This window comes from Columba livia, chromosome 27 (genome assembly GCF_036013475.1).
Source record: "Columba livia isolate bColLiv1 breed racing homer chromosome 27, bColLiv1.pat.W.v2, whole genome shotgun sequence".
Taxonomy (NCBI): Eukaryota; Metazoa; Chordata; class Aves; order Columbiformes; family Columbidae; genus Columba; species Columba livia.
Window position 1 is genome coordinate 69,513 of NC_088628.1, and position 60,948 is coordinate 130,460.

The 60,948-nt window shown below is 54.1% G+C and overlaps 1 protein-coding gene and 3 long non-coding RNA genes across 14 annotated transcripts; all 4 read right to left on the reverse strand.

Annotated features, from left to right (window-relative positions):
• Positions 1-7,011: 7,011 nt before the first annotated feature.
• LOC135576466 (uncharacterized) lies at positions 7,012-10,364 on the reverse strand. The gene is made up of 4 exons (XR_010468206.1): positions 10,079-10,364; positions 9,942-9,993; positions 9,774-9,851; positions 7,012-9,684 (listed from the first exon to the last, which is right to left on the reverse strand). It is a non-coding gene; the product is annotated as an uncharacterized LOC135576466 (long non-coding RNA).
• A 414-nt stretch (positions 10,365-10,778) lies between these two features.
• Positions 10,779-12,687, reverse strand: LOC135576462 (uncharacterized). Of its 2 annotated transcripts, none has more exons than XR_010468203.1 (5): positions 12,280-12,687; positions 12,143-12,194; positions 11,727-12,051; positions 11,564-11,641; positions 10,779-11,474 (listed from the first exon to the last, which is right to left on the reverse strand). It is a non-coding gene; the product is annotated as an uncharacterized LOC135576462 (long non-coding RNA). The 2 variants fall into 2 exon arrangements; XR_010468202.1 differs by having other exon boundaries at positions 12,272-12,687.
• A 15,643-nt stretch (positions 12,688-28,330) lies between these two features.
• LOC135576467 (uncharacterized) lies at positions 28,331-40,601 on the reverse strand. Of its 10 annotated transcripts, XR_010468212.1 has the most exons (8): positions 40,331-40,601; positions 39,360-39,540; positions 38,806-38,980; positions 38,283-38,416; positions 35,311-35,516; positions 34,392-34,568; positions 33,975-34,086; positions 28,331-31,781 (listed from the first exon to the last, which is right to left on the reverse strand). It is a non-coding gene; the product is annotated as an uncharacterized LOC135576467 (long non-coding RNA). The 10 variants fall into 10 exon arrangements; XR_010468210.1 differs by having other exon boundaries at positions 38,806-39,540; XR_010468214.1 differs by lacking the exon at positions 38,806-38,980 and having other exon boundaries at positions 39,399-39,540; positions 40,331-40,600.
• An 8,552-nt stretch (positions 40,602-49,153) lies between these two features.
• MEX3D (mex-3 RNA binding family member D) lies at positions 49,154-60,400 on the reverse strand. The gene is made up of 2 exons (XM_065041976.1): positions 59,779-60,400; positions 49,154-50,832 (listed from the first exon to the last, which is right to left on the reverse strand). Exons 1-2 carry the CDS (start codon positions 60,275-60,277, stop codon positions 49,562-49,564), a joined length of 1,770 nt encoding a protein of 589 aa, XP_064898048.1. The 5' UTR covers positions 60,278-60,400; the 3' UTR covers positions 49,154-49,561.
• Between the last annotated feature and the right edge of the window lie 548 nt (positions 60,401-60,948).

Sequence of the window (60,948 nt, forward strand, 5' to 3'; positions counted from 1 at the left end):
GAAGCAAAAGAACTGTAGCTCTTTGAACGAATCCCTGGCCCCACGCTCCTGCTCGCCCCTACCACGGCTCCGTGCTCACCTTGCCAGAGGAGCTGCGCTGCCGATACCCAGCTTTCCACTTTGCTTCACTCCTAGAAAAGAGAGAAACGACCAAACTCAGCTAGAGCCACACGGCACAGCTTCCTGCTCCCACCACGCACCGACCCGCTTGCTTACGGCGCTCGGCTCGCCTCCTCCGTCGCTCCTTCGTGCCGAGTTGTCCCTCTGCATCTGAAATCAAGGTATTCAACAAGTTACCCAGGAGCTCATCAACAGCTTGACCATTCCACAAGTCTGCTTTCTATTCAGGAATCCCACAAGAAGGTCTAATTGAGTCCCAAAGACCACTGGGGAACGGACTGCCCGCTCCCCTGCCCACGGCTACTCCGTCCCAGATGACCGCACAACCTCTGCCTACGCAGGATAACATGTCCACAGATCAATCGTGGACTCCTAAACTCAGTCCGCCCGCTCCTGACTCTACACCTCCGGGCAGAGCAGCTCCGAGCCAAACGCGCACGTGCTTAGACAGATGCTCCACGCAACATTATAGACGACCCGACAGCAATAACACCAAAAATGCTCCGCAACAAAAATGACTCCGAACCAGAGACGGCAACGATAAAAATAACCTGCGGGGAGGCAGTGGTGAGGCGAGGAGCCTCTACTGCAACCCCAGAAAAATAAGAGCCCAGCGTCACGGCCCCTTATGAGACGGCGGCACTGGCGCAAACACACAGAGACTGCGCAAATACGAGAAGCTGCTACGAGACTTAGAACCTTCAAGATGCTGGGAAGAAGTGCCAGTCCCTTAGACTGGGTGGCTAGATATTAGAGCTGCTGTTGCAGCCCAGAACTACACCATAAAACACAACTGACCAAAAGCGTTCAAGATGCAAGAACCGTGTACCCCTTTGACTGCTGATTCAAGAAAACCAGCAGCCGATTGTCGCTACGTCGATCGGCACCGGCTTTCCGGACCCCGGGATGGCGCTTGAAATGACTTTCGTGCCCCTGGAGCACAACGATACCCCGAGATCGTCTGACAGGCACGAAGCGGGCTTCCCGAACTACACCACAACAGACGCGGGCTGGAGCGGCCCTGCCCGGCACGCGCCGGCGTGGCACTATAAAGTTCCCTGACCCCATTTCTCTGCCCAAAGGGGACTGCTCCTGGACTGCCCTTTTCTGCCTCAGAACTTAAAACCCTCCCTGCAATTCCCAGCCCCTTCCCAGCCCTCGTGCCTCCACTTAACTTTTAGAGGGGCGAGGGACCGAATCCATCTTCAACAGAGGAAAACACGACGTGGGCTGTGATCTTCCTGCAGCTGTCACTTCCTCCATCATCACCTACAATAAGGAAAACAAGGACATGCGTACGATTAGGCACCCAAATAACATTTATCGGTACTAGCCTACAAGTCATTGCTCACCTTGGCTGAATTCCAGGAGGTACGTTTGAATGATCTACCGGGGACCGCTGCAAAGGTTCTGGAGACAAGACACTCTTCTAGGAGAAGAGATTATATTAACAGCTATTAATACAGCAATACAAACCGAAAAACAACACTCCATCTTCATCCTAGTCAGGAATTATTGGAAAATGCAAAACACCTGGAACTGAATCAACAAATGAAACATAATGACAAACAAACTTTCTACTACAGCTGCTACTGAACCTTTCCTGCGCCCGAAGCTCTCACCTCAAAGGGACTCCTCCGCTTCTCCTGAGACGGCTGCCCACGTAGCTTAAACGGCTCAAAAGCTGCCGACTGCCGAAGGAGCGACAGAGAACCGGCACCGAAGGGGTCCTGGAGCAGAATGAGCTCCCTACCTGGGGACTGGGGCTCAAATACCCTGAGCCCCGCCCACCCCTTCCCACAACCCCCTAGGAAAGGGGAGGGATCAGTCACCCCAGACCCCACCCATGACCCTTATCAAATCACCTGGAATCTCACTAGAAATGACAGCACCTGCACTTTATTACTGCTCTTGCATCTACAATGAGACTCAGTATGGAGGTCAACTTACATTTTCTAGGGAGCAGACAAATAATAAGATACAATAACCGATGCTCCATCTTCATAGTGTTCAGGAATTATCGGAAAATGCAAAGCACCTGGAACTGAATCAACAAATGAAACATAATGACAAACAAACTTTCTACTACAGCTGCTACTGAACCTTTCCTGCGCCCGAAGCTCTCACCTCAAAGGGACTCCTCCGCTTGTCCTAAGACGGCTGCCCACGTAGCTTAAACGGCTCAAAAGCTGCCGACCGCCGAAGGAGCGACAGAGAACCGGCACCGAAGGGGTCCTGGAGCGGAATGAGCTCCCTACCTGGGGACTGGGGCTCAAATACCCTGAGCCCCGCCCACCCCTTCCCACAACCCCCTGGGAAAGGGGAGGGATCAGTCACCCCAGACCCCACCCATGACCCTTATCAAATCACCTGGAATCTCACTAGAAATGACAGCACCTGCACTTTATTACTGCTATTGCACTTGCAATGTGACTAAATACAGATTTCAACCTAGATTTCCTAGGGAATAGATAGAAATAATTATATTACTAATAAAATTGTGTATTGATATTCCCTATAAAAGGGGTCAGAGGTAAGGGTCAAATGTCAGAGGTCAGCACTGAAGGGTCTGAGGTCAAGAGTCATATGTCAAGGGTCATAGCTGAAAGGGCACATGTAGATGGTCAGGGGATCAGACTCAAAATGCAGTGGTCAAAGGTCTAGTGTCAAAGGTCCAGGGTCTGAGGTGGAAGGTCATGGGATCAAAGGACCACAAATGTCAAAGGTCACCAGAGGTCAAAAGGTCACCTGACGTCAAAGGGTCACTCGAGGCCAAAAGGTCATCTGAGGTCAAAAGGTCACTAAAGGCCAAAAGGTCAGAGGGGTCCCCCACTGTATCCTTGGCTCCCGAAAACCAGGGTCCCCATGACATCCTTTGGGTGTCCCCTAGCCCCTATAGACTCTGCCCCCAGCCCCCCCGAGCCCTCGCTTTCAACACCAGGGATGGGGCTGTGTCCCCAAACAGCACCCCAGCCCTGTCCCCCAGAGAGCAGCGACAGCAGTAAAATCCATTACTTTAACGAACTGGGGGGCAAGGGGTGAGCCCCCTGCGAGGGCGAAAAATCATGGACTCCACACAAACCCATATGAATTCACACAAAGCCATTTATTACAGAAATAAGCCTCCTGATATATGCGGTTATGTCTTGATCACGTGTCCACGCTCCGAGCGTGCGTTAGCTGATTGGATATTGTCTATGTTCGACAGCTGTCCACGCGCCCGAGTCTCGCTGTTGATAGGTCTGTTGATTTACGTCGTGTTTTCGGCTTTCTGAGATGGCCTTGAAATTCCTGGGGGCCTGGCTAGTTCAGTAACAAATCTCCGTCTAATAGAAACCCATCCACACACTGACTTCAAGAAAATCCCTCGAATCTCTCACGATGCCCCCATTTTGTCTTTGAACCGGCCGGGCCTTGTTTACAACGCGCTGATTCATCTTTGAAATAAGCCGTACTTATGTCATTAATCACATGTTGTATGCTGCAGCATAACTGCATTATATGTAATTGTAATTAATAAGATCAAACAGCTACCCAGCTATTTCCAAGCTTTTAAACCATTTGTCAAACCCTAATTCTACTAGGACCATCTTATTAACGTACTGTTTCAGTTTGTCTGAAGTACTATACATAGATTCTGAAGGATCGGACAACTTAATATGACGCATTCTCTCAAATTCTTCACAACCGTGACCTAGTGACAAAAGAAAAGAAAAGATCTACAGGGAATCGGGCGGCGTGGGAAACGCGGCATCTGTGGAAGAAAAAGTAACAGTGAAAAGTATTCTGCGGCTGGCTGCACGAACAGGAAGATTTTTGGAAAAAGAAGCGGTGGGGCGTCTTTTACTATTGGCCCAGCGGAAGGGGAGTGTCCGATCGACGGACGGATTTTTTCTCCCGGTACGTTGGAGGAGATAGGGACTGAACTGTGGGAAGCGGTCACGAGGGGGAGCCGCGAGGCCCGCGACCTCGCCGGACCCTGGCGGCGGGGGGTCAGGCGGCCGATGGAGGATGTCTCGGGGGAGCCGGAAGCGTGTGCCGTCCCCTCGGAGCCGCCTGCCGCGAGCTGCCCCTGCTCTGAGAACTCCGAAAAATCGATACCCCTGGTATGTCCCGTATCACATTTGGAGTTCTGGAGCAGAGAGCAAATTAGACCCGCTGCACCCTTTGAGCCATCGCCTGCCTACGAAGATGAACGGCAGCAACCGACAAGTTTCGACGAGCCAGGACGAGTTAATCCAGCTGACGGGCCTTTGCCGGAGGACCCGATGGAGCGCCGGGACGGAGCGCCGCAGATTCGCCCTGACTTCCGGGAGGAGAGCCGTGTGCGGAGCCTGAGTGACTTACTGAGATGGCAGGAGAGCAGATGCAGGAAGTTTTAAAAGCTACGAAACCATTAGATGGCAGTAATGGCAAAACTTCGTGGTTAATAGCATGTAAAAAGGCATCATACGCAATTAGGGATGGGTTAGAGGCGATTGGCAGGGAATGTGAAAAACGGGGAAAAAGGGAACTGGAGGGGCGGAATTGCACCTCGCTCCTGAGGAGCTCCGTATTAAAAAGGAGCAAATACATAAATGGGCTAGACAATGTGCAGAGGATGGGATGTGGTCTGTGCTTCTGTAAGAGAAGCGGATGAATACTTGAGAGCGCGATATGGAAAAGGGCTGGAGACTGGGTCAGCAGATCTGTTTACAAATATGCGACGACTTACTGATCTGCAGGGAAAGACAAGGGAATTGTGTAGGAGTGATAGTAATGATAATTTGGGTGCTGCCCCTATGCATCAGGGTAGAGATACTCCTCGAGATGACTCTCGTAATGCAGGGCAACGCTCACAATGGGCAGTCAGGGATGCGACCGTTGAAGGGACTATGTTACCTGGCGGTATTACATCGATGCCAGCGCACGTAAATAACAGAGGACAAAGACAGTGGTCGCCCTTTGATTGGAAAACGGTTAAGCGATCGCAAACTGCGGTTATGCGATATGGTATGGATAACAGGCATGTGATGCAGCTAGTGGATTCATTTTTCAAGGGGTGAATACAAACTCCAACAGATATTAAGGCATTGATAGAGTTATTGCTTCCCCAGTGGGGTATTTGCTGATCTTGGACAAGAGGCAGGGGAAGGTGGAATTGGCAGTATTAGAAAATGTTCCTTTACCAGCTGATGATCCATTGCAAGTAGCTAGCATGGACCGATCACCGGATCGTGGCGATATGCGGATGGTGCCGCTGGGGTGGCGCTTCCTCCGAGGATTTTGCGGCGAGGGCTTGCTGTGATGGCAGTGAAGGAATTACCAAACATAGGTAACCCTGTACCACCCTATTCTACAATAAAGCAGGATCCTGGGGAGCCATATATAAGTTTGTGGACCGTTTAAAAGAAGCTATAGATGCTTCTCCTAACCTGACTCCAGAGGCAAAAGCTGCGGTGGGGAAAGATTTGACCATGACAAATGCAAACACTCAATACCGACAGATATTAGCCGGCTTGGAAAAAACAGCTTCTCAGGCAGAGATGGTGGAAGCTTGTACACGGGTACCAATTATGCAACGGGAGGTAGAAAAGGCAAAAATACACGCTCGAGCCGACGCTGAGGGTTCGGCTGCAGCGTTTTTAGCCAGCAATGAAAGGCCGAAGCCCTTCTTGTGACGGCCTAGCGTGTTTTACTTGCGTACAGACGGGACACGTTAAAAGAAACTGCCCTCGATACACTTAGCAGCATCACAAAAATGGCATAACTGCTCAATTAATCTGGTAGCAGATTCTCTTTATGTTGTGGGAGTTACACAAAGACTACGTAGAGCGCTTTTGAGGCGAGTTTCCAATGCCTTCTTTTTTGAAGCATTGTTAGATTTGTGGAATGTGTTAGATTATAGGACACTGCCAGTGTTTATAATGCATATAAAAAGCCACTCTAACCTACCAGGTGGTCTAGTTGAGGGAAACAACGTTATAGACAAATTAGAGCAGTGACAGAAGTATCTCCTTTTGAACAAGCCAGACAGGCTCACGAGTACTTCCGTCTATCCTCAGCATGGCTCCAAAAGCGGTTTGCGCTGACCGAGGAACAAGCTCCATCTGTTGTTACAGCTTGTCCCGATTGTGCCCGCATAATGCCTTTGCGACAAAAAGGAGTAAATCCTCGGGGCTTGCAGCCAGGCCAGTTACGGCAAACTGATATTACTGCATTTGCACCGTTTGGCCGACAAAAGTACATTAGTGCGATCGTAGATACCTGTTCAGGACTGCTGCGGGAGTCCTCAGCAAATGCAAAAGCGGTAAAGCGTTATTTATTACGAGCTTTTGCTGTCACGGGTGTTCCTACACAGATCAAAACAGATAATGGTCTCCCATATCGTTCTGACACACTTGCAACCTTCCTCGTCCGGTGGAATGTACAACACCTGTTTGGTGTCCCTTATAGTTCTATTGTCCGGGCAATTATCGAGCGTGCACAGGGCACCCTGAAAAGTCTTTCATGTGTTTTGAAAAAACAAGGGGGAAGTGGTCTCAGTCCAGAAGAGGTTTTGATAAAGGGACTGCATGTGCTGAACTGGCTTAATCCTAAAAGTGAGACTAAAATGGAACCTGTTCTTATGCACCATATAAAAAATGTCAAAGACTTTCCCAAGAATGTACTTAAGGTTATAGTGTGTTTAATCTGACAACGCAACAATGGGAAGGTCCTACATGATTAATAACCTGGGGAAGGGGATATGCTTGTGTTTCTACAGGTAACCATAAACATTTGTGGATCTCAACGAAGTGGGTGAGACCTTCCCTAGCGAACAAATAAGAAGCCTGTTACAATTATGACAACCCTTAACCTCAAAGGTGTTGTGCGGCAATGTGAAATGAATGACAGACGATCGCTGCGGGGGTCCAATTATGAATTTACTAGAAGCGCGTGGTGGTATACAAATTACAGCAATCAGTGACTTGGCAAAAGTATGTTATAATAGCACAAAACTTATCAATACATTGTCAGCATAAACCCTTCTAAAAGCAGTGGATTGGCAACAATTAGTAACTGTAATGCGAAACTTAACAAGACTTTAGCAGCAGAACTTGAACATATAAATACCATTGTAAGGAAAAGGGAGAGAGAGAGAGAAGAGGAAAACTAAGATATCAGAAAAAGAAAGGCAGAGAGAGAGAGACAAAGAGTAAGATATCTCCACTCCACAGGCACGTCGGTCCTGTGACGACCTCTGGAGTGGGGGACGCGTTGAAGATTTACATGCTGGTGACCTGTATCGTACGTGAGGTTGTTTAATAAGCCGGTTCATTTACATGCAAGATAGTAGAAGGCGGTTCATCTCCTCCCTCTGCTCGCTCTTCCTGCTAATTAGGAAGACTCTTCTGGAAATGGCTCTGGGGTCTTCAAACTAGGAGAAGTTCACGGTACTCAGCAGAAGCGAGATGTCTTGCCCATCAGGGGTAGCTGTTGGTTCGTGGTCTCTTCTGGTAGTTGGCTGTTCGACAGATGGTTCATCTCTATCATCCCAATTAGGCCGTGAAACCTTTCACGGCAACACTGTCAATTGTCCTTATCTTCCAAGGCGTCTGCCTTCATAGCCATAAAACTTTGGGAAAGATAAGATGAGGTGTCATCTCTCTCTTCCTCCCCACATAACAAAAACCAGATGTTTAAGGCATAACAAGGTCTTAGTTCTGCTAAGCATGGGGGGCAGTGCTTCAAGATTGTCACACCACTTTGTAAAACAGAGCAGCGATTAATTTCGTGTTATGGGCCATGGTCACAGCTATATTTTAATTTCAAACAACACATACAACCAAACTCTTCATAAGATAGAAGATTTGCAGAACATGAAAATAACAGAAGATGTTGGGTTTTCTGAGTTGGATACCCTGTTTGGTTACAAGGAATATTGAAAATGGAACTGTTCTTGTTAATTGTAATTATATTAGCCTTAATGTTCTTAATCTGTATCATGCTTTGAAGACAGTGTGAAATACAGGGTATTTTTTATTTAATAAAATATTAACGAGGGGGAGATAGCGAGGCAGAGTCCCCCCGCCCCTGCCCCGGGGGGATGGGGTTGTCGCCAGCCTGGCTGAGAGGTGAAGCCAGAGACAAAAGAAACAAAAGAAGCCCCATAAGAAGGTAACAGTGAACGAGCAAGCGCCAGACACAGGTGTGCAGAGCACATGGACAGTGCATGCAGCCTATCACATTATTGTGTAGCATGTGATACAACCAATCACATTGTTGCAAGGCACGTGGAGAGGGCAGCTTTGTATAAAGTCCGACAATAAAGTGAACTCGGTAAACATCACATTGATGTCTCAGGTCCCATCTCTCACATGGAAAAGTGACAATACAGTCCAATAGCAATAGCTGACTCTGGGTTCTTCTTGATTCTCAGAGGATCCTTTGTACTGACCTCAGACAGGTAGTTGATTTGTGCAGCTTTACATACTATTTACAGTCATATTAACAATGTGGTCACCTAAAAAAAAAAAAAGAAAAGTTAGAATACTCTGAAAAAACATCACACTACAGAAAACATTAGTTAACAACAGTCTTGAGTATGAACTGTAAAACACCAGTACAGGGAATGTCCACCCTCCTACCCATCGCAACTCCGTGCCAGATGATCGTACAAACTTTGCCTACGCATTTTAATATGTCAACAAGTGAACGGTGGACACCTAGAGCTCAGTCCACCCACCCCGACTCTACAACTCTGGGCACAACAGCTCCCACCCAACATGCACATATGCACACCAAGACTCCACAGAACGTGATAGACCACATGACTGAAACAGCACCAAAAATGTTCAACGACTCCAGGAAGAGACATGGCATTGATCAAAACAACCTGCAGGGAGGCAGTGGGAAGGCAAGGAGCCCCTGCTGCAACACCAGAATAAAAAGGAACAGAACTCCACGGTCCCTTATGAAATGGCACTACCACAACAAACAGAGAGAGCAACACCAGCACAAAAAGCTGCGGCAAACGCTAAAAACTTCAAGATGCTGGGAAGAAGTGCCAGTCCCTTAGACTGAATGGGTAGAGAGCACGGCTGCTGGCACAGCCCAGGACAACGCCGCAAACAGCCCTGAACAGAAGCGGCCGAAAGGCAAGAACCCGCCTCGCTTTCGGCTGCCGACACCAGAAAACCGGCGCGCAATCGGCACCGGCGTTCCAGATGCCGGGATGGCACCCGAGAGGCCTTCCGTGCCCACGGAACGCAACGAGACCCCAGGATCGGCTGACGGGCGCAAGACAGGCTTCCGGAACTACATCACAACGCAGACGCAGGCTGGAGCTGCCCTGCCCGGCACACGCTGGCATCGCACGGTAAAGGTCCCGGGCCCTTGACCCGCGCCAAGGGCACGGTTCCTGGACGGCCCTTGCCCTTAGCAGAGCTAAACCCCCCGTCCCTGCGATTCCCAGCCCCTTCCCAGCCCTCGCGCCTCCACTTAGCTTTCAGAGGGCCGAGGGACCGAACCCATCTTCAGCAGAGGAAAACGCCACGTGTGCCAACGGCCGTCTTCCCGCGTCGCCGGGTTCCTCTTCAACGCCTGCAGGAGCACGAGAAAGCACGCGCTCGCTAAGCCACGCCGGCACACGGCGCCGCGGGGCAAACGCCGACCCCGTCCGCGACACCCACCTCCTGCTGAGTTCCAGGGCGGTCCGGTCGGCGTGTCGTGGCGCGGGCGCGGTCACAAACCCTCAACGCTGGTGATGCCTAAGACGGCGAGAAACAAAGAACTATAGCTCTTTGAACGAAACCCTGGCCCCACGCTCCTCCTCGCCCCTACCACGGCTCCGTGCTCACCTTGCCAGAGGAGCTGCGCTGCCGATATCCAGCTTTCCACTTTGCTTCACTCCTAGAAAAGAGAGAAACGACCAAACTCAGCTAGAGCCACACGGCACAGCTTCCTGCTCCCACCACGCACCGACCCGCTTGCTTACGGCGCTCGGCTCGCCTCCTCCGTCGCTCGTTCGTGCTGAGTTGTCCCTCTGCATCTGAAACCAAGGTATTCAACAAGTTACTCAGGAGCTCATCAACAACTTGACCATTCCACAGGTCTGCTTTCTATTCAGGAATCCCACAAGAAGGTCTAATTGAGTCCCAAAGACCACTGGGGAACGGACTGTCCGCTCCCCTGCCCACGGCTACTCCGTCCCAGATGACTGCACAGCCTCTGCCTACGCAGGATAACGTGTCCACAGATCAATCGTGGACTCCTAAACTCAGTCCGCCCGCTCCTGACTCTACACCTCCGGGCAGAGCAGCTCCGAGCCAAACGCGCACGTGCTTAGACAGATGCTCCACACAACATTATAGATGACCCGGCAGCAATAACACCAAAAATGCTCCACAACAAAAATGACTCCGAACCAGAGACGGCAACGATATAAATAACCTGCGGGGAGGCAGTGGTGAGGCGAGGAGCCTCTACTGCAACCCCAGAAAAATGAGAGCCGAAAGTTACGGCCTCTTATGAGACGGCGGCACTGGCGCAAAACACACAGAGACGGCGGCACTGGCGCAAAACACACAGAGACGGCGGCACTGGCGCAAAACACACAGAGACGGCGGCACTGGCGCAAAACACACAGAGACGGCGGCACTGGCGCAAAACACACAGAGACGGCGGCACTGGCGCAAAACACACAGAGACGGCGGCACTGGCGCAAAACACACAGAGACGGCGGCACTGGCGCAAAACACACAGAGACGGCGGCACTGGCGCAAAACACACAGAGACGGCGCAAATACGAGAAGCTGCTACAAGACCTAAAACCTTCAAGATGCTGGGAAGAAGTGCCAGTCCCTTAGACTGGATGGGTAGAGAGCACAGCTGCCGGCACAGCCCAGGACAACACCACAAACACCCCTGAACAGAAGCGGCCGAAAGGCATGAACCCGCCTCGCTTTCGGCTGCCGACACCAGAAAACCGGCGCCCAACCGGCACTGGCGTTCCAGATGCCGGGATGGCACCTGAGAGGCTTTTCCTGCCCCTGGAACACAACGAGACCCCAGGATCGGCTGACGGGCGCAAGGCAGGCTTCCCGAACTACACCACAACGCAGACACAAGCTGGAGCTGCCCTGCCCGGCACACGCTGGCATCGCACGGTAAAGGTCCCCGGGCCCTTGACCCGCACCAAGGGCACGGTTCCTGGACGGCCCTTGCCCTTAGCAGAGCTAAACCCCCCGTCCCTGCGATTCCCAGCCCCTTCCCAGCCCTCGTGCCTCCACTTAGCTTTCAGAGGGCCGAGGGACCGAACCCATCTTCGGCAGAGGAAAACGCCACGTGCGCCAACGGCCGTCTTCCCGCGTCGCCGGGTTCCTCTTCAGCGCCTGCAGGAGCACGAGAAAGCACGCGCTCGCTAAGCCACGCTGGCACACGGCGCCGCGGGGCAAACGCCGACCCTGTCCGCGACACCCACCTCCTGCTGAGCTCCAGGGCGGTCCGGTCGGCGTGTCGTGCCGCTGGCGTGGTCACAAACCCTCAGCACTGGTGACGCCTAAGACGGCGAGAAGCAAAAAAAACTGTGGCGCCTGGAACGAGTCCCCGGCCCCACGCTCCTCCTTGCCCCTAGCCCGGCTCACCGCAAATGCTCCTCCCAGTCCAGAGGGCCCACAAAGCGCCTGCAAAGCGAGAAGGAAAAGATGAAGCGAGACACCGGGCAATACCGGGCTCCTCAACGCCCACCGCCGCCTCACCTTCTCGGCTGCCGGCCGGCGTGCGGCTTCGCCCCGGCCGGCTCGTCTGCGGCACCCGCAAAACCAGAGGCACGCGCTCGGACGCCTCCCAAAAACACAGCCTGCCCGCAGACGGTCCCAGCTCGCCCTCCCTTACCTGGGCCGCTCGCCCACCCGGCCGCCCTTGCTTTGGACTGCCACGCCGCGGACCGCCGAGACGCTCAGCTGCCGCCTGTAAAACACCACCAAAGGACGCTCGGACCCGCGCCAGCAACACGGGACCTGAAACGAGCTACCGCTTCGGCCCAGCGCTCCGTGCTCACCTGGCCCAAGGAGCTGAGCTGCCGACAGCCCGCTTTCCTCTTCGCTTCGCACCTAGGAAACAGAGAAACGACCGAGCTTAGCTAGAGCCACACGGCACAGCTCCCCTCTGGCACCACCCACCGACCCACCTGCTTACAGCGCACAGCTCGCCTCCTCCGTCGCTCTTCCGTGCCGAGTTGTCCCTCTGCTCCTGAAATCAGGTGATTCTGCAAGTCACCCAGCAGCCCATCAACAGTCTGAGCAGCCCACAGGTCTGCTTTCTGTGGCGCAATAACGTCCCAAGCTCTCGAGGAGGCTCTCAAACGCCTGCGCGGGGACCCTCCGCTCCCCTGCCCACGGCCACTCCATCCCAGATGACCGCACCGCCTCTGCCCACGCAATTCAACGCGTCAGCAGGTTAACCGGGGACCGCCAGAGCTCCGTCCACCCTCCCCTGCCTCTACGCGTCCGGGCAGAGCAGCTCCGAGCCAAACGCGCACCCGGGCCGACAGACGCTCCGCAGAACCTTATAGACCACGCAACAGCCACAGCGCCAAAAAGGCTCCACGACGAACACGACGCTCCGAGACCAGAAGGGCATCGATCCCAATAATCTACGGTGAGGCGAGGAACCTCTCCTACAACCCCAAAAGGAAAAGGAGCCCAACGTCACGGCTCCTGACGAGACGGCGGCAGCGCCACAACCGAGCAGAGACAGCGCAAATAAAGGAGAAGCTGCTGCAACACCTACGAACTTCTTCCCAACATCTTGAAGTTCCAGTCCCTGAGACTGGATGGGTAGAGAGCACAGCTGCCGGCACAGCCCAGGACAACGCCGCAAACAGCCCTGAACAGAAGCGGCCGAAAGGCAAGAACCCGCCACGCTTTCGGCTGCCGACACCAGAAAACCGGCGCCCAATCGGCACCGGCGTTCCAGATGCCGGGATGGCACCCGAGAGGCCTTTCGTGCCCCTGGAACGCAACGAGACCCCAGGAACGGCTGACAGGCGGAAGGCAGGCTTCCCGAACTACACCACAACGCAGACGCAGGCTGGAGCTGCCCTGCCCGGCACACGCTGGCATCGCACGGTAAAGGTCCCCGGGCCCTTGACCCGCGCCAAGGGCGCAGTTCCTGGATGGCCCTTGCCCTTAGCGGAACTAAACCCCCCGTCCCTGCCATTCCCGGCCCCTTCCCAGCCCTCGCGCCTCCACTTAGCTTTCAGAGGGCCGAGGGACCGAACCCATCTTCGGCAGAGGAAAACGCCACGTGCGCCAACGGCCGTCTTCCCGCGTCACCGGGTTCCTCTTCAGCGCCTGCAGAAACACGAGAAAGCATGCGCTCGCTAAGCCGTGCCGGCACACGGCGCCGCGGGGCAAACGCCGACCCCGTCCACGACACCCACCTCCTGCTGAGCTCCAGGGCGGTCCGGTCGGCGTGTCGTGGCGCGGGTGCGGTCACAAACCCGCATCACTTGTGACGCCTAAGACGGCGAGAAACAAAGAACTGTATCTCTTTGAACGAATCCCTGGCCCCACGCTCCTGCTCGCCCCTACCACGGCTTCGTGCTCACCTTGCCAGAGGAGCTGCGCTGCCGCTACCCAGCTTTCCACTTTGCTTCACACCTAGAAAGGAGAGAAACGACCAAACTCAGCTAGAGCCACATGGCACAGCTTCCTGCTCCCACCACGCACCGACCTGCTTGCTTCCGGCGCTCGGCTCTCCTCCCCTGTAGCTCGTTCGTGCCGAGTTGTCCCTCTGCATCTGAAATCAAGGTATTCAACAAGTTACCCAGGAGCTCATCAACAGCTTGACCGTTCCACAGGTCTGCTTTCTATTCAGGAATCCCACAAGAAGGTCTAATTGACTCCCAAAGACCACTGGGGAACGGACTGTCCGCTCCCCTGCCCACGGCTACTCCGTCCCAGATGACCGCACAACCTCTGCCTACGCAGGATAACATGTCCACAGATCAATCGTGGACTCCTAAACTCAGTCCGCCCGCTCCTGACTCTACACCTCCGGGCAGAGCAGCTCCGAGCCAAACGCGCACGTGCTTACACAGATGCTCCACGCAACATTATAGATGACCCGACAGCAATAACACCAAAAATGCTCCGCAACAAAAATGACTCCGAACCAGAGACGGCAACGATAAAAATAACCTGCGGGGAGGCAGTGGTGAGGCGAGGAGCCTCTACTGCAACCCCAGAAAATTAAGAGCCGAACGTCACGGCCTCTTATGAGGCGGCGGCACTGGCGCAAACACACAGAGGCGGCGGCACTGGCGCAAACACACAGAGGCGGCGGCACTGGCGCAAACACACAGAGGCGGCGGCACTGGCGCAAACACACAGAGGCGGCGGCACTGGCGCAAACACACAGAGGCGGCGGCACTGGCGCAAACACACAGAGGCGGCGGCACTGGCGCAAACACACAGAGGCGGCGGCACTGGCGCAAACACACAGAGGCGGCGGCACTGGCGCAAACACACAGAGGCGGCGGCACTGGCGCAAACACACAGAGGCGGCGGCACTGGCGCAAACACACAGAGGCGGCGGCACTGGCGCAAACACACAGAGGCGGCGGCACTGGCGCAAACACACAGAGGCGGCGGCACTGGCGCAAACACACAGAGGCGGCGGCACTGGCGCAAACACACAGAGGCGGCGGCACTGGCGCAAACACACAGAGGCGGCGGCACTGGCGCAAACACACAGAGGCGGCGGCACTGGCGCAAACACACAGAGGCGGCGGCACTGGCGCAAACACACGATGCTGGGAAGAAGTGCCAGTCCCTGAGACTGGATGGGTAGAGAGCAGAGCTGCCAACGCAGCCCTCAGCGACACCATAACACACAACTGACCAGAAACATCCAAAACACAAGGACCTGCCACGCTTTCAACTGCTGATACGACAAAACCAGCACCCAACTGGCGCTATGCCAATTGGCACCGGTGTTGCAGATCCCAGAATGGCACCTGAGTAAACTTTCGTGTCCCTCGAACGCAATGAGACCCCACGATCATCAGACAGGCGCAAGGCAGGCTTCCCGAACTACACAACGCAGACACTGGCTTGAGCTGCCCTGCCCGACACACGCTGGCATCACACTGTGAAATTCCCTGGACCCTTCACCTGCCCAAAGGAGACTGTTCCTGGATAACCCTTGCCCCAAACTGAACTTTACCCCCCTCCCTGCAGTTTTCAGCCCCTTCCCAGCACCCCAGCCTCCACTTAGCTTTCAGAGGGCCAAGAAACTGAATCCATCTTCAACAGAAGAAAACACCACCTGCGTTGACAGGGATATTCCAGCATCACCGGGTTCCTCCTCAACATCTACAGCAACACAAGAAAACACACACTCAGCAGAGCCAGCACACATTATAAAGGCACACAGGACATCTTCCCACTGACACCACACAACAACCCACCTGCTTACAGCGCACGGCTTGCCTCCTCAGTCACTCTTTCATGCTAAGTTGTCCCTCTGCATCTGAAATCAAGTTATTCAACAAGTCACCAGGTGCTCATCAACAGCTTGACCATTCCACAGGTCTGCTTTCTGTTTAGGAATCCCACCAGAAGCTCTAATTGGGTCTCTAAAATACTGGGGAAGGGACAGTCCGCTCCCCTGCCCACAGCTACTCCATCCCAGATGACAGCTCAACCTTTGCCAATGCAGTTTAACATGTCAACAGATTAACCGTGCACCCCTAGAGCTCCATTCACCCAGCCCTGACTCCACACCTCCAGGCACAGCAGCTCCGAGCCAAATGTGCACGTGCACAGACAGACACACCTCAGAACGTTATAGACAACACATCAACAGCACCAAAAGTGCTCTATAACAAGAACAACTCCAAACCAGAGACTGCATCAATCAAAAGAACCTGCAGCGAGGCAGGAGTGAGGCAAGGAGTCTCTACTGCAACCCCAGAAAAAAATAAGAACCCAACATCACGGCCCCTTATGAAATGGTGGCACTGGCACAAACACGCAAGACTGCTGCAAAACTGAGAACTTCTTCCCAGCATCTTGAAGTGCCAGTCCCCTGGACTGGATGCGTACAGAGCACAACTGCTGATGATGCAACCCAGAACGACACCATAAATCACAACTGAGCAGAAACATGCAAAATGCAAACACCGCCCACACTTTCGGCTGATGATACAAGAATCCAGGACCCAATTGGCACCAAGCCAAACGGCACTGGCATTCCAGATCCCGGGATGGCACCCAAGCTGCATGTTGTGAGCCTTGCGCACAAAGAGACCCCAGGATCATCTGACAGGCGCAAGGCACGCTTCCCGAACTACACAATGCAGACAGAGGCTGGAGCTGCTCTGCCTGACACATGCTGGCATCGCACTGTAAAGGTCCCCAGGCCCTTTACCCACCCAAAGGGAACTGTTCCTGGACGGCCCTTGCCCTTACAAGAACTTTACCTCTGTCCCTGAGATTCCCAGCCCCTTCCCAGCCCCCGTGCCTCCACTTAGCTTTCAGAGGGTCGAGGGACCAAACCCGTCTTCAACGGAAGAAAATGCCACATGCGCTAACGGGGATCTTCCTGCATCGCTGGGTTCCTCTTCAACGTCTACAAGAACATGAGAAAACACACGCTCGCTAAGCCGTGCCGGCACACGGTGCCGTGGGGTAGACTCCAACCCCTTCCGCAACATCCGCCTCCTGCTTAGTTCCACGGCGTTCCGTGCCATGGGCGCGGTCACAAACCCTCATCGCTTGTGACGCCTAAGACGGCGAGAAACAAAGAACTGTAGCTCTTTGAACGAAACCCTGGCCCCACGCTCCTCCTCGCCCCTACCACGGCTCCGTGCTCACCTTGCCAGAGGAGCTGCGCTGCCGATACCCAGCTTTCCACTCTGCTTCACGCCTAGAAAAGAGAGAAACGACCAAACTTAGCTAGAGCCACACAGCACAGCTTCCCGCTCCCACCACGCACAGACCCACTTGCTTCCGGCGCTCGGCTCGCCTCCTCCGTCGCTCGGCTCGCCTCCTCCGTCGCTCTTTCGTGCCAAGTTGTCCCTCTGCACCTGAAATCAAGGTATTCAACAAGTTACCCAGGAGCTCATCAACAGCTTGACCATTCCACAGGTCTGCTTTCTAATCAGGAATCCCACAAGAAGGTCTAACTGAGTCCCAAAGACCACTGGGGAACAGACTGTCCGCTCCCCTGCCCACAGCTACTCCGTCCCAGATGACCGCACAACCTCTGCCTACGCAGGATAACATGTCCACAGATCAATCGTGGACTCCTAAACTCAGTCCGCCCGCTCCTGACTCTACACCTCCGGGCAGAGCAGCTCCGAGCCAAACGCGCACGTGCTTAGACCGATGCTCCACACAACATTATAGACGACACGACAGCAATAACACCAAAAAAGCTCCACAACAAAAATGACTCCGAACCAGAGACGGCAACAATAAAAATAACCTGCGGGGAGGCAGTGGTGAGGCGAGGAGCCTCTACTGCAACCCCAGAAAAAAAAAGGAGCCGAACGTCACGGCCCCTTATGAGACGGCAGCTCTGGCGCAAACACGCAGAGACGGCGCAAATACGAGAAGCTGCTGCCAGACCTAAAACCTTCAAGATGCTGGGAAGAAGTGCCAGTCCCTTAGACTGGATGGGTAGACAGCACAGCTGCCGGCACAGCCCAGGACAACGCCACAAACACCCCCGACCAGAAGCGGCCGAAAGGCAAGAACCCGCCACACTTTCGGCTGCCGACACCAGAAAACCAGCGCCCAATCGGCGCTACGCCGATCGGCACCGGCGTTACAGATGCCGGGATGGCACCCGAGACGCCTTTCGTGCCCCTCAAACGCAACGAGACCCCAGGATTGTCTGACAGGTGCAAGGCAGGCTTCCCGAACTACACCACAACGCAGACGCAGGCTGGAGCTGCCCTGCCCGGCACACGCTGGCATCGCACAGTAAAGGTCCTCGGGCCCTTCACCCGCGCCAAGGACACGGTTCCTGGACGGCCCTTGCCCTTAGCGGAGCTAAACCCCCCGTCCCTGCGATTCCCAGCCCCTTCCCAGCCCTCGCGCCTCCACTTAGCTTTCAGAGGGCCGAGGGACCGAACCCATCTTCAGCAGAGGAAAACGCCACGTGCGCCAACGGCCGTCTTCCCGCGTCGCCGGGTTCCTCTTCAGCGCCTGCAGAAACACGAAAAAGCACACGCTCGCTAAGCCGCGCCGGCACACGGCGCCGGGGGGCAAACGCCGACCCCTTCCGCAACACCCACCTCCTGCTGAGTTCCAGGGCGGTCCGGTCGGTGTGTCGTGACGTGGGCGCGGTCACAAACCCTCAGCGCTGGTGACGCCTAAGACGGCGAGAAGCAAATGAACTGTAGTGCTTGGGACAAACCAGAATTTTGCCACTTTCCCCTTCATCACCCACAATACAAAAACACATATACAATAATGAGCACTCATAATGGTTGTCCGTCTTAGTTCCCTAGCCATTGCTCTCCTTGACGGAGTTCTGGGAGTTACATTTGAATGATCTACTAGGGTCCACCGCACACTGCAAAGGTTCTGTGGACAACACACTGTTCTGTGGGTGATCAGGGAGGCGATGAGCCACCCCGTAGCTTGAAAGACACTCTGCCTTATGGTCCTGCTTCTTCCTTCAGAAATGCTAAAACTCCACCTACAGATACGAGATGCTCATCCTAACCCCTGGTAGATAACCTGAGCATCCTAGGAGGAGAGATTATATCAGCAACTTGTTACACACCAATACAAACCAAGAATTAACACCCCATCTCCATTGCAATCAGGAATTTAGGGAAAATGCCAAGTACCAAGAATTGATTCAATAAATGAAAAATAGTTACAAACATACTTTCAACTACAGCTGCTATTGAAACTTTTCTGATCCTGAAGGTCCTACCTCAAGCAGACATCTCCACTTCTCCAAACACACCCGCCCATGTAGCTTAAACAGCTCAAAAGCTGCTGACTGCTAAAGGAGCAGCAGAGAACCAGCACCCAAGCAGCCCAGGAGCAGAATGAGCTTCCCTACCTAGGGACTGGGGCTCAAATACCCTGAGGCCCGCCCACCCCTTCCCACAACCCCCGGGAAAGGGGAGGGGTCAATCACCCCAGGCCCCACCCACCACCCTTATCGAATCACCTGGACCCTCACTGAAAGTGACAGCACCTGCACTCCTGTCGGGCTCTGTCAGACACTGTTGGTTTTTGTGAAGCCCTGTGAGACCTCTTTGGGGTCTGTCAGGCTCTATCAGGTTCTGATGGGCTCTGTAGGGCTCTTTGGAGACCTGTTGGGGTCTGCTGAGCCCTGTCAAGATTTCTCAGGCTCTGTTGAGACCCCCAGGGCTCTGTCATACACATTGAGGCTCTATCAGGAACTGACAAGATTTGTCAGGCCCTGACGGGTCCTGTTGGGCTCTTCCAAGCTTTGTCAGGCTCTGTGAGGATCCGTCAAGCTCTCTCGGGCCCTGTCGGGCTCTGTTGGACTTTCTCAAGTTCTCTCAGGCCCTGCCTGGCTCTGTTGGTCTTTCTTGAGCTTTGTCTGCCCCTGTCATGCCCTGTCGGGTACATGGCTCAGCAGGGGAGGGGAAGGAGTTGTAGGTCTGTAGGCCACACCCCCTGCAGGGAGCCCACCAATGGGGGTGGAAGTGTGGGTCAAGGGGGAGGAGCCCAGCTGGGAGGGTGGGGTGCTTGGAAAGGGGGTGGGCCTGGTTGGGGCACACCCCTTCGGGAAGGCACATTGGGGAGAGCTTGGGAGGGAGGAGGGGTTGGCAGTGGCCCCGCCCACATCTTCAGCCCCACCCTCAACCCTAAACCCCACCCCCAAATCCTTCACTGGAAATGGAACAAACCACATGCTTAAGGTTTTTTTACATTATTTAATTTTATTGGGTGAGAATTGGCCCCAAAACCAGGTTAAAAATCCCCCAACATGGCCCTGGGAGAGCAATGTCAGGATGGCAGCGGCACAGCGCTGACCTTTTCCAAGATGGCCGTCAGGGGTAAACAGAGTCACAGGCCCCACCACCCACCTTGGGCCCCACCCCAGAATGGCTGCACTAGGCAGGCCCCGCCCACCTCAGCCCCACCCTTCCAGCACAGGCTTGGCAGCCATGACAGCCATGGCTCCGCCCACCAGCAGGGACACAGCAGCCGAGATGGCCACGCCCATCAGGGCAGCCATCTTCTTCCCATGGGCAGGGTGCAGGGCCACAGGGCCAGCCAATGGGAGCAGCCAATACAGCCGGGAGCTGCCGCCTGGGCATGGCGCAGACCTACAGCCCCTCCGGCAGTGCCAGCATGGCTGCCAGCCCTCCCCCCCCGCCAACCATCTTGGATTCCAAGCAGGGTGGCGCCCAGCAGCCATGCTGTCCTCATTTTGTTGTGCACAGGGCCCCGTGCAGCATCATAACCCAGGATATCTGGTGGGGTGAGAGGACCCAGGAATGTTGATCTATGGGCGGAATGCAGAAGCTGTGGGGTGCTACATATCAATGGGGCAGAGTGCTGAGAGTATATGGTGCTTCAGAGCAGTGCTGTGAATGTATAGGGCAGACCAGATGTGTGGGGCACTGTGGGGCACTGCTGTGGGTCTATGGGGCAGGGTGCAGGAGCTACAGTGTGCTATAGGGCAGAACTGCTGGCCTATGGGCTAGTGGGAAGAAGCTATGGTGTTTTCTGGGACAGTGTTGTTGATCTATAGGGCAGAGGAACTATGGGGTGCTGTAGGGTTACACTGTGGGTCTATAGGGCAGAGTGAACAAGATATGGGGTGCTGTGGGACAGCACTGTGTGTCTGTGAGGCAGAGTGGAGATACAGGGTGCTGTGGAGCAGTGCTGTCCATTTATGTGGCAGAGTAAAAGCAGCTATGGGGTGCAGTGACTCTATAGGGCAGAGGGTCTATGAGCTGCTGTGGGTCACTGTGTGGGTCACTGTGTGGGTCACTGACCTGTAGGGGGTTCACCCTCTTCAGGAGTGTTTCACCCCAAAGCAACCCCATTGACCCCACAGCCCCCTGACCCCCACACCTGCCCCATAGACCCTTGTGACCCACCCATAGTGGGCAGTGCAGGCGTAGTCAGGAGGGAAGGGTGGTCAGGTGGACAGAGGTGTGGGGTGCTGTGGGGCAGCACTTTGCACCAATGGGGCAGAACGCAGCACCTACAGGCTGCCATGGGGCAGCTCTCTGGGTCTAAGGGGCAGAGTAGAGTCCTGTGGGGCAGTACTGTGAGTCCATGGGGAAGAGTAGAGTCACTATGGGGTGCTGTGGGGCACTCCTATGGATGTATGGGTCAGAGTACAGGAGTTATATGGTGCTGTGGGACAGTACTGGGCATCCATGGGGCAGAATGCTGGAGCAATGGGGTGTTGTGAGGCAGTGTTGTGGGTCTATGGGGCAGAGTGTAGGAGCTATGGGGCACTGTGGGGCAGTACAGTGGGTCTATAGGCCAGAGGAGCTATAGGGTGCTGTGGGACAGCACTGTGGATCTGTGGGGCAGAGTACAGGAGCTATAGGGTGCTGTAGGGCAGCACTCTGAATCCATGGGGCAGAGTGGAAGACATATGAGGTACTCTGTGGCACTGCTGTAGACATATGGGGCAGAGTGGAGAAGCCATGGGGTGCTGTGGGATAGCAAGCAGGACCTACAGGGTGCTGTGGGGCAGTGTTGTGGATGCATAGGGCAAAGTGGAGGTGCTATGGGGCACTGTGAGTCAGCGTGTGGTTCACTCATCTGCAGGGCGTTCAGCCTCTTCAGGGGTGTTTCACCCCACAACAACCCCATTGACCCCACAGCCCCCCCGACCCCCACACCCGCCCCATAGACCCTTGTGACCCACCCATAGTGGGCATTGCAGGCATAGTCAGGAGGGAAGGGTGGTCAGGTGGACAGAGGTGTGGGGTGCTGTGGGGCAGCACTTTGCACCAATGGGGCAGAACACAGCACCTACAGGCTGCTGTGGGGCAGCTCTCTGGGTCTAAGAGGCAGAGTAGAGTCCTGTGGGGCAGCACTGTGGGTCTATGGGGAAGAGCAGAGTCACTATGGGGTGCTGTGGGGCACTCCTGTGGATGTATGGGGCAGGGTACAGGAGCTATATGGTGCTGTGGGGCAGTACTGGGCATCTACAGAGCAGAGTGCAGGAGCCAAGGAGTGCTGGGGGGTACTACTGTGGATGTATGGGGCAGAGTACAGGAGCTATATGGTGCTGTGGGGCAGTACTGGGCATCTACAGAGCAGAGTGCAGGAGTCATGGGGTGCTGTGGAGCACTCCTGTGGATGTATGGGGCAGAGTACAGGAGCTATATGGTGCTGTGGGGCAGTACTGGGCATCTACAGAGCACAGTGCAGGAGCCATGGGGTGCTGTGGGGCACTCCTGTGGATGTATGGGGCAGAGTACAGGAGCTATATGGTGCTGTGGGGCAGTACTGGGCATCTACAGAGCAGAGTGCAGGAGTCATGGGGTGCTGTGGGGCACTCCTGTGGATGTATGGGGCAGAGTACAGGAGCTATATGGTGCTGTGGGGCAGTACTGAGCATTACAGAGCAGAGTGCAGGAGCCAAGGGGTGCTGGGGGACACTCCTGTGGATGTATGGGGCAGAGTACAGGAGTTATATGGTGCTGTGGGGCAGTACTGGGCATCCATGGGGCAGAGTGCAGGAGCAATGGGGTGTTGTGAGGCAGCGTTGTGGGTCTATGGGGCAGAGTGTAGGGGCTATGGGGCATTGTGGGGTAGTACAGTGGGTCTATAGGCCAGAGGAGCTATAGGGTGCTGTGGGACAGCACTGTGGATCTGTGGGGCAGGGTACAGGAGCTATAGGGTGCTGTAGGGCAGCACTCTGCATCCATGGGGCAGAGTGGAAGACATATGAGGTACTCTGTGGTACTGCTGTAGACATATGGGGCAGTGGAGAAGCCATGGGGTGCTGTGGGATAGCAAGCAGGAGCTATAGGGTGCTGTGGGGCAGTGTTGTGGATGCATAGGGCAGAGCGGAGGTGCTATGGGGCACTGTGGGTCAGCGTGCGGTTCACTCACCTGCAGGGCGTTCAGCCTCTTCAGGGGTGTTTCACCCCACAAAAACCCCATTGACCCCACAGCCCCCCTGACCCCTACACCGCCCCATAGACCCTTGTGATCCCCCCCCCCCCCGCCCCATCCCCACCATGGTGTGCAGTGGAGATGTGGCCAGCTGGAGGAGGTGGGGGGGGTCTCACGGTCAGCAGGAGTGCAGTGGGGGGGCACGCGGTAAGCCGGGGGGTCAGGGGGGCACAGTCAGCCGGAGTTGGGGTGGACACGCAGTCAGCCGGAGTTGGGGGGGGGTGTCCATCAGCCAGAGGGGGGGGGGAGGGGGGGCGCGCGGCCAGCCAGAGTTGGGGAGGCGGTCAGCTGGAGTGGGGGGCGTGGTCAGCCGGAGGGGGCGTGGCCAGGCTGCCTTCGCTGTTCTCTGCGCAGGAGCTGCAGTGGGAAAGGGAAGGAAAGGGCCGTTATTTGTGTCACAGTCCTGGGAAACAGCCCCAAATCCCCCCGCTTCAATATTAACCGAGTGAGCAAATTAACTGCCAAAAAAATGGATCTTGAAAGCTTCTTTGAGCACAAATTATCCTAAAAACAGCCCCAAAATGAAGTAAATTGAATTTGAGATCAAACAGCCTTAAAAATCTCAAAAACCCGCCCAAATATGGTCCCTCACAGCTTTATATAATAAGATATATATGTAAAAATAGATTAGATACATTACATAGTAATTATACATATTAATATATAATATATATTAATATATATTAATATTATATATTAATTATATTAATATATTATATATCATATATATTAATATTTAATGAATATCATTATTACAATAATATGTTATAGATATCATCATTATATTATGCCATTATATATTAATTATAAATTACATTAAATAATATCAATGAATATTAGTTGATCAGTTAATTATATCAGATTATATATTATATATATTTCTACTACTCATCATATTATATCATTTATAGTACTATATTACTATATTGATTTTATCTATATATTTAATATTAAATTGAAATTAATTTTAATAATTTAAATTTAAATTAAATTAAAATATCTAGATAATTTTATAAATACAATGTAAACAATTAAGTGGGTTTAGGGAGGCGGCGACCAATCAGCGCCTTTCTCTCCTCAGAGGCAGCGACCAATCAGCGCCTTTCTCTCCCTCGGAGACAGCCGAGAGGGGCTGAGCCAGCGGAGGCTTTCCCGCCAGACGGCACCGGCCAATCAGCGAGCGTCTCCTCGGCCCCCTCAGCGTGAGGGGAGAACGGGACGGGGGAGACAAAACGGCGGCGGGTTAAAAAAGCCGAATATGTTCCCGCTTAAATATTAATTCAGTAAATTATAAATAAATAGATAGATTTTTAAAGCTTTTTTTGGGGTGCAAATCAGCACCAGATCTGGGACCCCCAGCTCTAGACACGTTCAATAAAGTGAATTCAGCCCTAAAACCCCCTCAGAAAACAACGAAATGCCCCTCCCGAGTTTAAATACAATAACTTACACACTTATTTCAACACCTATTTAAATTATTTTAACAATTAATAATTTAAATAATTAAGCGGCTTTAGGAGCCTCAGAACTGCCCAAAATGCTCAAAAAAACCCTCATAAAACCTCAAAAAGCCCCGTTTAAATATAATAATTTAAATTAATAAGCGGTTAAAAGAAAAAAACGGATTTGGACTCGCAATCCTGGGAAACAGCCCCTAATCTCCCGCCGGGTTTTAAATATTAATCTATTGTATAAATTCTTATCAATAAGTAGATTCAAAAAGCTTTAAAGTCGCAAATCGGCCCCTCAAACTTTAAATGCATTAAATAAACCTTTTTAAAAGCCGATTTAGACCCAAACGGCCCCAAAATGGCTCCTCACAGCGCTAAATAATTGAAACAATTCAGCGTCTTCAGGAGCCTCGAACCGCCCGCACCGCAGCTCAGTGAAATGAAACCGCGAAAAGCGCCGTTGAAGTGCCAGAGTTTAAATAAATCGGCGGTTTTTAAAAGCCGAATTGGGCTGTAAAACCCCAGAAACCCCAAATCCCGGTGTGACCGCTCAGCGTCAGCTCGCGCGCAGCGCTGCCCGCGCCGCGCCCCGCCCCCGCCGAGCCCGCGCGGCCGCTGCCCGCCGAGCCCCGCACCCTCCGAGCCCAGACCCGCACCAAGAGCCCCAGTTAAATACAGCAATTTCGACGTTAATAAACCAAGCAATTAAATCTTAGGAGCCTCAAACCCGCCCAAAATGTTCCAAACAAAACCTCAAACCCTTTAAACATAACAATTTAAATAAATAAGGACTCTAAAAAAACCCGATTTGGATTCAAAATCCCGGGGAAAAGCCCCAAATCTCCCCGAGCTTTAAACTTTAATTCTCCTGATAAACCCTCAATAAACAGATTTTAAAGGCGCCTTTTGGCACAAATCCGCATCCAAAATACCCAAAAATTACGTTAAGACATCCTTTAAAAGCCGAATTGGACCCAAACCAGCCCCGATTGCTGAGAAAAGCCCCGAACCGGCTCCTCCCGCTTCCAACACAACGATTTAAACCGCTAAAGCGGCTCCGGGAGCCTTAATCGCCCCCGGCCCCCCCCCCCCCATCACAAACTCGCGGCTTTAAAACCCCAATTTCGATCAAAACCCCCAGATACACCCGAGCCCGCCGGTCACTCATTAACCCGCCGAGCCCCAATTAACACCCGCACGATAATTACTGCCCTAACCCGCCCCGTTAACTGATTCCGGCCGCCGTTCCTGCCGCTTTCGGGTTTCCCGCGGGGGGGGGGGGAGTACTCAGCCGGTTCGTCAGCGCTGACGAGCTCACGCTACTGCTGCTGCCGCCGCCTCCGCCTTTCTGGTCCTGCGCGCCCTCTGCGCCGCCTCATTTATCACCTCGTTGTCCTGCCCGGTCCCGCCCCCCGCCCGCCCTCCGGCCAATGGACGAGCCGCCCCGTCAGCCGCGCTGCCCAGTCAGAGCTTCGTTGCTGTGGGCTGACGTCGGCGGGAAAACGGCGACCAATGAGCTCCTTTTCTACCTCAGGGGCGCTAGCGAATCAGCGCCTGTTACTGGGAGGGCGAACTTCGGCGGAAAGTGACCAATCAGTGCCTTCGTCACCTCAGCGACACGGTGACCAATCAGCGCCTTTCTCCCACCCCCTCGGAGAACCCCTCGTGGGGATGAGCCAATGGGCGACTTTCACGGCTGACACCGTCAGCCAATCAGCGAGCGCCTCCTCCCTCCCTCGGTATAAAATAACGAACGAGACCAGAAGGGGGAATACAAGATGGCGGAAGAGGAGACGTGATGCTGGCATGCAGCGGCGATTGAGGAGGAAGGAGGAGAGCTGGGGCTGATCAGAAAACCGGCGGCTCCTCCGGCAGCGGCAGAAGCAGCGATCGGGGGATGTGGGGGGTGGAAAAGCGGCGGCTTCTCCGGCTGCGGCAGCAGCGATTGGGGGATGTGGGGGGTGGAAAAGCGGCGGCTTCTCCGGCCGCGGCCGGCATGTGGCTTTACCGGCACCGGGGCTGCGAGACCGCGTGCTGTGGGGCTGCGGGGCGGGTGTGGGGCTGGGGGCTCCAGGGGTCCTGCAGCAGCGGCCGTGGGGCGGGATAGGGAGGCTGCGGTGATAGCCTGGGGGCCACTGAAGTGGCTGCTGTGGGGGCTCTGCAGAGACATGTCTGGAGCTCTTACGGGGCAGGAGCAGGGCTGCTGTAGCGGTACCTGAGGGGCAGCCATTGGGCTGCCACGGAGTTACTTAGGGGTCACGTATGGGTGGGGGGGCCCCGTGCGCAGCTGGGTGTAGCCCCACCTACGGGGGTGGGATCAGTGCTGAGGGGCGGGGACTGGGAGGACACGCCCATTGGGAGGCCCATCTGGGGGAAGTGGGCGGGGGGTGGGGCCTCCGTGTGTCACGCCCCCATAGGAGGAGCCTCTTGGGGTAGGGAGAGGGACACGCCCAAAGAGGGCGTAGCTTAGGAAGGGAGGGGTGGAGCCGAGAGAACGGTGAGCTCTGTACAGCACGTGCTCTGAGGGGGCGTGGTTTAGCAAGGGCCGAGTTTGGGGGTGGAGCTGTGGGTGGGGCTTTGCTGCATCATGCTGCTTGGGGGGGGTGGGCGCGATGAAAGGGGCGGGGTCTGCAAGGGACACGCGCCTCGGGGAGGTCACAGACTGGCAGGGGCGGAGCTTGGACGGGGTGGAGTTGGGGGTCTGGCTTTCTCAGACCACGCCCTTGGAGCTTGGATAGCACACTGAAAAATTAAAATTAACCGTTGTTAATCACATCTAGTTTGCTGTCTTTTTATTTTGACTCAGAGGTAATTAATAGCGGTCATGTTTTTGCACAACCCCAAAAAAGCTGTGGTTAAATTCAGACTGTCATAACTGTTTTCTAATATTATTTTACATCTAAGTATCTTTTAGTGTTCTGTTGGGAATCATTACTACCTGGGAACTTTTTAATACCCCTGTTTATAAACAGCCACTACTTAGTGGTTCCTTTATACTTCTCTTTAAAAAAAAAAAAATGTAACGTTTTGACTCTGTTTGGTTCTGAGCTTTGTTGCCTCCCATCTCGTGGCTCTGTTATAATTTAAATACTATTTGTGGCTCTGTTATAATTTAAATACTAAACACTCCCGATCACTTTCCAATGCTGTTTAAAATCTAAAGCTTCCTCACTTTGTTTCCTATGCAGTCATTCGTGTCTGCAGTTTATTTCATAATGGTTGTTCAAATGAAGCTACCAATGACTCCACATTAGTTTTCTGCCTTTATCATTTAAAAGGAATTCCAAACAATGTGTTTTTTAAACTAGGATTCAGATTGGGAATAACTGCTGCCTACTTCACCAAGTAATAGCTGAAATTAAATTTAGTTATTGCTCACGCCTAAATAATTTCATTTATTTACACATTAACATTTTTATCATTACATTACTACCAGGCGGATTAACTAGCACACATTATTTTTTATTATAGATATAAACTAGAGGTTTTCTTCTCTACAGGTATTACTTCCAATTAGTGCTCCAGTATTTATATTCCACTCTCTTAAATTTTACTACATAAATTTGGGATAATTACTGTCTGCAGAGTTTTGAGTAACAGCTAGAGTAGATGACAGGCATTATTTACTCCCAAAGACTCTTCTGGTTGCTCTTATTTAAGTTTTAATTCTAAATGTCTTACAGTAAGTAAGTAGTTCAAATAATAAAACACCAGGACCTTGGAATTTCCAGGAAAACCCACCGCAGCGCCTCGACGTGTCCGGAGATTGTCGGTGCCGGCTCCGCCAACAACGCGTCCAACGAACGCCAGGCTGCTGCTGGGGCTGCGGCAGCGCGACGGAACCGACCGGAGCGCGGGGAGGAGACTCAGCCCAGCAGGTACCACACGTAACGTGGAACACCGGGCAGCGCAACTTCATTTCAAAGGAGGAACACACACACGGAGCACAAAGGATGCTATTCTGCACGAGATGCGCTGTCCTTAGCAGCTGCACAGCGACACTGTCTCTGTGATTTGGAGATCTGGTGGCAAATGAGGGAGCTCTGCACGTTGCACCTTTCAAACCTGCATACTGAATCACACTTCACCCTGCAGGTGACACCAGAAACTAGGAAGCCTCCAAAAAGAATTTACAGCCCCACACCCAAACCAGCTGCACTCACCTCCACAACCAATCCTGCTCTACACACACCTCCTTCTCCTTCACACACCCTTCAACAGCCAGATCCACAGCCATCTCCTCACGGTCATTCACTGCACTGAACGCAGCAGGGCAGAGTGGCGGGGGGAGAAAGCTAAAGGAAATTATTTAAAAACTTCCTGTGTTTTTTTCAGTGGCATTTTTGGTGTTATTTTTGTTGGGGGTTGGGTGACATGTTGGGGTGTTTTTAATTAAGGAAACTGCTGTTTCAGCCTGCAAGTGAAAACAAACCACACGCACAAGGCTGGACACGGTCAAAGAAGCCCCAGCTCGTTCCGCAGTCGCTGACAGCGCGTCCATTCAGCCGTCTGCCCCCCCTGACGCGCTCCCCCAGGCGTACCCGGCTGGACACACACACGTGTGCTGGGGAACTCGGACCAGCACTGCATTCTGGGGAGGAGTGAAGGACGAACCAGAAATAAATCCTGCAAGAATCCATCTCTAAAACACTGTAGATCAACAACGACAGTTGTAAGTCACAGACACTCCTCATTTTCTCTCGGACTCTCACAACAGTAATAAGTAAGTCCTGAAGGATGGAAAACACCAGGATAGGCTGGGAACAACAACAAAGGTAGGTAAAAGAAGGTAAATGGGGGCTCTCAGGGGCCCCAAAAGACAAGCTCAGCTGTCCTGAGAGGAGCAGATGGGAATCAGAGGAGTTCTGAGGGGATTGGGGTGGGGGGCTGTCCTGGTTTCGTTAAAAAACAAGTTTCTCTTTCAGTGAATTTGCCTGTCAGCTAAAGCTTCATATTAGCTGCATTTTCCTGGAGAACCAGATACATGAGGGCCCAATATGCAGGGTTGACCCTCATCTTAGGGAAGTTTGTAGTCTACCTGGAGCCCGGATCAAGGATATTGCTAGAGAGCTCCCCAAACTGGTGCACCCAACAGACTACTACCCGCTGCTGGTCTTCCAGACAGATGGGGAGGAAGCTGCTTCCCGTAGTCTGAGGGGAATGAAGAACGATTTCAAGGTCTTGGGAAGGATGGTGAAAGACTCAGGGGCTCAAGTGATCATCTCTTCACTCCTTCCTTCTTCAAGGGACAATGTGGGATGGAATAGGAAAATTCAGTCTCTTAATGGTTGGCTCCAAGACTGGTGCTACAGACAGGGCTTTGGATTTTTTTATAATGGTGGGTTTTATAAGTCACCAATCCGGACAGTGTCAAGCGGGAAAGGTTTATCTCGCAGGGGCAAAAGGATGCTGGGGCGGGAATTAGCTGGGCTCATTTGGAGAGCTTTAAACTAGGCTCGAAGTGGGATGGGGTTGTAGCTGGGCTTGTCCCAGTGGGGCAGCATTCTAAATCTGATGAGGACCGGGTGGCCTCCTATGCCCCTAGGGAGAAATTGGTGTGCTCTGCTCGCTCCCTGAAATGCCTGTACACCAATGCACGCAGCATGGGGAATAAGCAGGAGGAGTTAGAATCCTATGTTTGGTCGGGAGATTATGATCTGGTGGCAATTACGGAAACATGGTGGGACAGTTCACATGACTGGAATGTGGTCATGGATGGCTATGCCCTTTTCAGGAAAGACAGGCCAGCCAGGCGTGGTGGTAGAGTTGCTCTCTATGTGAGAGAGCAACTACAATGTACTAAATTCTGCCCAGGAGTAGATGACGAGCGAGTTGAGAGTGTATGGGTCAGGATCAAGGGGCAGGCTGGCAGGGGTGACACTGTTGTGAGCATCTGCTACAGGCCACCAGATCAGGCTGAGGAAGTTGATGAGGCCTTCTATGGGCAGTTGAGCGTGGCCTCACAGTCACAGGCCCTGGTTGTTGTGGGGGATTTTAACTTCCCTGATGTTTGCTGGAAGGACCATTCAGCCAGCCAGCCACAGGTTCCTCCAGTGCATTGATGATAACTTCCTCATGCAGATGGTAGAGGAGCTGACTAGGAGAGGTGCACTGCTGGATCTCATCCTCACTAACAAGGAGGGTCTGGTCGAAGCAGTAAAGGTTGAGGGCTGCCTGGGTAGCAGTGACCACGAGATGGTAGAGTTCAGCATCTTGGGTGGCAGGAACAGAATAGCAAGTAGAATTGCAACCCTGGACTTTAGCAGGGCTAACTTTGGCCTTTTCAAGCAATTGCTGGGGGAAATCCCATGGGCAAGACTGATTGAAGGAAAAGGGGCCCGAGATAGCTGGATTGCATTCAGAGATTGCTTCTTCCACGCTCAGGATCAGAGCATCCCCACACGAAGGGAGTCAAGGAAGGGAGCCAGGAGGCCTGCGTGGTTGAACAGGGATCTGTTGGGTATGCTCAAGCAGAAGAGGAGAGTTTACAGGTCATGGAAGCAGGGGCTGGCCACTTGGGAAGAATATAAGGCTGCTGTTAGAGGATGTAGGAAGGCAGCTAGGATAGCCAAGGCCTCCTTAGAATTACAGCTGGCGAGAGGGGTCAAGGACAGCAAAAAGAACTTTTTCAAATGCACAGCAGATAAAACTAATACCAGAGGCAATGTAGGCCCACTGATGAACGGGGTGGGTGCCCTGGTGGCAGAAGATACAGAGAAGGCAGAATTGCTGAATGCCTTCTTTGTCTCTGTCTACTCTGCCGGAGGCCGTCCTGGGGAGCCCTGTACCCCTGAGACCCCGGATGAAGCCAGGTCAACGGAGGAGTTTGCTTTAGTTGATGAGGACTGGGTTAGGGAGCAATTAAATAGTCTGGACATCCATAAATCCATGGGTCCAGATGGGATGCATCTGTGGGTGCTGAGGGAGCCGGCTGAAGTCATTGCTGGACCGCTCTCCATCATCTTTGCCAAGTCTTGGGAAACGGGGGAGGTGCCCAAGGATTGGAGGAAAGCAAATGTCACTCCAGTCTTCAAAAAGGGCAAGCAGGAGGACCCGGGTAATTATAGACCAGTCAGCCTCACCTCTGTCCCTGGGAAAGTAATGGAACAGCTTATCCTTGGTGCCATCTCAAGGCATATCAAGGATAAGAGGGTTATTAGGGGCAGTCAGCATGGCTTTACCAAGGGTAAGTCGTGCTTGACCAGCCTCATAGCCTTTTATGAGAATGTAACAAGGTGGATGGATGATGGCAGAGCGGTGGATGTGGTCTACCTTGACTCCAGTAAAGCCTTTGACACAGTCTCCCACAGCATCCTCACAGCTAAGTTGAGGAGGTGTGGTGTAGACAATAGAGTAGCGAGGTGGGTTGCAAACTGGCTTAAGGAGAGAAGCCAGAGAGTGGTAGTCAATGGTGTGGAGTCTAGTTGGAGGCCAGTATCTAGTGGAGTGCCTCAGGGGTCAGCACTGGGGCCAATATTATTCAATATATTCATTAACGATTTAGACGAGGGAATAGAGTGTACTATCAGCAAGTTTGCTGATGACACTAAGCTGGGAGGGGTGGCTGACACGCCAGAAGGCTGTGCTGCCATCCAGCGGGACCTGGACAGGCTGGAGAGTTGGGCGGGGAATAACCTAATGAAATTTAACAAGGGAAAGTGTAGAGTCCTGCATCTGGGCAGGAACAACCCCAGGTTCCAGTATAGGTTTGGAAATCACACATTAGAGAGCAGTGTAGAGGAAAGGGACCTGGGGGTCCTGGTGGACAACAGGATGACCATGAGCCAGCACTGTGCCCTTGTGGCCAGGAAGGCCAATGGCATCCTGGGGTGTATTAGAAGGGGAGTGGCTAGTAGATCGAGAGACGTCCTCCTTCCCCTCTACTCCACCCTGGTGAGACCACATCTGGAATATTGTGTTCAGTTCTGGGCCCCTCAGTTCCAGAAGGACAGGGAACTGCTGGAGAGGGTCCAGCGTAGGGCAACGAAGATGATTAAGGGAGTGGAGCACCTCCCTTATGAAGAAAGGCTGAGGGAGCTGGGTCTCTTTAGTTTGGAGAAGAGGAGACTAAGGGGGGACCTCATTAATGTTTATAAATATATAAAGGGTGAGTGCCATGAGGATGGAGCCAGGCTCTTCTCGGTGGCAAACAATGATAGGACAAGGGGTAATGGGATCAAGCTGGAACACAAGAGGTTCCGCTTAAATTTGAGGAAAAACATCTTCTCAGTAAGGGTGACAGAGCACTGGAACAGGCTGCCCAGGGAGGTTGTGGAGTCTCCTTCTCTGGAGACATTCAAAACCCGCCTGGACATGTTCCTGTGCGACCTCACCTGGGCGTTCCTGCTCCAGCAGGGGGATTGGACTGGATGATCTTTTGAGGTCCCTTCCAATCCCAAACATACTGTGATACTGTGATGTTTTGGTAAACATAGCAATGGAATGCTAACTTGTTGATAAGGACAGATTCACATCTTGCAAGAGGGGCAACAAGAAACAGGTGACCAACAAACTGACCAACTGTGTATAACATCCCATTCACATGAATACTTCATATAAAAGTGGGAGATCATGAGGATCTTGTCCTTTTTGCCCTTTTTCGTCCCTTCTGCTTATGGTGACATTAGAAGAGGACCTTGCTAGTCGTCCCTGCGAACTGAGGACTACTGAGAGACTGAATCCAGCTCCGGTTGGCTGCAGAGTCCAGTCCAGGACTTCAGGTGCTGACTCTGCAGTTGCTGAGACTTTCAAGATTGGTTTTGTATATTTTGTATTATTTTCTCTATTCTTATTAGTAGCATTAGTAAAACATTGTTAATTTTTCCAACTCTCTTCTCTCTGTCCTTCTTTCCCTCCCAATTGCCTGTCCTGAGTGGGAAGGGGGGAGAGGGAGGGGCAAAAGGGGGAAGTGGGGGGAAGACAGGGTTAACAATACATCTGCCAGGGTTTTACTGTCACCCTGCAATCTAAACCCTCGACAGGGGCCAACAGATGGGGGGTCCTGAGAGGAGACAAGAGGGAAAAATGAGGCCTCTGGGATGTGTCAAGAGCAAATGGGGAAGTTTTGAGGGGAAGAGAGAAAAGAGGGGAATTTAATGGGGCAAAGGTCAAACAGGCACCATGATGCCACCAAAGAGCCTGCAGGGACCCAAAGGCAGGCAGGGTAATCGCAGAGGAACTGGGAGGAAACGGGTTTCTGAGGGAACAAGGTGGCGAGTAAGCTTGTGAGGGGTCCAGAGGCAAAGGGATGTGTCCCGAGGAGAACAAATAGAAAGGTTCTTACTCTGAGAAGTTGTCCTTGACTTTGTTCCACCAGCAGCCGTCCTGCGGTCTTGGCACAGCCTGGGGATCCCTGACCCGCACCACCACAACCTTTAACAGCACATCGGGCTGCTCTAGAACCGGAATGACAAACAGCAAGTATTTCTCTAGGACAGCTTTGATGTGGGATTGTTCTGTTTTCTCTGCAACGGACAGGGAGAAATTTCTCCTCCCCACAGTACCACTAAACACCCCACCCATGATTCTTCAGGCATTTTGGGGCTGTAAGCCCCCATCTCTCACTGGCCTGCTCCTCCAGCAACATCATTGTCACCCCCCGAGCCCCCCCATTTATTCACTCCAAAAAAAAAGGTAGAAAAGGAAAACAGCCCCAGTGGGCAGCACATTACTTTAAAACACCATTTACATATGTACATACCAGAGCCCCCAAAAAGGGGGGGCAGCGCCCCGAACAGCCGCAGCCACGTCCCACAGGCTGGCAGCCGCGCCCCGGCACGCTGGGGACGGAGGATGGTGCTGTGTCTCCCGCTCCGGCGCTGCTCCCCCCACCTGGGCTGGGGGGTCTGCTGAGCATGGGGCGGTCACAGCTCCCCCTCTGAAACACAGGAATTCCACATTAGAGTTCCGCATTGGGGCGGCCGGGTGCAGCACCGCGCTTTGCCCGCAGCCTTTCCTTCTTTGTCCAATTTATACAATGGCCTCTGCTCATCAGATTCCGCCAGGGCTGCTCTACTCGCATTACCACCAGGTGGTTCCCCAATCTCTTTCCCATGAGCTAAAATACCCCCTAACGGGCTCTTTTGCAGAGTACCGCTACTACGCCGTCCTCCCGTTACGCGTCACGCAGGACGACACGGCTCATCTTGTAACAGAGACAAGCAATAACTATGAACGCTTCTAGCAGCACTCCACAGGCAATACTAAAACCTGCCCACGACGTACCGCCCTCACAAGTTGTGCTCCAAGTTTATCCCGCCCTCTCCAAAACAAAACAATTCCGGCACGCGGCTCAAATCTGTCTAACGCTCAGCGCCGCAATCGGGACGCTCGGCAACACGGGCGGCTTCACGGCGCTCGCGCCCCTTGCACGCTAAAGCCACCGCAGCTTCTGCTGTAGGTTTTGGCGTTCAAGTGCATAGTCAGAACCAAGGCCTATCCAAGAATTAAACTGAACTACGGTACGCCTCACCGCTACGTACGGAGCCGGCTCTACACCGCGACAGAGCGCCGGAACAACCGATACCAAAAGCTGGCCGCCCAAGCAACCCCACAGCAACTACCGTACGCCTTTAAGGTGCTTGCAAGCCCGTACGTGCTATCCTGCCTAAATTCCGTACCGCGACTTACGGAAGCCTCGCAAGCGCGTGCCCGGTCCCGGCTCTCAGCGAAGAAAGACCCCTCACCAGAGGTCCTCATCCGTCCCCGCGGCGATGCGACCGAGACGAGGAGTCTCTCCAGAGAAATCTCCAGGGCGCGCCGAGAGAGCCCTCGACTCCGCGGGTCCCGCAGCCGCACAGAGCGGGTCCTCCGGCCGCCTCGCCGGCTGAAACGGGGAAGGAAACGGGACGGCAGAGTCAGCAGCGCTGCTAAGCCGCATTCTTGACTTCATTTGATGAGGTTAGTTATAATAGTTTAGTTTCTCACTGACAACACATCTCTTAATTATTAGTTAAATACAAACTAAGCTCTCAGCTTCTAAACAACGTGTTACACAGAATCACAGAATCGACTGGGTTGGAAAAGACCTCAGAGATCATCGAGTCCAACCCTTGGTCCAACTCTAGTCCGTTTACTAGATCACGGCACCAAGTGCCATGTCCAATCTCAGTTTAAAAACCTCTAGGGACGGCGAGTCCACTACCTCCCTGGGCAGGCCATTCCAATGCCGGATCACTCTCTCTGTAAAGAATTTCTTTCTAATATCCAGCCTAAATTTCCCCTGGTAGAGTTTAAGCCCATGCCCCCTTGTCCTATTGCTGACTGCCTGGGAGAAGAGACCAATCCCCACCTGGCTATAACTTCCCTTAAGGTAGTTATAGAGAGTGATGAGGTCACCTCTAAGCCTCCTCTTTTCTAGACTAAACAACCCCAGCTCCCTCAGCCTCTCCTCATAGGTCTTATGTTCAAGTCCCTTCACCAGTCATGTTGCTCTTCTCTGGACCCGCTCCAGCACTTCAATGTCTTTCCTGAACTGAGGGGCCCAGAACTGAACACAATACTCCAGGTGTGGCCTCACCAGTGCAGAGCACAGGGGAAGGATCACTTCCCTTGTCCTGCTGACCACGCTGTTTTTGATACAGGACAGGATACCATTGGCCTTCTTGGCCACCTGGGCACACTGTTGGCTCATGTTGAGCTTCCTGTCAATTAGTACCCCCAGGTCCCTTTCTGTCTGACTACTCTCCAGCCACTCTGTGCCCAGCCTGTAGCGCTGCAGGGGGTTGTTGTGACCAAAGTGCAGCACCCGGCATTTGGCCTTATTGAACTTCATCCCATTGGAATCAGCCCATTTTTCCAGTCTATCCAGATCCCTCTGCAGAGCCCTCCTGCCTTCCAGCAGGTCGACACTCCCTCCCAACTTGGTGTCATCAGCAAATTTGCTGATGATGGTCTCAATCCCCTCATCTAAATCATCAATAAAGATGTTAAACAGGACTGGACCCAACACTGACCCCTGGGGAACACCACTAGTGACTGGCCGCCAGCTGGATGCAGCCCCATTCACCAGCGCTCTCTGGGCCTGGCCCTCCAGCCAGTTCTTAACCCAGCCAGTTCTTAACCCAGCCAGTTCTTAACCCACACTTGTCCAAGCCATGGGCTACCAGCTTTAGCAGGAGTATATTATGGGAGACAGTGTCAAAGGCCTTGCTGAAGTCCAGATAGACCACATCCACAGCTTTCCCCTCATCCACCAGCTGGGTCACCTGATCATAAAAGGAGATCAGGTTGGTCAGACAGGACGTGCCCCTCCTAAACCCATGCTGGCTGGGTCTGATCCCTTGTCCATCCTGAAGGTGCTGTGTGATTCCATTCAGGATGATCTGCTCCATAACCCTGCCAGGCACCGAGGTCAGACTGACAGGCCTGTAGTTGCCAGGGTCAGCTCTGCAGCCCTTTTTGTGGACTGGGGTAACATTGGCCAATTTCCAATCATATGGGACCTCCCCAGTGAGCCAGGACTGTTGGAAGATGATGGAGAGCGGCTTGGCAAGTTCTTCTGCTAGCTCCCTCATCACCCTAGGATGGATCCCATCTGGTCCCATAGACTTGTGAGGATCCAGATGGCTCAGTAAATCACCAACTATTTCCTCCTGGAATACAAGGGGCCTATTTGGCTTTCTATCTCTGCCAACCATCTCCAGAGATGAGTTGTCCTGAGGGCCACCTGTCTTACTGGTAAAAACTGAGGCAAAGTAGGTATTAAGTACCTCAGCTTTCTCCTCATCTTTGTTAACTATATTTCCTTCAGAGTCCAACAGAAAATGGAGGTTTTCCTTGCCCCTCCTTTTGTTATTAACATATTTGAAGAAGGACTTTTTATTATCCCTGACAGAATTGGCCAAGTTAACTTCAAATTGCACTTTTGTTTCCCTGATCTTTTTTCTGCATGATCTAGCTATTTCCATAAATTCTTCATAAGTAGCCAGCCCTTTTTTCCACAGTCGGTAAAGTCTCTTTTTATTTCTGATTTCATTCAAAATCTCCCTGTTTAGCCAAGCCGGTTGTCTTCCCCGCCGGCGAGCCTTTCGGCACACTGGTATAGCCTGTTCCTGTGCACTCAAAACCACCTGCTTGAAGCATGTCCAACCCTCCTGGGCCCCCTTGTTTTTAAGCATTGTTTCCCAGGGTATGCTCTGAACTAGACTTCTGAATAGGCAAAAATCTGCCCTCCGGAAGTCCAGCATAGAGGTTTTGTTAATGGTTCTCCCTGCATCTCTGAGTATTGAAAATTCTATTATTTCATGGTCGCTATGCCCCAGGCGGCCTCCAACCACTACATCTCCCACCAGCCCTTCTCTGTTTGTAAACAGTAGGTCTAGCGGGGTCTTGCCCCTGGTGGGCTCATTTACCAGCTGATGAAGGAAATTGTCCTCTATACACTCTAGGAACTTCCTAGACTGCCTCTTCTGTGCAGTATTGAGCTCCCAGCAGATATCCGGCAGGTTAAAGTCACCCACAAGAACAAGGGCCGTTGATTTTGAGACATCTGCCAGCTGCTTGTAGAATAATTCATCTCCTTCATCGTCTTAACCTTCCGTCTCCCTCTTGTCACACAGAAGGAGCTAAAAGGTGAAAAACGTCCCCTCACCGTGCAGGCGGTCAGAAAGCATTTCCCTCACGTCAACTGGTTCATGAGGGCTACATCTTGTAGAACTTCACCGCAGCGTACGCTAACTCGGCAGCTTCTCTTCAAAAGCGGGAAGAGAAAACAGGGACAGGCGTCTGAAAAAACAAGGCAGAGAACAGAGCAGCTGGGAACACCGTGTCATTTGCACGTGCACGTCCCACAAGCCCCCGAAAGTCGGGGAGCTCCCCGAGGAAAACAAAGCGGGGGCAGCGCCCCAAACAGCCGCAGCCCCGGCCCGCAGGCCGGCAGCCGCCCCCCGGCACGGCAACGCTTCCGGCCGACCCGAGAAGGGAGCCGTTCGTGCCGGCCGGTATCGACACCCCCCTTTTCCAGGCAGCTCGGAGAACTCTATTTGCCAGTGTTGTCCTGGTACGTTTCCCTCGTCCGGCTGCTCTTGTCTGCACCCCGTATACACAATTAAGATGGTTTTCTAGGCATGTTTCCCATTGCCTCGTTCGCACAGAGTTTCTAAATTCGCTCTTACCTTTTCGTCTGCTCTTGATAGAGCGCATCAGCTCCTCGCACCGCGAGGCGCCACTACTCTCCCGTCGCCGGTCACGGCTCCTTTGGACCCTAATTCTGATTCGGCTATAAATCTTCTATTAATTTCTCATCCTCTTTGTTACAGTTTCCTGACGTTGGCTGGAGGACACGGCCACCTGGGGTCAGAGACGTGGCTTATGTATCGGTCTCTGTCCTTTCAGTGGCTGGTTTTACAGCGGCGTCTGCCAATTTATTGCCAGTTTCCTGATCAGCGTTTCCCTTCTGAGGCCCTTTGCAACGCATGACGGCAACTTTTCTAGCAACAGCACAGCTTCCAGCAACTGGAGCATCACGTTTAATCTGCCTTCCTTGTGCCGTTAATATACTTTATTCTTTTCAAACGGCTTCAAGGGCCCGCACCCTTCAAGAAACCTGCTTAGAATCAGTGCAGCTACTAATCTTCTTCTCTTTGCATAACTCTAAAGCTCACGTGAGAGCAATTTCTTCAGCTTTCTGGGCAGAAGTCCATGGAGGTAAAGCTTTAGCTTCCCTTACCTGCTGGGCAGTCGGCACCGCACGCCCGGCTTCACGTACCCCTCGCTTTACGCAAAGCTGCTCCCATTGGTGACCCGGGAGTCTTCGGCATCCTCCAGCGGCCGGTCCCTTCAATCCGCTTCTGCTGTTGCCAAGCAATCGTGGGCCACTGACTGTGAGACGGATCCACTGAGGAAAGAAGCTGCGCCGACAATGTTAGTAGGAGCAATATTTACATCATTAAACGTTCTAAGGAGGCATCGAGGGAGGGATGTTGTTTTCATACAAATGGGGACCTGACCCCCGTCGGGGGGACGGACACTGACACGCAGAGACCTGACCGCGAACCCCTGCGGCTCAATCAGCGTCTCTGCCCCCGGCCCTGCGCTGCAGTACCCGACTTTCGCCACAGGGCGGCAGCACCGAGGCGCGCCGCGGCACCGCGTTGGGGCGGCCGGGTGCAGTACCGCGCTTTGCCCACAGGACGGCGCCACTGAGACCCGCCGCGGCAGCCCCGGGCGAGCGGTCGTGCCGCGTTTTGCGGGAATCCCACCAAAAAAACCCCAAAAAACAAACGCGACAAAACAAAAAAGCGTACAGAGAGCCGCGGCGCGTAAGCCGCGCCCGCAGGACACGGAACCCGCCGGGCCTCGCCCCGAGCTCCCGCCGAAGCGGTGCCCCACTCGCCACGCCACGCAGCCTGCAACCGCGCCTTAGCTCTGCTTTTAAACGTCCCAGTGACCGATGGGGGCTGCGCCGCTCCTGGAGGGACTGCCGCACCGGGCACGGGCGCTGCGCCGGAGGGAGACGCGGCTCCGGACCGCAAGACTTCAGCGCCCCTGCCCGCAGGGTCGCACGCCTCCCAGCAGCTTCGCCAGCTCGGCCGTAAGGGCGGGGGGGGGGAAACGGAACCGAACGCCTCCGCGCCGCGCCGGCCCCTCCCGCTCCCCCCGTTCCAACGGCACGGTCACCCTCGCCGCTGCCGCACTCACCTGCCGCCTCTTTCGCCGCTCCGTTCCCCTCGCGCTCCCCCACCGTCCCGCCGGGCTCCGCGGGCACCGACAGCTGCCGCGTCCCGGAGACCCCCGCGGCGGAAGGTCCCCGGCTGTCGCTTCCTTCCCCTCTGCCCTTCTGCCGCCTCCGGGGAACCTCACGAAGGGCGGCCCTGAGCCGCCTGCCTCCCGGGCGCCGGCCGCAGCGAGCGCTCCGCAGCCGCCCCAACCCCCGTTCCCGTTCGCTCCCGGTCCCACCCCCCCGCCTTCCACACCCAGACACCGCGGACCCGCATGCCAGGACCTATCAGCGCTCGCGGTTTGCGCCTGCGCACTAGGGAGACCGCAGCACCCGCCCCTTGCCGCATCCCGGTTGGCTCCCCGGGACACGTCAATCACCTCTCTTGCCGCCTATCAGCGCTCGCGCTAGGGGCATGCGCAGTAGGGAGACCGGAGCACCCGCCCCTTGCCGCATCCCGGTTGGTTCCCCGGGACACGTCAATCATCTCCCTCTCCGCCTCTCAGCGCTCGCGATTTGGGCATGCGCAGTAGGAAGACCGTAACGCCCGCCTCTTCGGCAACATCATTGGCTGCAGGAGGCACGCCACTCAACGTCTCTCCGCCTATCAGCGCTCGCTATTTGGGACATGCGCAGTACGGAGCCCTCGACGCCCGCCCCTCCGGCAATCTGATAGGCAGACAGAATGGCAACTGACGTGCCTAGGCAGCCAACCAGCGCTCCGCTCCTCCAGCCCTCCAGCCCTCCCGCGCCATCTGATTGGCCCGCTCTGCATCCTCACCCGCCGGCTCACCGCCCTGCCGGGACCCCCCCTCCGCGCCCTTTGGTCGCGCGGCTTGCCGCCGCCGCCGCCGCGTTTAAAAGGCGACAACGAACCGCGCTCCTCTGCTTCACGCGGAGAAGGGGGGCGGCTGGTCACCCGCAGCAGAAAAAACCCTTCTGTCTTGCGTTGCCCTTCGCCGTTACCTTCGCACGGCTGTGAACTCGTCAACGTAAAGCAGCCGCCTGACAGACGCACGCTCAGAACTTGACTAGGCTGGGGTTTTTGTCTGTCTTACACACACGGACTTGCACTTCTCGGAGGAAACACATTCTTTTTTAAGTACAGCCTCTCCCTGGGGAAATAACGTGCCCACTCCGAGCTCCCAAACACCAGGGAGCCGCGGGGAAACCAGTGAAAGCCAAGACCCACAGCGGCAACGTCAAGTGCAATTTGGCTTCAATTCTGATCACGCACTTAAAGGCCTCTCTCAGTCCTACCAATGAGTGCTCCTGTTCTGGAAGGACAAACTTTCTTACCTGAACATCCTAAACTGAAGGCTCCACGGAACAGAACGGGGATTGAGCCACAGGGCAACGTGCCATCCATTTACACTAATGGGAAAAAAAAAACAACCTAGAATTCAAACCCAAATTTAAAACTGCACGTGTCTTTTCCAAGCAGAATGAGCCTGTGATTCCACAAAAAAAGAAGGGCAAAGAGCAGGTCAGCTTATCAGAGAAAGACAGTGACTGGGAGCAAGACAAGGAGACACAGAGAGAGGGAGAGAGAGGCAAAAGGGACGGAGAGGCCAAAATGAGCGCTCCACAGCCCCCCTCCCTCGCCCCGACCCCCGTTTCCCCGTTAACTCCCGGTACCCGCCCCGAGACCCCACGGACGCGTTTGCCAGGGAGGCAGCTGTTCAAACGGGATTGAGACGGCGCGCTCTGATTGGCTGCTTTCCACCCCGCCGCGCCGTCCTCCTATTGGATGCTCCTTCCCGAGCTCCGCGCCCAGGTGCCCGCCTCAGCGTCGGACCTGACTGAGGACTGCGCAAGTTGGGCATGCGCAGTACGGAGACCGCAACGCCCGCCCCTCCGGCAACCTCAATGGCTGCCTAGGCACATCAATTGCCATTCTCCCCGCCTATCGGCGCTCCGCCCCTCCAGCCCTCCCGAGCGATCTGATTGGCCCGCTCTGCATCCTCACCCGCCTTGTCTGTCATTTTTAAGCAAATTCTTTTTTAAGCACAGCCTCTCCTTGGGGGGAAAAAAATGCCCACTCCGAGCTCCCAAACACCAGGCAGCCGCGGGGAAACCACTGAAAGCCAAGACCCACAGCAGCAACGTCAAGTGCAATTTGGCTTCAATTCTGATCACGCACTTAAAAAAGCCTCTCTCGGCCCTACCAATGACTGCTCCTTCTCTGGAAGGACAAGCTGAACGTCCTAAACTGAAGACTGCACGGAACGCAACTCCACTAGCAGCCAATTTGCCTCTTCTCTGGCTTCCCCGTGGAATATCTTGTAGCGCCCTCCAACTCGCAAACGTTCTTCCCCAGTCCACGGCCCCAGACGTGGAATCTCCTGAGCGGCAAGCGGAATCAACCGCGCGGGATTTTCTTCACGGCACAGAGAAGGCGACGCTGGCAAAAAAGCACGCCAGAGCACCTGAACCCGTCTGCCGCCCCCAGCCTGTGGCCAAGAGACCGGGAGCACCCTGCCCGAGGGGCCACGCGCCCCCCGGCTCCAGCCGGCAGGTCTCTCTCCCCTCTGCCCCCCGGCACCGAGGAGGTGCTGCCGCCTCGCCCGTGCCCCCTGGCAGCGGGGCCACCCCGGGAGAGCCAGAGGACCCCGCCTTGCTGCTACCCCGGGAAGGGCGCGGACAGGCGCAGGTTTAATCCCTGAGAGAGAGAGAAGCCGGGCTCCCCGCGCTCACCTCCCCAGGGGAGGCACAGCCAACGGCCGCTCCAGCTCCGAGCGGCTCCCGCTTGTTGCCACCGCAGGTCCCTTTGGCTCCACCTGACGCGGCCCCCGGGCAGCGCGCGCGTCCCCTCACCGTGCAGGCGGTCAGAAAGCATTTCCCTCACGTCAACCGGTTCATGAGGGCTACATCTTGTAGAACTTCATCGCAGCATACGCTAACTTGGCAGCTTCTCTTCAAAAGGGGGAAGAGAAAACAGGGACAGGCATCTGAAAAAACAAGGCAGAGAACAAAGCAGCTGGGAACATCGTGTCATTTACATGTGCACATACCATAAGCCCCCGAAAGTGAGGGGGCTCCACTAAGAAAACAAAGCGGGGGCAGTGCCCCAAACAGCCACAGCCCCGGCCCACAGGCCGGCAGACGCCCCCTGGCACGGCAATACTTCTGGCCGACCTGAGAAGGGAGCCGTTCATGCTGGCCAGTATCGACACCCCCCCTTTTCCAGGCAGATTGGGGAACTCTCTTTGCCAGTGTTGCTCTGGTACATTTCCCTCGTCCAGCTGCTCTTCTCTGTACCCTGTATACACTATAGAGATGGTTTTCTAGGCACGTTTCCCATTGCCTCGTTCGCGTGATCCTAACCCTAACCATGATCCTAACCCTAACCCTAACCCTAACCCTAACCCTAACCCTAACTCTAATCTGACCCTGCCCTGACCATAACACTCACCATATCCCTAAAATATGTTTAACCATAACCCTAAAGGTCACCATAACCGTAACCTAAGCCTAACCCTAACGCTAAGTCTAAACCTAAACCAACCTTAAACCTAACCCTAACCATAATCCTAACCCTAACCCTAACCATAACCCTAAACCTAACCCTAACCCTAACCTAGCCCTGACCCTGACCGTAACCCTGACCCTAAAATTAAATTAAGTTTAACCATATCCCTAAACCTCAGCATACCCGTAACCTAAGCCTAACCCTAACGCTTCGTCTAACCCTAAAGCAAACCTATTCCTAACCCTTACCGTACTCCTAACCCTAACCCACCCTAACCAAGCCCTGACCCTGAGCGTAACCCTGACCCTAAACCTAACTTATGTTTCACCATAACCATAAACCTCAGCATAACCGTAACCTAAGCCTAACCCTAACGCTACGTCGAACCCTAAACAAAACCTAAACCTATCCCTAACTGTACTCCTAACCCTAACCCTAACGTAGCCCTGACCCTGACTGTAACCCTGACCCAAAACCTAACTTAAGTTTAACCATATCCCTAAACCTCAGCATAACCGTAACCTAAGCCTAACCCTAACGCTACGTCGAACCCTAAACAAAACCTAAACCTATCCCTAACTGTACTCCTAACCCTAACCCTAACGTAGCCCTGACCCTGACTGTAACCCTGACCCAAAACCTAACTTAAGTTTAACCATATCCCTAAACCTCAGCATACCCGTAACCTAAGCTTAACCCTAACGCTACGTCTAACCCTAAAGCAAACCTAAACCTAACCCTAACCCTGACCCTAACCCTAACCCTAACCCTGACCCTAACCCTGACCCTAACCCTAACCCTAACGTAGCCCTGACCCTGACTGTAACCCTGACTGAAAACCTAACTTAAGTTTAACCATATCCCTAAACATCAGCATACCCGTTACCTAAGCCTAATCCTAACTCTAATTTTAACCATAAACAAACCCTAATCCTAACCCTAACCGTGATCCTAACCCTAACCCTAACCCTAACCCTAATCCTAACCCTAAACCTAACCTAGCCCTGAACCTGACAGTAACCCTGACCCTAAGCATAACAAGTTTAATCACAACCATAAACCTCAGCATACCGGTAACCTAAGCCTAACCCCTACGCTACGTCTAACCATAAACCAACCCTAACCCTAACCCTAACCCTAACCCTAACCCTAACCCAGCCCTTACCCTGACCGTAACCCTGACCCTAAACGTAACTTAAGTTTAACCATAACCATAAACCTCACCAAAACCGTAACCTAAGCCTAACCCTAACGCTAAGTCTAAACCTAAACCAACTTTAATCCTAACCCTAAACGTAATCCTAACCCTAACCCTAACCCTAACCCTAACCCTAACCCTAAACCTCAGCATACCCATAACCTAAGCCTAACTCTATAGCTACGTCTAGCCCTAAACCAATCCTAATCCTAACCTTAAACGTAATCCTAACCCTAACCCTAACCGTAACCCTAACCTGACCCTGACCCTGACCATAACACTCACCATAACTCTAACATATCTTTAACTATAACCCTAAACCCCACCATAACCGTAACCTAAGCCTAACCCTAACGCTAAGTCTAAATCTAAACCAATCTTAATCCTAACCCTAACCGTAATCCTAACCCTAACCCTAACCCTAACCCTATACCCTAACGCCAACCCTAACCTAGCCCTGACCCTGACTGTAGCCCTGACCCAAAACGCAATTTAAGTTTAACCATAACCCTAAACCTCAGCATACCCTTAAACTAAGCCTAACCCTAATGCTACCTACATCTAACCCTAAACTAAACCTTAACCTAACCCTAACCGTAATCCTAACCCTAACCCTAACCCTAACACTAACCATAACCCTAACCCTAACGCTAACCCTAACCCTAACCCTAACCTAGCCGTGACCCTGACCGTAACCCTGACCCAAAATCTAACTTAATTTTAACCATAACCCTAAACCTCAGCATACCCGTAACCTAAGCCTAACCCTAACGCTACATCTAATCCTAAAGCAATCCTAATCCTAACCCTAACTGTAATCCTAACCCTAACCCTAACCTAGCCCTGACTGTGATCGTAACCCTGACCCTAAACCTAACTTAAGTTTAACCATAACACTAAACCTCAGCATACCCGTAACCTAAGCCTAACCCTAACTCTAAGTCTAACCCTAAAGCAATCCTGACACTAACCCTAACCGTAATCCTGACCCTATCCCTAACCTGACCCTGACCATAACACTCACCATAACTCTAACATATGTTTAACCATAACCCTAAACCTCACCATAACCGTAACCTATAGCCTAACCATAACGCTGAGTCTAAACCTAAACCAACCTTAATCCTAACCCTAACCCTAACCGTAATCCTAACCCTAACCCTAACCCTAACCCTAACCCTAATCCTAACCCTAACCCTAACCCTAACCAACACTAACCCTAACCCTAATCCTAACCTAGTACTGACTGTGACCATAACCCTGACCCTAAACCTAACTTAAGTTTAACCATAACCCTAAACCTCAGCATACCCGTAACCTAAGCCTAACCCTAAAGCTACGTCTAACCCTAAACCAAACCTAACCCTAACCCTAACCCTAACCCTAACCCTAACCTTAACCCTAACCCTAACCCTAACCCTAAGACTAACCCTAACCCTAACCTAGCCCTGACTGTGATCGTAACCCTGACCCTAACCCTAACCCTAACCCTAACCATAACCCTAAACCTCACCATAACCGTAACCTAAGCCTAACCCTATCGCTACGTCTAACCCTAATCCAACCCTAATCCTAACCCTAACCGTAATCCTAACCGTAAATCTAACCCTAACCCTAACCCTAACCTAACCCTGACCGTAACCCTGACCCTAAACCTAACTTAAGTTTAACCATAACCCTAACCTCACCATAACCGTAACCTAAGCCTAACCCTAACGTTAAATCTAACCCTAAACAAACCCTAATCCTAACCCTAACCGCAATACTAACCCTAAACCTAACCCTAACCCTAGCCCTAACCCTAACTCTAACCTAACCCCAACCTAACCCTGACCCTGACCATAACTCTAACCCTAACCCTAACCTAAGGTTAACAGTTACCCTAAAGCTCACCCTAACACTAACCTAATCATAACCCTAACCTAACCCTCACCCTAAACCTAACCGTAACCCTATTCCTAACCCCTAAACCTAATCCTAATCCTTACACTAACCCTAACACTTACCCTAACCCTAACCCCTAACCCTAACCCCTAAACCTAACCCCTAACCCTAACCCCTAACTCTAATTCTAACCCTAACGTAACCCTAACCCTAACCTAACCCTAACGCTAACACTAAGCCCTAACCCTAACCCCTAACCCTAACCCTAACCCCTAACCCTAATCCTAACCCCTAACCCTAACCCCTAACCTTAACCCTAACCCTAATCCCTGACCCTAAACCAAACCCCTAACTGTAATCGTAACCCTAACCCTTACCCTAACCCTAACCCTGACCCTAACCCTAAACCCTAACCTAACCCTAACCCTAACCTAACCCTAAACCCTAACCTAACCCTAAACCCTAACCTAACCCTAACCTTAACCCTAACCCTAACCTAACCCTAAACCCTAACCCTCACCCTAACCCATAACCCTAACTCTAACCCTCACCCTCACCATAACCCTCACCCTCACCCTATCCCTAACCCTGACCCTCCATTTATAAACAGCCACTTTTTAGTGATTCCTTCTTATTTCTCTTTTAAAATAGAAAAAAATCTATACGTTTTGACTCTATTTAGTTCTGAGCTTTGTTGCCTTCAGTCTCATGGCTCTGTTATAATTTAAATACTAAACACTCCCTAGTACTCTCCAATGCTGTTTAAAATCTAAAGCTTCCTTACTTTGTTTCCTATACAGTCACTCATGTCTGCAGTTTATTTCATAGCGGTTTTTCAAACATAGCTACTAATGACTCCTAATTAGTTTTCTGCCTTTATCATTTAAAAGGCATTATAAACTATGTGTTTTTTTAAACTACGATATTGTTTGGGAATAATTACTCCCTAGTTCACCAAGTAATAGCTGAAATTAAACTTAGTTATTACTCACGCCTAAATAATTTCATTTATTTACACTTTAACTTTTTTATCATTACCTTACTACCAAGTGGATTAATCTTGCACACATTTCTTATTATATTTGTAAACGAGTTTTTTTTCTCTACAGGTATTACTTCCAATTAGTGTTCCACTATTTATATTCCACTCTTTTTAGTTTTATTGTATAAATCGGGGGTGCCGCGTTTCGCAGTAATCCCGGGCAATCTGGGCCAGGCTCTCACCACCCTCAGTGTAAAAATGAGTCACCTTACCACTGCAGGGGGCTGTCGAACCAGAGAGGAGCAGAGGGGCAGAATCCCCCCCAAACCTGCTGCCCACAGGGCTGGGGATGCAACCCAAGATATTTATTATTTCTGGGCTGCAAATGCACATTGACAGCTCATGTCCTATTTTTCATCCCCCAGCACACAGGGCTGCGTTCCATCCCTCCACCCCAGCCTGGATTGATATGGGTGGGTTGTCCAAACCCCGGTGCAAGGCTGCCAAAAAGCCACCCCCCAGCAGACAGACGGACAGGCAACCCAAAAGCAGAGCAGGGTGTCCGGTCCCAAGGACCATGGAATGGGCAGCGAGAGGCTGCAGGGAGTGAGACACTGTAGGCAGCACATGAATTCATATATAGTAAAAAGTCTTTATTAAGAAGGCTTTGAAGTCAAAAAATAAAACTCTTGATACAATTTTCATAACCGTCAAGTCAGCTCAGCAAATATATAATCAGTACTCTAGCCATGTAAGGTTAAAGGTCCGTTATTTTCTTTTTAAAATAAAATATATTTTAGTTTTTTAAATTTATTCAATAAAGTACATATTTTCCTATAAATTCCCTACATATACATAAAGAGGTAAAAAATAAAAAAAAAAATAAAACCTAAAACAAACAAACCAAAACAAAAAAACAACCGCAAAATAAAAAGAAGATAGAAATTTGTCTGGTTTTTGTGACATGGCGTGTTCACCTTGGCCCCTCCGCCCCGTGAGCTCCCCCGCCCGGCCTGGCCCCGCCAGCCATGACCCCAACCTCTCATTACACATTTTTGGGCAGTTTTCACATTGGCAAAATAGAAGATAGACCTGCATTACAAAAAAAAAAAATATATATATATATATATTTATAGAACCATCGAGAATCATCCAAAAAAATAACTACATACAAAAAGGACAACAACAAAAAAATTATAATAATAATAGAATGATTTTAAAAAAATAAAAGACAACCCTTGCGTGTCCTAAAATAAAAAGTGCAACCGGACCTTTTCTTTCTGTTTATTTAACTTTGCAAACTGAATACTGTTATTTTGGGAAGGACTGTTGAAGAACAGCTGGGCTTCCTCCCCCTAGCGGCCACAGCCAGGTGAAGAGTTAAAGCTATTCTGTAAACATCGGAGATGCCTCCTCTCTGCAGTTTCACACCCTCTTCCTCCTCATCTTCATCAGCCCCCTCCCCCACCCCTCCCGACCCCCGATTTTTTGGCCACCCCCCGCCCCGCCATCCTCTCCAGTCAGCACACAGCAGCCTCTCCTTCCCCCCCCCACCCCCTGCGCCCACTGGATCCGTTATTAAATAAAAAGGTTGATTTAAACAGTTTTCCGAGTCCTTAAAAATAAGTGTTGGGGTGGAAGGGGAGGGCTGGCAGCCCCGGCAAGCCGCGGCCTGGCTAAGAGAAGATGTGGATGGCTTGCGTGGCGGGAGTGTGGCATGCGGGGCACTCGGGCTCGGCTTTGCCGCAGATGCGCATGGCGCATTCCATGCAGAAGAGGTTGTGGCCACAGGGCACCAGGGCGGCGATCACCTCGCTCTCGAAACACACCATGCACTCCCGGGAGCTCTTGCGGGGCCCATCCGAGCTGCTGGAATCGGTGGGCGAGCCCGAGGTGGCGGAGATGCTGCCAGGCAGGGAGGAGGAGGAGGAGTAGCCGGTGCTGTTGGAGAAGGAGGACAAGGAGCCCTGGGTGGGCAGCCAGGACAAGGTGCTGACAGGGTCGCTCTGGATGCGGCGAGCTAAGGGGTGCTCCAGGGCTCCCCCCCCACCACTCTCAGGGAGGGTGGGCGAGTGGCGTGGCGTGGCCGTGCTGCTGTTGCGTCTCTGCGAACCGTTGATGGAGGAGCAGCTGCTGAAGGCTTGCAAGGGGTTGCCCGAGCGTTCGAAGGGTGACCAGATGGTGGTAGTGGGTGTTGTGAGGTCGAGGGCCAAGAAGTCGAAGCCAAAGTCACACTCCTCAGAGCCCAGCGGGGCCGGGGGCTCGCTGAAGGTGAAGCTGGAGCTGGTGCTGTAGGGGCTGGTGGGGCTGGCATCCGCCACCCGCCCGCTGTAGAAGGACTCAGTCGAGGTGCTGCCCAAGGAGCTGAGGCTGTCATTGCGCAGGGCGGCCGAGGGGCGGCGGGCAGGGTGGGGGGCTTTGGCCCACAGGCCACCCGTGCTGCCCTGCAGGTCCAGGCAGACGTCAGTGCCGTTGGAGTGGAAGTCGTTGTCGGCGTTGACATCAATGAAGGAGCCTGTCCGCATGGTGATGTGCGCCTCGATCTCCTCCCTCGCCCGGTCCACGTTCTCGGGCATGCCCGTCACCTCGAAGACGGGCTCCTTGTCCCGGCTGGGTGTCACAATGTAGGTATGTGTCTGCTGCTGGATCCGCTTGATGGTGGCTCCTTTGGGCCCCACCACCAGCCCCACCACACGGTATGGGACCCTGACCTGGATGGTGGTCTGTCCCGGCAGGTTAGGGGGTCCCTGCATCGCTCCCGTCAGCCCATTCACTTTGTTGCGTGTCGCTCGGATCATGGAAAAGTGCTCAGCGGCCGAGAGGATCTCCCTTTTCGCCATCTCCACATCCTCCTTCCTCCCAGTCACAATGAAAACAGGCTCCTCGCCCCTGACCGGCGTCTTGATGTAGGTGTTGGTCTTGGCACGAAGGGCTTTGATTTTGCAGCCTGCAGAGCAAGGAGAGAGAGAAAAAAAAATGACACATCAAAGCTGAGAGCTCGCGTGGTCACCCTGCTTGCCCAGGATGGGGAGATGCGCGAGCAGCCAGAACCAGCAGGTCCCTTTTGTTCTGCACCCGCAACACAGACACCCTTGCAGAGAGGGGTTCCTCCTGCCCCAAAAGCAGCTGGGGGGTCACAGATTGGTGCTGGGGGCTGCACCAGCTCATCTGAGACATGTCAGGCTCCTGGCACCGGCCTGACCCTCTGCCACCACTTCCTCTGTGCTGCTGTGGGGACAAAGACCTGTGGAACACAGCCTGACCCGGCTCCCGAGCGCTCGGACAAAGCTGGGGCAGAGAGGGGACTTGGCAGGTAGCCATGAGGGCACTGCTGGGCCACCGAGGGGATGGGAAGCCAGGTTTATTCAAAAAGTGTTTGAGGTGCAAAGCAAAAAAAAGACACAAGATGGAAGGGAAGGAAAAGGCTCATTGGGGTCCTGCAGGTTTGTCAACACCTCTCAGCCAGCAGATGAACTCAAGAAACAGCCCTGGCTGTGCCCCCAATGGCAGCAGTGATGGCCCCAGAGGGATGGGGGATCCAGGGCTCCCCACAACCAGGCAGCACAGGCCCCCCAGCCCTGAGAGGGGAGACCCCAGACAGAGGCTGCAGCATCTATCAGAGACAAAGGGGCTGCTGGGACATGATATAGCAGGAGACCACGGCTTTGATACCAGCTCTGCCCTCGCCTGGCACAACGCTGGGCTCAAAGAATGTCCTGAGTTGGGAGAAACCCACAGGGATCATGGAGTCCGACTCCTGTCCCTGCACAGGACACCCCACAGGTCACCCCGTGTGTCTGAGGACGTTGTCCAGTCTCTTCTTGAACACTGTCAGGTTGGGGCCGTGACACCTCCCTGGGGAGCCTGTTCAGTGTCCAGCACCTCTGGGGAAGAACCTTTTCCTCATGTCCCACTGACCCTCGCTGGCACATCTTCTGCCATTCCCTGGGTTCTGTCGCTGGTCACCGAATCCCTGCCCCTTCCCTCCCATGTGTGAGCTGGGTTCCAGCAGAGAGTCCCCGCAGCTCCCATCCCGCTCCTGCTCCACCCAGACCGGTCACTGTGGCTCTCATCGAGGAGCCACCCATGGCCACAAGTGCAGCATCGATCCCTGGCAACCCCAGTGCTGCTAATTGCACCCATTCCACCTGTGCTCCGGTGCACAGGCTTAATCAAATTCACATGAGTCGGGTGCAGTGGGAGCTCAGCCCAGCCACCCTCTGCTCCGGTACACAAGGGCAAGGGATCCCCCATCTCCCACCCCCACGTATCCGCTGAGCTCTGTGGGACACCCAGAGCAAAGCTGGGAGCCCGCAAGGGATGAGGCTGCTCCATCGGAGGCCTGAGAAGGTCCCTGAATGCCGCAAACACTGCTGCTGCAGACCCACATCGACAAACAGCCGCACACGGTGAGAGCTCAGCTCCATGCACACATATGGCCAAGGTGCTGCAAGCGCACAGCTGGCTCCTCCACAAACAGCTCGCTCGGGCACTCATCATCATCCTTCTCATCCTCCTCACAGCACACCCTGAGGAAGGGCAGACAGCTCTTCCAGCTGCCAGGCTGAAGGGAGAGCCCTGAGGAGGATAAAGGGACTCAGGATGATCAGGCAGGTTTGTCCCAGTCAGGGAAATTGTCCCATGCTCGCAAGCAGCTGGATTAGCCAGCAGAGCCGTGACGGGGCCATGCTGCTCCCGGGAGACATGAGCATGTGCATTTACCAGGGCACTGAGCATCATGAATAATCAGAAGTAAAAAACTGTCAAAATAAGTTACTAGCATCACTCCTGAGTGTCACAGCCCAGCTTTTTGGCAGCACTAACCCCTCCGATAGCCACATCCAGGGAGCCGCGGGGTGAGGACACCGTCTTCTCCAGACATTTCCTCCAAAATCCTCAAAGCAGCTCGTACCAGCCAGCGTGGTCCCTGCCCGGCGCCCCGCTGCTCTGGGCTGCTGGTAGCTCCACATGTGCCCTGCAAAGGTCCCAGGTTGGGGAGGATCTGGGGGGGGGAACAGGCAGATAAACAGCCAGACAGAGACCTGCTGAGATCTCCCTCCTAAGGGGAGAAACCCTCTGGATTTCATACAAGCCAGGCTGAAAGCGTTTGGCAGCCACCTCCAAGCACTTGTTGCAAATCAATCCAGCATTCCTCTCACCTTTCATTGCTCCAGGGATTCACTCCTGGCTTGAGGCAGTGGGACGAGCCCAAATTCAACCCAAATTCAACCATTTGTGCAACCAGCTGGGCTGCGGACAGCACAGAGCTGCCCTGTTCCCCAGAGCTGGGGAAGCCACTGAGGAGACACATGGAGGAATGTGCGTGGAGAAGGGTTTGTCCAGGCTTTTCCTAATTTAAGACAACAACTGGAAGGTGTATTTATGGCCTGGGGCATATGGTGGGGACAGCAATGTCCAGTGACTGGGGCGGGGCAAAACCAGCAGCCATCAAAAAGGTGAATTTTTTTTAAGCATGTCGCAGTTTCTGCGAGGCTGCCCAGAGTGAGGTGCCCATGACTCCCACATCTCCCTCCCCAATTTATTCTGGTACCTGCTATAAGTTCACACCCTGCTCAGCAAACAGGGACACACGCGCTGGCATCGGGACAGGGAGTCACCGTGGGCTCTGCCGCTGCCTCCCGCAGAGACCAGCATCGCATCCGAGGTCCAGAAGTCACCCTTTGGAGCAGGAAGCAGCAATTTCAAGATCCAAAGGTATCAGGCAGCTGCAAGGAGCTGCTCAGGAACCACGTCCCAAGGGGGTACAGAACAGCAAAGCTCTTCTCCACTGGTGAGACCGAACTGATGCTATGACAGCGCAAAATTGAGAAGTTTCTACTTGTGAGCCCTTCCTAGGGGCAAAGCCAGAAACCTGGGTTCAAAATTGAAGGGGTGCCTGGCTTGGGCAGGTCTGCCCTCCTCAAACAAGCAGGGCAGGAACAACACACACAGCCTGTGGTTGCTGGATGCTACCGGGGCCACCGCGGCACAGCAAAAATGCACCACAGGTCAGAGCTGGTTTTATCAATCCTGGTATAAAAGGACAGTGACAGGTCTGGGACAGTGGGGGAGCTTGGTCACTACCCCACCATGGGGGGAACATCGGCCAGGGAAGCTGCTTGCCCCAGGCCATGTGTTGGTATTTGCAGCAGGAGCCTCAGCACAAGGAGCCTTCATCACCCTGACGCACGGGTGAGAGCTCCGGATGGGCACACTGCAGACAGAGCCACAACAGCACCAGGGTCTCCCCAGGGACCAACCTGTCCTGCTGCTGCTGCCGACCCCAAACTCCACCCAAGTCACCCCCCGGGGCTACAGGGACTCCCAGACAGCAGGTCTGAAATGTCCCGAGTGGGAAGGATAAGCATCCTCTGGCTGGGATTCAACCAGAAAAGCATCTAAATCCAGATGGCCCAGTGAGGTCTTCAATGCCAGAACTGGGGAGGAGATACAACCTCACGACGGCACAGCCCCTGTCCCCATCGCACCCACGTCTCCTGGCCACAGCTGCTCCTGCCCACGCCCAGGGACACACTGACACCCCATGGCCAAGCTCCCCAAAGCTCCCTGAAAGCCAGACGTACTCAAACGGCACAACACAGGTGGTTTAGCCAGCAACCTGCAACTGGCAGAATGATCCACACCAGTATGAAACATTTCAGGTGAGTCTCCACAAGCCCCCACCCAAGCATGCAGCGATAACACCATCCCTGACAGCTGCACCCCTCTGAAACTGGTGCCGCACAACCTCGCTGGAACGGGACCATGGAGAGGACCAGGGGCCACCTGGCACTGCTGGTGACCCCACCACAGACACATCCTCACCCCAGCATCACCAGATCAAACACGGTATCCCAACCACATGGCAGAGATCGGTATTCCCATATTTTACGTTGCCAAGGGCCGGTGCACAGCATTTTGAAAAGAGACCCTTAAGATCATCTAATCCAAACATAACCTAAATCTAGCACTAAACTATGTCCCTAAGAACCTCATCTACATGTCTGTTCAACCCCTCCAGGGACGGTGACTCCACCACTGCCCTGGGCAGCCTGTTCCACTGCTTTACAACCCTTTACATGAAGAAATGTTTTTTAATATCCAATCTAAACCTCCCATGGCACAACTAGAGGCCATTTCCTCTTTTCCTACCAAGAGAGGAGGAAAACAAGGGGCCAGACTTTGCTACAAGTCTATAAGCAAGGTGGCTTTAAAAACACTTTTCATATTCAAAACAAAACATCCCCAGAGGTGGGGGCAGACCCAGGGGTGCTGCAGCCCCAGCAGACCCATTCTCAACACCAGAGCCCAGGAGCGGCTCAGTCACTACGTTACAGCCTTTGTCACAGCTCCATGTCCCCACTGGCCCAGACGCATCAGGACAACCTGAACAAGACAAGAAACAGAATCCCCGGGGATTCTCCCCAGGATGATGCGGTGATGGAGGCAGCAACTCTGGAAAAGTGGCTGCTCTCCCTGAACATCCTCTCTTGGTACCACCAGAGAGGACTTCACCCTCTGCCAGGAGCCTCGGTCAGACCAGGGCTGTGACCATTGCAAGAGCTGATGAAAACCAGCCCAGCACAGGCTGAGGCAGCGGGCAGGACGTGTCTCTCCATCCTCTGTGCCCCTGCTGCTCCCCAGGCAAGAGAAGAGCCCTGACACAGCTCAGCCTACTTGCTGATCCCCAGCACCTGCTCTGACATCAGGAGGTCTCCTCCATGTGAGGACAAAGGCAGCAGACCAGACCTTGGCCAGACCGCATTTCTCCCCAAGGAATTTTGTGCTTGCAGCGCCCAGTCCGAGCTGTGAAAACCCAAGAAAGAGCAAACGGAGCTTTTCTGGAGAAGCCTTTGATAGCGTCAACCAGAACTGTTCCCAGGAGCCAGCTGATGCCTTGCATCCAGCCCTCTGGAGTGTGCTAAAATGATGCGGAAAAGACGTTACCCATCCTAAAAGGATGCAGAAGAGACATTACCCTTCCGAAAAAGATGCAGAAAAGATGTTACCCTTCCTCTTTCCCAGCTCTGCACCATCTCCTGGCCTCAGATCCGGCATCACGGTGCTCCCAGTCCCCTTTGTTCCAGGCAAATGGCACAAGATGCACCAGGACCAGAGCCAGCCGTGGAGAAGAACACGTCGCATCTCCATCGCACTCACCTCCCCTTTCGCAGAGCTCTTCTTCCCACCTCTCTGGAAACAGTAATTAATTCAGCCTCACAACCACAGCGTGGGAGAAAAAGCACATCGCAACTTTGTTTCTCCTCCAGACCCGGGAAAAGCCAGGCAGCGCCCGGGCGAGAGAGGAGGGAGCTGGTGCCAGAGCAGAGATGCGACGGCAGATACTCCAGCGATGCGATCGATCTGTGCGACTGACTTCAGGAGTTTCTGGCTCTGCTACGACTCGGAGGAGGGAGAAGGCAGCCAGGCCGGCCCCGAAGGACGCGGCGTGATGGGCAGAGGATGCCAGAGAGCAGCAGCCTGGGGCTCCGGAACACGAGCGGATTCATCACAGCGCCAGCCATCCACTGCAAGTTTACAGATGCTTGGACTGGCGCAGAAACTGAGGCCCATGATCTCCCCGTGCATCGTCCAAGCGCCAAAATGCTGAGCTCTGGATGGGATGAGCTGCCGTGTTTCATCCTGGATCTCCCCTTCAAGCACCCCAGCGTCTGCTACAACGGCAAATTTCCCGAATCCTTCGCAAAGCTGCCAACAGCACCTGCATGTTGCAGATGGGGAAGTGGAGCCCGGGAGAGGAGTCGTGGCGCGTTCCACCCCACAAGAGCCTGGGGCTTTCGGCTGCACCAGCCGCTCGTCACCCTCTTGATCTCATTTGGGCAGAAGCTGCTGGAAACACAGCCCCAAAGCTGGGACACCAGGTAGCAACACCGGCACGGTGCCACCATGCAAGAGCCATGGCGATTCTAACGTCCAGCCCGCCCCATCTCCCTTTTCCCCCATAATTTCCATCATCCCCACTGCTCTTTTTGCTGGTTACTGGTGTGGTGAGCCCACAACACAACAATCGATGCCCACAGCACTTTTTGGGGAACGCCCCTCCCACGGCAGGCGTCACAAATGGGCTTGCATGCAAAGACAGGGCCATGCAATCCTGCCAGGCCACGCTGCCTCTGGGCTGCCGTGCAGGCAGGGAGGAGAAAACCCACAGATCCCAGCTGGCAGACATCGCTAAACACCGTGACCGGTGCTGATCTGGACAGGGGGGTCATGGCAATTGGCCCTCCAGCTCAGAAAACATAGATTTGCTTTACACAACAAAGATCTACCTGCTGAGCTGCTGCTGCTCCCTTTGGAAAGGGCTAAATCAGTGGATCTGGAGGAGAGAAATTGGAAGAAAAAGGAGAAGGAGGAGAAATTGCGATTGACAGCATTTGTCCCACCTCAGCCCACGCAGGATAAAGTGCATTGGTCTGACGGGCAAAGCGCTGCTGCAGCTGCCGGCACCTCCCAGCCATGGCCCCGCTCACCCCAATGGCTCTGGGGACAGCAGGACCTGTCACAAAGTGCCCCAAGAGCTGCTCCGCAGAACACGGTGGATGGGGAGAAAAAAAACAGCCTAGCTCCAACTCAAGACCTTTTTAGGGCACCCGATATCTACATCTTCATCCCTCCCTGTGTTCCAAGTGCAGCGGCACCACAAGCACCTGCTTTGTCCTCAGGTCATTGCGTGGTTAAGCAGCGCAGGACACACAAGAGTGACAGGGACATGGTCTGACCCAGCCCCGCAGTGTCACCAGCTGCACATGTCCCCACTGGGATGATGCCAGGCCTGACGAAGCACCCCCAGGGCTGGGCTCCACGCTGCTGCCACGGGGCTACCGAAGACCGAGGGACATTCACACAGGAGGACCTGGGGACCAGAAGGACCTGGGAACCAGCATGGGTGCAAGAGCGTGAGGCGATCAAGGAAGGCTCTGCTTGTTTTTGAGCTCAGCACCAGATCCTGAGGCAGGAGCTGTGAACGACCTCAGCATCACCCCTGCCTGGGCTGCATCAGCCTCGCACGTCCCTGATTTGAAAAAGCTGCCGGTAGCACCCGAGAGCAGCCAGAGCACAAAGACAGCCCTGTCCCGTTGGATGCTGCCCAACCGCACCCCCTGCTAGCGAGAAACAGGGGTGCCAAATGCCAAGCCCCCCTTCATGCCAAAAGCCCAGCACAACAGGGCCACGGGACAGCATCTGAACAGGCCAGGAGCTGCAGAGAAGACAAGACCAGGAGAGGGGCAGGAACCACCTTGGGAAAAACCCCTGGGAGAGCTGATCCTGCCTGGGGCCGGAGCAGCAGCAAGTAACTCCAGCCCATCGCTGCCCCAAGTCCCCTTCAAGTCCATCAGCAGAACACGGTGCCCTCCCACATCCCTCTTCTAGCTGGTACAATAATTTCTTTTGCAGCTCTTTTCCAGGAGCCAATGGAGCTCAGCAAACACCCAAACTCTGCACAAGGTGTCCAGGGCAGGCAGCCGGGTGCACATTTAACTCGCCGGGGTGCAGGGGCACAGCACTGGGACCTCATCGCAGACCAAACACTCAACCCCGGCTGCTGCGAGAACGGGTGCTGACCCAAACACAGCCATCCCTCCAACCTCCCAGAACTCGCGGAGCAGAGGCTTTTTCCAAAACACAATGGATGCATTTACGGGTTCACTTTCAAGTTGCTGGACCCCAGGCTTCCGCAGAACCTGCTGGCGAGGCCACTGAATCCAGGTCCCCATCCAGCCCAGGGAGAAGTGGGATTCCTGCTGAGCAGGGCCGGTGCTGTGCTCCCCTCCTCCAGTGACAGAGCCGGTTGTGCCGCTCGGCTGCCCCAGCCGCGATCGGCAGCCGGGGGGACCCTCAGCTGGGGCAGCAGGACCAGCCAGGGGTGTGCGGAAAGTTGAGAGCCGCGAAGCGGGGCTGGCTGGGAGGCAGCGCAGGCCAATGGGAAGCGCAGAGCATGATGTCACCGCGCTCATCACAGCATGGCTCTGGCTAACAAAGAGAACAATGAGGCTGCCCAGCTCCCCGCTTCCCCCCAGGAAAATAATGCCCCCCAAGCCCCCCAGCCCGCAGCCCCCGCGCCGGGGAGGGTCGGGAACCCCAAAAGCGAGGGCACAGCTGGAGTGCCACAGCCCTGCATGCACAAAACACCCCCAGATCGGGCTGCCCCTGAGCCGCGCTGCCCATTGCCGGTGGGATTCCTGTGGGTAGCAGCCCACCTTTCTTTTTTTTTTTTCCTTTTTCCCTGTAAATCCTCTTCCCTGAGGTCTTTTTCTTTTTAAAGGTGAAAACTCTGGTTAAGGGGTTATTTCAGACCTCCTCCAGACAAAGCCCACGTCAGGCACACCCACCGGGGACAGCGCTGGGGTACGCCCGGGCGTCCTTTTGTGACAGCTGAGAGTGAGCAGGGCTTCAACCTCATCAACCAGCGGATTAATTACCATTTCGATATGAACTCTGAGTTATCGAGGATCATTTACACGCTAAGAGCTGGAGGAAGGGGGGCGGGGAAGACTCAACTACAATAAAATTAAAGCTTTCGTGTCCCGCCTGTTCCCAGGACTTGCACGGCCGGGGAACTTTCCGCGTTTCTCCCCCCCCCGCCCCGTGCCGTTTTGCTGGCTTAAGAGTTTAATTAATATTTACGGAAAAGCAACAAAGAGCAGCAGCTTCGGTGCTGAAACCCGCGGCGAGGGCGCGTCCGCGGGAGGAGTTCCAGGGCCACGGGATTTGTCGCCGTTAAGTTTCCGCCTCCGAACGGAGACAAAGCCCCAAAACTGACCCAAATGCAGCGGGGCCGGGCGGGCGAGTCCCGCGGAAGGCGGAGCCGCAGCCCCGGGCCGGACAAAGCGGGGGGGCCCCCGGGGGTGTCCCCACGCGGGGCGGCGGTTACCTTGCCGGCCCACGATCTCGGCGACGTGCTCGGAGCTGGGCACGGGCACGCACTCGGTCATGTTCACGCTCTTCTTCCTGCTGCCCAGCGGCTCTGCCAGCAGCGCGGCGGGCGGCGCCAGGTGCGGGGCGAAGTTCCCGAAGGCGGCCGGGGGGGAGGCGGTGCCGGGAGCCGGGGGGGAGCCGCCGCCGCGCTCCCGCGCCTGCAGGCCGCCCGGCCCCGCTCCTCCTGCCACCGCCTCCGGTTCCTCCGGCCCCGCGCCGCCCGCCTCCGCCGCCCTCAGCCCGCGCTCGCCCGCCTCCTCCAGCCCCAGCAGCGAGAACTGGTCCAGGGCGAACCTCAGGGCGGCGGCTTCGTCCTGCGCCGGCGGCCCCTCCCGCTCGGGCTCCGGTGGCGGCGGCTCCTGGCCGGCGGGCGGCGGCGGGCTGAGCAGCGCCAGGCAGCGCGGCGGGCCGCGAGGGGGCTGCCCGCCCTCGGGCTGGTAGATGGAGCCGGGCATGGCGGCGGAGCGGCGGCCGGGGAGCGGAGCGGGCCGGGGCGGTGGCGGTGCCCGCCGCACGCCGCCTCTCTGCGCGCGCCCCCCGCCGCGCCGCCCCCGCCCCGCCCCGACGTCAGCCCGTCCCGACAATGGGCCGCGCCCCGCCGCGCGCGTGCGCCCGCCGCGGCCCCGCCCCCGCCGCAGGAAAGGGGCGGTGCCGGCCACGCCCCGCCCGGCAACACGGCAAGAGCTCCGCGGGAGAGCTCGCGCTGCCCACGCGTGTCCCCCGGCACGGCCGCGCCCTGGGTTTAAGGCACAAGGTCAGCGGTTCGAGCCCCGGCTGGAGGCGGGCGGGCAGCGGCCCGTACGTCCAGCACGGCAAGTCCCAAGTGGGGACACGGACTGCGCTCGGGTAGGGCAGGATGGGCACTCCGGAGGGTCACAGGACATGCAGGATGCTCCAGATATCTCGGTTGCACAGCCTTTCTCTCCTTCCCTCTCCAGCTCAATTACCACGTGTTTTCTACTGCAAAGATAGAGCCTGACTGCATTCGCAGAGATGCTTTAAAAACGATGCTGAAATCGAGAAAGTTTGGAGGCAGCAGGCTCAGTGCCACTGTTATTTGGTTTTTTACACCCAGCTCTCAAGCCAAAGGAGCCCCATCCCTATGAATTTCCACCAGAGTCACAGA

Coding starts and splice junctions, on each gene's coding strand:
- MEX3D (XM_065041976.1), bottom strand. CDS start 60,277: ATGCCCGGCTCCATCTACCAGCCCGAGGGCGGGCAGCCCCCTCGCGGC. Junction 50,833..59,778: donor CGAGATCGTGGGCCGGCAAG/GTAACCGCCGCC, acceptor CTTGCTCTGCAG/GCTGCAAAATCAAAGCCCTT.